Raw genomic sequence first — 58,664 nt, 5'->3', positions numbered from 1 at the left:
GCACTGTGCCTTTAACAAAACGAAGGCTGTGAGCTGCACTGGGCCTTTAACAAAACAAAGGCTGTGAGCTGCACTGGGCCTTTAACAAAACGAAGGCTGTGAGCTGCACTGGGCCTTTAACAAAACGAAGGCTGTGAGCTGCACTGTGCCTTTAACAAAACGAAGGCTGTGAGCTGCACTGTGCCTTTAACAAAACGAAGGCTGTGAGCTGCACTGTGCCTTTAAGATTGCCTTCTGTTTGAAGACCTGATTTTGTCAGATTTGTTTTTATATCGAAGTTCAATATTGCCACTGTGTATGTTTCAGTTGGATGTATTTTCACAAGAAGAGCGACACAGCGTTGCTTGGAGATGATGTACCGGGCGTGTCTATCGTCAAGCCGCTAATGGGGATCGACCCTCTGTTGGAAGTGAACTTGGAGAGTCATTTTACTCTCAAGTATCCTAAGGTATGTGTGTTTGTGCGTGTGTGTGTTGGTGCGTGTGTGTGTGTGTGTGTTTATATGTTTGCTTTGCTGCAGATAGTTATTCACAAATACATAGGTGTTTACCTGCGTGAGTGTGTGTGTGTCACAGTGTGTGTTCATGTTGTTTGCATCACTTCAAATAGTTATCCACAGACATAGAGGTGTATATCTGTGAGAGTATGTGTGTGTGCGTGCATGTTTGTATGTGTCAGTCCATGCCTGTCAAACCTATAGACAGGTCATAGGTGGCTCTGTGAAGGGGAATTGCATAGAAAGCAAACTCCTTGTGGATCCTTTGGGGTGGTCGTAATAGGTAGGTGTTCATTATCAACAGGTCGTGGCCAGGGCAGGTTTGACAAAGAGGTGGTAGAAGGGTGCATTAAAACACTATTTCAGGGAGATACAGATAAGTTATTCACAGTAATAATAGAGTTATTAGGATGGGGACTGTGGATGATGAATGGGGGGATGAGGAGGGGTTAAATACCTATGTTCTCCATCATTGTAGATTCTTCTTCTATTTTCAGTATGAGCTGCTCATCTGTTTCCATGACGACCAAGACCCAGCCATCACTTTGGTTCAAAAGCTGAAGAAAAAGTACCCCAAAGTGGATGTCAAGATGTTCTTCCGTAAGTGTGATAACAATTGTAGGAGGACAAAAAACTTTCTTTTCTTTAGCTGCAGCAGCAGTTGTTTACAGTTTTTGTAATGACAAGAACAGTTGAATCTACAGACTGTGAATATCTGGAGAACATTTCAAATTTCAGTGAGAATCGACAGCTGTCTCAGAAGGTGTGTGATTTAAGTTGTCAGTGTTTCAGAATTACATTTCTTGCTGTAAAGGAAATATCACTATTGCCAGCTTATTTGTCATTGTTTCAGAATTAAATATCTCACTGTGACAGAAATGTATATAGATTGATGATAAGTAGACTCTAAAGGATGTGTTTAACAGATGCCCCCATCCCCCTTAATGTACTTACTTAATGCAGCATTGTAGCATGATTTACCATGCAGTTTTTGCAAAAGTGTGATGAAGTCGGACGAAAAAGTTGACGTAAGCAGGCCTTGTTTCAGACGGAAGAGAGGAGATCATGAACCCCATGGTACAGAACATGGTGCAGGGTTATGAGGCAGCGCAATACGAATACGTCTGGATCAGCACAAGTCGCATAAAAGGTGAGATCATCTTCTCTTTTGACCAAGATTGCAGAATTTAAAAGATAACTCCCCTTGCACTGTCTTCGAGTGATAAAACTGCTTCTTGAATGGAGAATGCAACCTGATTTTACATTCTCTTTGAAGACTGAAACTTCTGATTCTAGCTTTAGATTATATAATGAAGACAAGACGTCTTGGTACATACACTGCCTACAGTTTGGTAAAGCATCCACCAAAAGTTAAAAGCAAGACTACATAGTCCAACATTTTTGCAGGACCAGATACCGTGGAACCCCCTTTTAAGACCCCCCAATTTAAGACTTCCTTCCTTTTAAGACCCTGTTTTCTCAGACGTTATGTTCGTAGCCTCTGTAAATGTACCCCCATTTTAAGACTTCCTCCTTTTTAAGACCTGATTTTCTCAGATTTTTGGAGGTCTTAAAAAGGTCCAAATTTTTTGCAGGTCTAGATAGTACAAAATGTTACTATAGAATACTGCAGTCAGTGTGTTTAGTTATAAATGTGACCCACTCCCACAAAAGGATAACAAAGTGTCATTTTTGACATTTGGACTTTTTGGTATCCCTTGAAAGTGAAGATAGCCAGCTTTGAGATGGTCTTTACTACAAGTGTCTATTGTTTAGCATTGATGAGATATAGCGATTTAAAGCGGCCATTTTGAGAAAAGCAGGTGTGAAGGTCACAGGAGTAAATTGGCAACAAATCCCCAGCAACAGGTTTCTAGTTTAACTTCTAAAGCTTAAAGTGACTGATAATGATTAAATGTAAACTTTTCTTCAATATGCATCAAAAAATGAAAATGAAATTTGTTTCAAGTAAAAAAAAAAGCGAAGAAAGAAACAATTATTTGGGGGTTAAAAGGGTGCTTATTTTGTGTCTGCGGTGCAATAAAACCTCATTTTTTATTATTTTTGCAAAGCAAATCTAAAATTGATATTTACAGAATAGATATAACACATTTGGTAGAGTGCAGAAATGCAATCCAAAATGTTGGCCATGGCTCGAGTTTATTTCTGTTATTTCTGTTCTGCCACAGTGACTTTGTTATCCTTTTGTTGGAGCCGGTCACAAATGTGTAACATGCTTTATTGTTGACGTTGCAGTGTCCACAGAGATCATACAAGACATAGTGGTCAAGCTGCAGCAGCCCAACGTGGCCCTAGTTCACCAGATGCCATTCTCCGTACAGGCCAACAACTTGGCCAGTTCCATTGAAAAGGTAAGCTTGATAAAAAGAAAAAGGCTCATGTCAGCTTTTTTGGCAACAACAACAAAATGTGTCTTTTTATGCTATTATCCAGCACCACAAGGTAAGGCTGAAAAAAAAGGCTTGTGTCAGCTTTTTTGGAAACAACGACAAATGCAACTTTCTAGCACCACATGTTTGGGAAGGATAAACGGTTTTACCAAAACCGTAAGGCTCCCAGAAAATGAGGTTAGTGCGTTTTGCATTGACCTCAGTGGTGTATCCATGACTCTCTTGATGTTGCATGTACTTGAGTTTTTGAAGTAAGAAACAGTTAAAATTAGCATTTTAGACTGATAAGTCTGGAAAGCAAAAAGAAGAGCATGCATCCCTCCACCCCTTCACCCCCTGTCTTAAAGCTTTCTCTGATGAACTGTTACACAGACTACATTTGCAAGGGGAATAACCGTGTAGATGCAACTTGAAATGGATGATCATGTAAACATAGCAAGGAAACTATGGAAGGAAATTTTAAGGGGCTTATTGTCCGTCAGGTCTTAATTGCCTATATTGGACATGAATTGGTTTATACGATTCGAGTTTTTACGCCCTCACGGCTTTTGATGTATGCGTGTTTAGGTGGTATCAGCCATCTGCACTTATGGTAGAATGACCAAGATCTTTAACGTGCCATTGTGGTGACACGGGGGTGGGAGATGGATACCGTCTCTGGGTCTGCACATAAAGTTGACCCGTGTCCGTCCCGGCCCGGATTCGAACCAGCGACCTTTCGATCACAAGTCCAGTGCTCTACCACCTGAGCTACCCGGGCCCCCCGGAAACTATGGTGTTGTCATCTTCACTTTTAAACCAAATAAAGATTCTGAAACCAGAACTATATCATTAAAGACTCCACTCGTGTGATTAATTGAAAGTAAATGTACTATATTTTGTTCTTTTTTAATTTCAGATTTATTTTGGCTGCGCACTGGCGCGGTACTACATAGCATTCAACATTCTTGGCATGTGTTGTGTGACTGGCATGTCCTACATCTTCAAGAAGTCTGTCTTGGACAGTTTGGATGGCCTGGGATGGTTTGGACGATATCTAGCAGAAGATTTTTTCCTCACAAAAGCCATACATGATAGGTAAGAGAGAGAGAGGGGCTGTACGCAGCACCTATGTGTGTGGATGTATTGGTGTGTGTGTGGGGGGGGGTGAATGTGTATGTGTGTGCATGTCTTTGTGCCTGTGTGTGTGGGGGGGGGGGGACACGCATTTACACATGGCAGCTGATTTGGTTACTGTTCGGAGTCGGTGCTTTGGACATGTTGAACCTCTTTGCAAAAGCGCCTGCTGAGTCAGAATAATGTTATGAAATGTTGGAGTCAACATTTCTGTAACACTGTCTGTGTCAACTTTTCTTTGTATTTTGTGACTTGAATGGATGTAAAGAATGAAGATTGTTTTGTGCTTTTTACAGGGGCTTCAAGCTTGTGTTGTCAGCATATCCAGCTCAACAGAATGTCAGCTCTACATCAGTCAAAAGCTTTGTTGACCGTATGGTCAGGTATGTTGCATTGACTTTTGCCCACAGGAGGGCTGTCTCACTGCTATTTTAACAAGTTGTGTATGCTGATAAGTGAAAGTCTTCCTGTTGATAGGATACTGAAACTGTGTAACTAGATTATGTATAAAGCATGCAGTCACACATGCATGGACAAGCGCAATGATGCACAAATTAACACACACACACACACACACACACACACACACCAGGCATGATAATTCTCCGTATTTTTGAGAAAAAAAACAACCGTATTTTTCGTATTTTTTCGTTTTTTTTTTTTTTTTTTTTTTTTTTTTTTTTTTTTCCTAGTCATAGTTATAGTAAAATAGTTTTGGGGCCATGGTTGAATCCAATTTTAAGGCTCAGATAGCCCCAGATTGCACCAAGTTGCACCCTTGAAAAAAAAAAGAAGTCTTGGCGCTTTGCACCTGCGAAACTTGGCGCTATGCGCCTGTGAAACTTGGCGCTATGCGCCTTCGAATTTTTTTTTCAGTATTTTTTTTTTTCAGTTTTCATGCCTGACACACACACACGCACACACACACACGCACACACGCACGCACGCATGCACGCACGCACACAAACACACACACCTTCCTCTGTAAAACAGCCTCATAATTTATGTTGTTAAATAATCATTTAGAAACAGGCTGTTCCTTAGGCATCAACACTTTCTGATTTGGGTGAAGCTTAGTTGGTGTACTCTGCGAACATGTATCAGTAATAATTTGTATGTGTATTTTGTTTTTACCAAGGACACGCATAATGACCACATGCGTTTATGTTGTACACACAGATGGCTACGACTGCGGCTGAATATGCTGACGGTGGTAGCCAGTTTTCTGGAGCCGCTGACAGAATGCATGACATTGGGCGCCGCAATGGCTGCTACATTGTATCATTTCTTTGACATCAACCCCTTCATCTTTTTCTGCTCTCATCTGCTGGTCTGGCTCGTTATAGACTACATACAACTTCGTAATGTGCAGGTGAGGTTTCAGAGTGAAACATGATCATTGTACCATTTCTTTAATATTAATCCCTCCATCTTTTTCATTTCTCGCCTGGTCTGTCTTGTTATAGACTACATACAGCTTCGTAATATGCAGGTGAGGTTTCGAAGTCCAATTTTTGGATTTGATTTGCAAATCGTTAAACTGTCAGCTTTGTTGACAATATTGATATATCTAGCAGGAGTTGTTTGAGTAAATGCTTTAGGTACTTGTTCTATCAAAACGGTTTTATTGATCTGTTTGTAAAAGTTTGAAACTGAGCAAGTGAATAGACTTCTCTATGAAAAATCAAACACTTTTGGTTGTGGAATGACATGTAAAACCTGGAAGGAACATCTGATAAACAAAGGGAAGTAAGCACTCTAAATGCTTAGACATGTGTAATGGAGTAAGTGAGAGAATAACAAGCATTGAAATGAACAAGTGACTTTCATCCTCAAAAGGAACAGCTTTTCACTAAAGGATTTAAATTGCATTTGAAAATGAGCACAATTACTGTATGTGTGTCTATTATGTTTGAAAAATGTCCTGCCTTTCAGCCACATTGTAATTCACGCTTGCAACTTCTGTTGCAGAACGGCCCTGTGCCTATCGGAAAGCTCCGATTTGCTTGGATCTGGATGTTCCGAGAGTGCATGTCTGTGTGGATTTTCATCTGTGCTGTTGTCAACCCCCACCGCATCAAGTGGGGTCGACGTACATACTACGTGCACACGGGCGGACACACTGAGCTGGACACTAAAGCATCCGCCTGTTCTGACTTGTGACAATACGAGGAACACAGGTCATCATTGTACATTCGTGCTCCTGTTTTCATCACAGACTCATGCAGAAACACATGCAAGTGGATTTCATGGGCTCATTCCAGCTTCTTCGATTCATGACAGCGGTGGAAAATACCGGAAAATAAGCTGCCATTCCTCTGCTGTTGTTTAAAGTTTGCACCCATTTGATTCTAGTAAGAATATTGGAATCTTATTCATCTCTTGTTGTTGTTATTTTGTCTGCGATGGATGTGCCTTATGGCAATATGAGGCTGATCAGCGTATAGCAAACTTTTAACGTCTGCCGCTTCGGGTTTTTAACCCTGATTCCATAACCGTCCATACTTGCTGGCTTTGCTGTGCGTTTTAAGTTTAAGTCAAGAACAGTCAGACTTTTTAAAACCTAAATTGCTCCTCTGTGCTGTGTTTGTGTGGCTGCTTTCGTATGTCAGTGCATGGTGAGTGTGTTCACTACCTTGAGGATTTATTTTATCTCTTAATTCTTTTCAACACTTTTCTTACAAATCATTTTTACAGAACGTTTAAAGAAGTATTAGGAGTTTATTGTTATTGTTTAGTAGCCACAAGAAGTGATTAGCATAGACTCAATCCTGTTGTTTGTGTGTCTCTGTGTATGGGGGAGGGGGTGGTGTGGTCACCCCTCCCGTGACCGGACACCTGCAATGTACCCGGTCACCTGCAATGTACGGACAGTTTTGCTATGGCCCAAGGGTGTCCGTTCATGAGAGGGACTGCTGTACAACTATCGGGCTACATACAAGCTGCTTATGTTATGTCTTCAAAAACATGATTTTGTCACCTTATATTTGTTCTTCTCTTTGTGAGAAACAAGATTGAAGAGGAATAAAATGCATCTGGCGCCATGGATTTACTTCAGGGCTTGAATCCACATATTCGCAGACTCAAAGTTTTCAACAGAAAGCAGGCCACAGTTTCTAGGGTCTACTGTGTTGTGTGTGTCAGGCATGCTACTTTTCCGGTAATTGCCGGAAATCCGGTAAAGCCGTTTTCAAACATGCAGGGAATGCTCAACTGTGCAAACTCATCAGATGGGATGCATTACAACAGATACAAAATATTTTATCACATCGAAATATCATCAATTGTGATGTATCATCAGAACGGGATATTAATTGACCAAGAACTTTACATCTGGATTATATCATCATCATGTCAAAACGACTGCCGTCAGCCAATACAAAGTTATTTTGACTGAACATGATTTCAAAATAATTATCAACTTTTGATCCAAATCACCATCCATAGTGTCAAAATGGCTGCAGTTAATCTACATATCTGCTGAATCATACACCAATGGAACATTTTTGCCTTGTGCGCTGTAAACCTATTTGCTCTGGCTGTTAGAGGCTAGAAGATTGTGTGCATTCCTTAAATTTCACCTGTAAACATGAGCTAAATATATGGTGAGAGTGAAACAAACATTTTATGAAATTATTCCATACTATCTGTTGCATGTATGAAATATGAAAAATATACAGCAGTATCTTCTGTGAAGGTCTTTGATGATGTAAAATAACACTCACTGACTGTTAATTAAAATCTCATCAGAAGTTGTTTATCAAATGTTAAAAGAAGTTAATGAACTAGTGCTCACTTGCAAACCTGGTCATGCTGACTAATGCTCTGTGACCAAATGTTAATTTTTGCAGCAGCCAATGCTTGATATTTAGAGAGAGAGAGTGTACGTGTGTGTGCGTGCATGCATGTGTGTGTGTGTGCGGGCGCATGCATGCGTGTAAAGTGTGTAGCTTATGAGGAAGATAGTGAAGGAAGTGGGAAAAAGGAGCATGTAATATACTGTTTATGCATGTTTGATACTTGGCCATGTGTTTCTGCAACAAATTCAGTTTTGTCTGCCACAAATTATGTTTCAGCTATATATTCCTTTGCTTCATTCAGATTTGTCCAGTACGTGCAGCCAATAATTCTTAGCACATTATGCTTTCTTTTACTGACTGCTGAATTATCTAAAAAAAAAAAAAAATAATAATAATAAAACATATTTACCCAATAGTCACTGATTCAGTATTGATATTGCCGCTAAACGACGGCATCATTCTTTGCGGTTTTGGATAAAATTCTTACTGCTGAAATTTTGAAAAGGTGAGCATTTCCCTTCTGTCAACTGTGATGCACAATGTGTTTAAAAACACCCTAAAGTATTTAAAAAGAATGTTTACAGCAGAATGATACAGTTTTTATTTGAGTGAACAGCATAAGAATCATGTACGGTAGTGAACTTTGAGTTCTTTTTCTGAGGCAGACAAAAAGTGTTTTATCTAAGGATCTGTGTAACTGTGCATGATCTAATTGAAGAGAGTTGCTTGTAACCATGCACTTTTAGTCTCAAGCCTCCCAACAGACACATACCTCACCCCCACCCTCCACTTACTTCTCTTCACGTGCTTGAACATTCCGTGAATAGACCCCGAGACTGTGGTTCATGCATGCTCCATCTTTATGAATGGCTGATCTCATGCATTAGGCAAAGAAAAGAAAAATTGAATGTTTCTAATTTTCCTACTGACCCTAATTTGTCCTCCCACCCTACAATATGTTTTTTTACCCTTCACAAAAAAATTAAGAAATAAATATGACAAAACTGAAATCAGCAGACTTCACACAAGACAAGATACTCTTTATCGACATCCATGGGGCACAACGCGCACAATTTCCTGCTATTAGCTTGAGGCCACATGGGCCTGTGTACATAAAACTATAAACTTCTTCATTAAAAAGCAAAACAGAATTCACCGTAACTGTTTTGGCCTTGTCATCGGGAACAAACATTTTTGTGGGTTGCATATATGATGATCAGTATCATTTTGAACTATTTTGTAGACCCATGCAGTGAAGTGTGGTCAAAACAAAACTTGTTATTTCAGTAAACTTGAGGCAGCACAGTTGTGTTTGTTTTTAAATGCCCTTCAGCGATTAAGGTAGTTTGTGTTTCCATTTGAGTGTGTGCTCATATGTTATTTGATCAGGTAGTATTTGAGTAAAGCTTAGAATATACCATATTGTGGCAAAATGTAACACAAACAGCTAAAATAATTGATTAAAATATCTGTTGATCATGACATAGCAAAAACAGGTTAGCAGACTTAAGACTCTGAATTCTGATCATTGGGTTACCTTTAAGAATTTGTGGTACTTGGATATCGATTGTTTGACATTTTAACAACAATTTTCATCATGAGAACTGTACAAATCAGTATATGTTGTGTAACCGAGTGCCGAAACACCACAATCACCTTTGGAGGCGAAGTCCAATCAAACAGGATTGATAATTTTAGAGCTTATTTCTAAGCCCTATAAAAACTGTTATGCATTCTCAAAGGATTCCATGAACATACAGAGAGACAAAAGCCGCCAGACCCCATCACAAACAGATCTCTACAATCCACAGGTGTTGCCTTGCGAGCTATAAATAGCTCACAACTTCTGAGGCGAACAACTCTGCAGAGTCTGCTGTGAAGGGCGACGGTTGTCTCCCTGTCACAGTTGCTAAAAGTTAATTGGTTTATACATGTAGTACAAAAAATATATATGATTTGTTATGGGAAATCTGAGCGTGGAGAATCAGGATGTATCATGGGAAGCTTAATCGTGCTACAGGTCCACTTTGTCATTAAACTGGGAAATAATGAACACTGAAGTAATAAGCGGTAAAAAAGCACTGTGCGTTGAGAATTCACTATCCCAAAATCATAGACTTTGAGAATAATAAGACACGAAAATGCTAGTTCAGAAGTACTACAGAGTTGGGAGGATTCACGGTGTTAAAAATTTAAAAAAGTTGTGAACTAGCAGCCTCATAGAGGAAATCATGTTTGAGTATACACATAAAGTCCAAACAAATTTGCGGAATTTTATATTGATAATTAATGAAGAGAGTTGAATAGCAATTAAGATGTGCATTTTGTCGGTTTGTCCTTCACATTGTATGCAGCTTAAAAATCATGTATCATTTTTAATGCATTTCATGATTGTTTATTAAAGGAGGTATGAGAAGGCGAATAAAGTGAAGTGATTTATATAGTTATCTGTATTGTTTGACTATTGTACATGAACACTTTCTGATTAACTGGGAAATCCTGGGTTTAGTCTGTTTTATTTTTCTTCTTCTTCTTCTTCTGCGTTCGTGGGCTGAAACTCCCACGTACACTCGTGTTTTTTGCACGAGTGGAATTTTACGTGTATGACCGTTTTTTACCCCGCCATTTAGGCAGCCATACGCCGTTTTCGGAGGAAGCATGCTGGGTATTCTCGTGTTTCTATAACCCACCGAACTCTGACATGGATTACAGGATCTTTTTCGTGCGCACTTGGTCTTGTGCTTGCGTGTATACATGGGGGTGTTTGGACACCGAGGAGAGTCTGCACAGAAAGTTGACTCTGAGAAATAAATCTCTCGCCGAACGTGGGGACGAACTCACGCTGACAGCGGCCAACTGGATACAAATCCAGCGCGCTACCGACTGAGCTAGATCCCCGCCCGTCTGTTTTATTCAATCGCTTACATGCTGGATAGAATCTCGAATCTTGATAATTTATATCGTAATACATGTAGATTTAGATATTTACATGGTTCATTCGGCTGGCATTTTTCAGTTCAGACATTTATGTTTATTTAGCATTGATAATTGTGATTCAGATGCCATACACAAAAATCAGAAAGTTTAATGTGTTCTTTTAATTTTGCATTTATTGATTTGATGGCAGTAACACATTAAATTCTTCAGGCAGCAGTGTGGTCTGTAGGTGTGTTTTGCAACTCCTTTCCTTGTACTTTGACTTATGGAAAGTTCAACAATACAGTGCAGTGGAACTCCCCTTTTGAGCCTTTTAATTGATAATGTTCGGAAATAACTCTGTCAGGATTTTCAGTGGTCTAGTAGAGTAAGAGCCCCTTTTACATAAGCATTTCAGTACAAGGCTTATCTTATTGCTGGTTATTAAAATGAACTCTGATTGTTTTGAGCCTATACCTTGCTTCCGATTGGCTTTATCCTGCGATCGGGATGAACAACTAACTCTGATATGCAGCGCACACAATAACGATACCCGTGTCTTCGGAAAATCAGCGTTCACGAGGTCATGGGCGTTCATAATTTGTTGCGGAAATGATCGGTGGCCCGTAGTGATCGCTCACAACATGTTTTGATCGAGGTCACGTGGGTTTGGCTTGAGGTCACATGAATTTTGGAAAACACATGCATGCTTAGCCAACACTTCCAGGCAGCGAAGCATGGCTCCAGTGTGTATATTTTTCACAGAAAAGGGTATCATACGGAGCGCACGCTACATAGCATACACATGAGAGTTAGTTATTCGTCCCGATCGCAGGATAAAGCCGATTGGGAGTGTTATTTCTGGAAAATGCCTATTTAAGACTTCCTTCCTTTTAAGACCCAGTTTTCTCAAACTTTCTCTTCATAACCTCTGTAAGTTTACCCCCATTTTAAGACTCCCTCCTTTTTAAGACCCAGTTTTCTCAGACTTTCTCTTCATAACCTCTGTAAGTTTACCCCCATTTTAAGACTCCTTCCGCCTTTTTAAGACCTGATTTTCCCAGATTTCTTGTGGTCTCTAAAGGGTGGTTTCACTGTTACATGAACATAATTAATTTGTTGTGAGCAGTTGATTTTATTTGCTGGTTGTGTTATATGCTTTTTAGGTTAGCATTTGGTTTATTCTGTCTGGGAGCATGTGCATTTGCCATTTCAAGTTATACTTTTTGTTGCTAGAGTGAAGTACACAATGTTTACATGTGTGCAAACAAAATTACCTGTGGTTCAGTTTCCCCCACCCCCAAGCTCCACATTTTTGTTTTAACGAACAGGTCATGTCATGTTCATCGGTTGTTTATTGCTACAATGTAGAACAGTACATGTAATGACGTGCTATTTTTGTAGTTGTAATTTTCTTCTTTTTTTCTCACCATGCTGTTAAAAGACTATAAAAATTAAAAAAAGGTTTGCCGTTGCTTGTAACAATGAAAAGGACTTAAAAATGAACTCTGATTGTTGTACGATGATTATGATTAATGTTGCACAATGACACGAAGTGGTTGCTTTAAGTTTTAATCCTGCCTGGTGATAATTGTGAATGCAAGGATTGTTTTTGTGTGTCGCACAATGAGCTACATGGCACACAATGAATGTTTGAAATGGATACCACTATCGCTAGCCAAAGAATTAAGCAAAACACTGCTGACTGTTGTATTGTTTTGCACACCACACCGTTAACATTAAAGTATTACTGTATATTTAATTGATTGTTTGGTCATCTCAGACTGGAAAATTGCCTGTTATTTGCAAGACACATATGTGACCCTCCACCACGAAATGAGTCGCATGTCACCTCGATCGCGCGGTTCTGCGCTAGGCTTAATTTAAGTCCGGGGAGTGTCTGGTAACAGTGTGAGGGTCACCTTAGTCACAGGCTTATAACCCAAACAGTTTTCGCTCTTTTCTAAAACGGTTTTCACCACTAATAAACTCTTTAAGAAAATGTACAAAAATGAAAATCATGAAAAGGTGACATGCGACTCATTCCGTGGTGGAAGGTCACATATATGTGAGCCTGCATGGGAAAACCCAGCTAAAGATGCAACCAGCTATTTTCGGCTACAATGGAAATGGGTCAGAAGGAATAAAATTATCAATCTTCAGATTTATTGAAAGATTGCATTTATGTTTCAATATATTTTTTTTTTTAAACTAGTAAGAATCACAATATAAAGGACCGTTACAGATTTAGTAAGGAAAAAGACTACATCTATGTGTTGTGATATCCAATGTCAATGGAAGTTTTCATGTTGCTCTGTAAGGCTTTTTTAAATTTTTTCATCAGGGTTCTTTTAGCTCTTTGTTGCCCTGCCATTCTCTATACACTCCTTTACTTTATTTTTCTGCAGACGAGACACAATTCACAAATACAGTGGATGTAAAACAAATATGAAAAAGCCCAGCGTATCGACATAAGTGACATATGCACACCATTAATTTTCATTTTTTGTATCTATCGAATTACCTGCGTCTAAGAAACTGCACATTTTTTTTCTTATTTGAGAGAAAATGGTAAGACATCAAAGCATCAATCTCTAACAGCACTGCTGAATTTTATGTTTGCTGAACAAGAAACCCACTTTGTCTATTTTTCCTTTGATTTATTCATGAACAAATTTATTGATTTCTTCCTGCATTTGAAGCTGATTTCATTTGATTCTCTGTTGTCAAAGTGACAAAGATATTTATTCATTTTGTTATGCGTCATATTTGAGTACAGATGAAAGTAAGTGCCCCTCTTCTTTGCATTTGTTTGTTGTTGTTTGTTTGTTTGTTTTTTATGTTTTTTTAGCCAGTAATTTTTGTGTGTTTAATGTTTTCATACCTTGTTACAGTTTGGTGGTACAATGTACTCTTTACGATGTAATATTGATATCCTTGTATATACTGGAATGATGCTTTTTCAGCTGCTATTCAGTAATGAAGTCAGCAAAACATGTTGTTAATTAATACAAATATGCCTCTAGTATAGCATCTGATGGCATAATACATAATATGTATGTGCATTTCTGAATGAGTGAGTTAACCTGCTCTTCTTACATAGAGAGAGATAGTGTGTGTGTGTGTGTGTGTGTGTGTGTGTGCCTATGCCTATGTGTGTGTGTGGGGGGGGGATGTATGCTGGCATGCATAAGACAGACAGTCAGACAGACAGATCCATGGGTTTTCATTCAAAATCATAATACAGGCTCATGACTGTGCTCATGGGCTGTGCACCATGAAGGAGTTCAAATTATTGGCAGACACAGCTGATGCGAACTCTTTATTTCACGTGTGTGTCTGGGTGCAACTCGGTGCGAGGAAAGAGAGGTATATGAAGAGAGAGAGTTGGAAAGAGAGGGAGAAACTGCTTTAAATGAAGATTGTCCTATGAGTCTGTAACCAAATTATATATATATGTGAAAACCATAGAAGTATGCAGTCATTTGTGTGTTTGCTGTTTTATATTGATTGCCCTGTTCCTAAAAATGTTCCAAATTCTATTGGTACAGTTTTGTGTGTGAATGTTGTTCTACGTGATCAATGAAAATCATTGTGTGTAAATGACACACAGTGTAAAAGTGTTTTGCTGTGTGTTCCTCTTGTTGAACGTACAAATAGTGCCTGATAATTTTCATTCCACCAATTGTACCCTCTTCTATTTAGGCTTGCAAGTATTGGCATGTTCATTTATTTGTAGTCAGCTTTTTTTTATGTTGTGAATTAAAGTTTTGTTATGTTTTTTCATTTTTAAAATTGATTGGTATGCCGATGTCCTATCTTAAAGATTTATTTGAGAACAAATAAAATATATTTTGTACAATTTTGGATTTTTCATTGATACTTTGTTGTGGTCTATGTATGTGTCTTTCACAATGTGTGTGTGTTTTTGTTTTTAAGAATGACTTTGCCTGTGTTTGTGTGTGTGTGTGTGTGTGTGTGTGTGTATGTACAGTCCTGCATGCCTGCCTATCTGACTTTCTGTGCAGCAACCAAACCTTCCCACTCATTACATCAGCCCCCCCCCCCCCCCCCCCCCCCTACATTCGGCATGTACAGGTATCATTCTGTCCGTCTATCTGTATGTTTGTTTGTACGCACTTAGATCTCTGGTGTTTATGGGTCGAAAATTGGTGTGTAGCTTAATTAGAAGTATTGTACACACATAGTAACAAATTAGCTACCTACCTGTAGCCAAAGAGGAGATAAAATCTGTTTAACCATTTTCAAGATGTTTTCAATTGAGGTTTAGCCCAGCGTCTTCATAATAATACTTTCACAATTTGTAATTAAGAGGTCAGTCTGTTCTCCGGCGCTCTGGGGGGGTGTCACGGTGTCCTTTCCTATTGTATGGGAGGTGCACCCATCTCCACTCTCTTGTTTTTGAAAGAGTCTGCTCTCTTTTCACTTTTTTCAGCTTTACTAGCAGCTGTTTGGCTTTCTGGCAGGAGAGCTGAATGTCTGTCACTGGCATGGTTGACATAGCTGCTACTTTTGCTGCTTTGTCCGATGTTATTTCCCCAGATTCATGTGTGGGAAGGCAGCCACATTTTGCCATGTCTAAATTGTGACAGACTGCGTGCTCTTAATTGTGAAATATTCACATATGTTTGTTAGTTTCTTTGTTATGTGTATTTGTTTCTTTGCTTGGATTTGTTTTGTTTGATCTGTTGGTTAGTTCGATCGTTGGTCTCTTCAGCTAGTAAAATGTCGTTTCTGCTTTCATGTCACTATGGAGTAAGAAAGATCACCCGCCACCATACTGAGCATGACAATTGAGAATTGGGTAAAGATGTGTAACTTGAACACTCTCACACACACACACACACACACACTCACGCTGTGAGACACACACACACACACACACACACACACACACACACCGTGACACACACATCGTAACACACACACACACACACACACCGTGACACACACATCGTAACACACACACACACACACACACACACACACACACACACACACACACACACACCGTGACACACACATCGTAACACACACACACACGTGGGTATGTAGCACCATACGAAACGAAAGTTAGTTTGCCCTTGACCTTATTCTTCTAACGGAAGTAGTGTTGTTCGACGGGAAGTAAATGTTCAAAATGGCGGCGCGAAGGACTGTGATTCCTAGCCACTCAAAGGAAGAAGTATGTCACAATGTCGCTTGAGACTTTTGCAGCTTCACCAGACGTAAAGCGGATAGACCATCATGTCTGGAAGTTCTTGCGACACGCAAGCTGTGTTTCTAGTCGACGTGTCAACTTGTCGACAACGCGGAACGAAGTGGGAGGAAGCGATCTCGCTTTGCATCTTTCGTATCCTTTGCTCCTTGAACTGCCAGCTTCGATCAAACCATCTCAAAAGTAAATCCAAGAGCAAAACTCTAAAATGGGGGTACAAACTTTTTGATCTCGACGGTCAGCCTATAAAAGTGGACTCTTCTTCATCATTCAAAGACTTTAAACTGAAATACTTTGAAGAGTTTGAAAGAAATTTAAAAAATGTGACACTTGATCAGCAGAAGACCACAGCCACAGACATTCTACCACCAAGCAAAAAAAGTCAACAGGGACAGACCACAAGGAGAGGATCAACAGCTCCGTCGTATCCAGCTCGACATCTGTCAAAATGTTTAACAGAAACTCTACATGATTTCCAGTGGGAAATGCCAGACATCGGATCACCCGTGAAAAGCAGAAAAGGGCAGAGTGAATGCAGTAGTAGAACTAACTCAAACTATGTCTTCTTGATCAGCAGAGTGCCGTGTGACAAAAAGACACTGAGACATTATTCAAACAAAGTGGTTATGGACCAAGATGTGTTCACTGAATCATTCATGTCTCAGATGTTGCAGAAAGAATTTTGTTACCAGCGTAAAATTCATCTTTACTGGGTGGACATTGGGCGCTATCAAGCGCCAAATGATGCAACTGCACGTTCAGTAAGTTTGGGTTACATTGTTTTTATTGTTTTATTACTTTGACAAGGACCGACTGAATGAACAAGCACTGAAGAAGTGGGATTCATTCATGTGTTTTACTTTTACTGTTTTGATACACGCATACAATTGATATTATTTACAAATAAATGTTCAGCCTTTTTTACTTTTTTCAATTCCCATGCCTGATGATATGTGAGCTAGCCCACTAAAAATGAGGGCTGATAGTGATACTAGTGATAGTGATACAGCTCATTTAATAACTTAAGGCAATCTTTGTTTCTGTTTACTAAAAGTCTATTTGTTTTATGTTTTCTTATAATAAGATCTTCCAAATTATTTAGGTCTGTGGATAATCTATTCTGTTTGTTCAGTCACAATCACATTTCACAAGAATTAGGTTTAGAAATTAGAACTAGAAAGTAGAATAATAAATTAAGTTAACTCAGGTTGAAAAAGTGTAGAGTGTATTACTATTGCCATGGCCATGGGTAATACAGTAACATAAGGAATGTACTGTGAGTGTAATATAATTAATAAAACTTACGTTTACAATGTATAGTGTACTTCTTAAGCCTAACAGTAACACTAACAAATTAACAGTTTAGTGCGGTTGCACTTGCAGGTTGCTCCTGACAAGAAGAGCTACGAGATAGTGGCAGCTTCCCTCAGAAGTCTTGGAGGAGCTCTGGTACCATTCCAGTCCCTGGTCACTCACCTGGCCGCACCTGATCAGCAGCGCCACTTTGCACAGGTAGCATCAGCCTCAGGGGATGCTGGCTCAGACTTCTGGGGAAAATCAAACACTGGGACTGACAGCAATTCTTGTAGCGGGGAGAAGGACGGAAGTGATGAAGTGGCTGTTGCACTGTCTTCCTTTACCTCCATGTCTGCATGCAGTGCTTTGGTCACCTGTGGACTGCAAGGAAAAAGTTCTGGTCCTGTGCAGCGAGATAATACTAGTTCTGTGAGGGTGTTGATGCTTACCATTGGAGGAAAAGGTGTGTGTACTTTTCTTTCAAAACATGGCGCAATGTTGAATAAAATAGGGGATATTTAGGAGATATCATGTACTGCCCCAAGATGTACTGTCGGTGTCAACAGCATTACGAAAGAAGCTTCTTCTCAGTTTGATTATTCATTTAACATCAAATCAGTGTTGAAGGTTCACTGCTAAAAATAAAAAGTAGAAGATTGTTGATTTGATCGACATCACAAACAAGTGTTACTGTTAGTGTTGTTGTTACTGCCAGATCTGGTTCAGAACAAATTTACAACATTGGAAGGATTCAAAGGATACACAATGAGTGAATGACACAGTCATACATGAGCTAGGGAAAACGTGTGTACATTTTAGTTTTTACTAAAGCTATAGATTGTCTTTCTATAAAAGTCACAGTAGGAGGTTATCGAGTATTGTTTTGTAGAGCTAGGCAGTAACAATAGATAAAAAGGTTTTGACTTAAGAGCACAATGAAATGTTTTCAAGAAAATATTGCAGATTGTCTTTATTTTTTTGCTTTCAGATGAAGGTGAACCCATGGAGATTGGAATCCAACTAGCACCTGTGACAAACACTGGTTCAGGCAGGTCAGTATTATCATTTTCTGAATGATGTAAAACAAGCTCATTACATTGGTACCTTAATCAGACCTGGGAACCCATACGATTAAACCGGCATGGTTGGCCTAGTGGTAAGGCGTCCGCCTCGTGATCGGGAGGTCGTGGGTTCGAACCCCGGCCGGGTCATACCTAAGACTTTAAAATTGGCAATCTAGTGGCTGCTCCGCCTGGCGTCTGGCATTATGGGGTTAGTGCTAGGACTGGTTGGTCCGGTGTCAGAATAATGTGACTGGGTGAGACATGAAGCCTGTGCTGCGACTTCTGTCTTGTGTGTGGCGCACGTTATATTATGTCAAAGCAGCACCGCCCTGATATGGCCCTTCGTGGTCGGCTGGGCGAACAAACAAACAAACCCATACAATTTCGCCATATTGTGTACGCTTGATTGTCTAAAATACGATCAGTACGGTCGGGTGAAAAATAATCCGATCAAAAAGATTCCTAGGCTACTTTTCTTCACAAGTGCATCACGAAGCCGTCCAGTATTTTGGATGTTCGAATACTGTGTGGAGTACACTCATTTTTGTGAAAATATGCCACGTTTCTTTGAGAATCCTCCAAGTGCAAAACAGGGGCTCCAGGTCTGCTTAATAGTAATTTTTTAATAGTAATGTGTGGGTCTTTTCTGATGAGATGAAACCTCCAAATTATTTAAACATTGAGACCTTGCTGAGAATGTGGCTTTAAGAAGGAACTTTCTTAATTTTAACAAACGTGTTGTAATGTTGATATTGGCAATGCTTGTATGTCCACTTAATCATTTTGCATGCAAAATTTGTCTTGACTAAAACATTTTTACCCATTTGATAACAGTTAAACTGAACAGTTGGCTTTATACATTGATTTTTCTATCTCTCTCAGGCCACCTGTATCACAAGTTGCCAACCAAGTGGATCTCCAGCTGTGCGGAGACGATGAGGATTGCTGCTGTGTATTGAGATCATCCAGAAAAACACCACAAAGCAAGGTCGCTTCACATCTGGAGATGCGTGGCCGGCTTGGAAAATCACACATCAGGCAGCTAGGGGCAAACTTGGGCCATCACTTTGTCTGTTTTGTTGCTGAGAATTGTCCAACAGAGCAGCATACTGCTTTCTCTTCTCTCTTACAAGCTATTCATTCACAGCAGCAGGGTCTGGTAAGCTGTTTGTTTTGGTTTTTAAAGAGTGTGTCACTGTGTGTTTATTTAGTTTTTTTATGTTTGTGTGTGTGTTTGCGTCCGTTTGTCTGCTGCAAATTTGGTTATCTGTTTGTTTCTTCGTGCTGGATAAAGGTGAATACAAATGTTGTGCACCAGGAAAACATTTTTAATTGATTTACTTCTCTTCGTTTAATTGCACCATGGGTCTATATCCACTTTGCTGTGATTTTTGTCTGTCGAGATGAGGAAGGAAATCAATGAATTAATGTTATTCAACTAATTCAAGTTCTACAAAACGCTGACAAACATTTTGTTGTTGTTGACAGGTTTTGTCATGCAGAGTAGGCAATCAGCCATCCCCACATCTTGCTGTGCTGGAAGCAGCATCTCCGAGGAGCGCTCACCTGTCCTACCTGTCCCTTGCCATGACACTACAGGTAGAAAAAGGGATTTCGCTACTGGGACCAAAAGTACCAGAGAAGTCGCAGGATTCCAGCATTGGGAAGTCTTCGCTGCAAGCATTCAAAGACATGGCGGCAAAAGCCATTGCCTCTCATGGAAAACAAGCTGTCCGAGGTAATTGAAAAAAAAGGGCTGCTTTTGTATTCTTAAATCTCTGTTTTGCAATGAATATTAAAAGTCATACAGGCACACAAGGTTAAGCCTATTAAGGACTACCCTGAGGAATATGATAGAGGAATCTCTGTTCTCATCGCTATCTGTATAAATTTGTGTTGAGCAGTTGACTGTGCTCTCTTTTTAGTCTGCAGAAAACTTTGCCAACATTTCAAAAGATCTCTTAATCTTACTTTTTCATGGTGGGAGAAACATGACGCCAAGGACTTCCTAATCCTAAACTTCTTAAAGATATGGACACTTTTATGGCAATTTGGGCAAATTTGCTAAAGAATTAAAGCTAAACAACATTCCTATGCTGCCTCACCTGTATGCACGCAGGTATATTCACACATGTATTTACTCTATGTTTCAGCAGATGGTAATGAACCGGAGGCAGGCCAAGCATTGTGGACAGGTGTGCTAAACCCCTGGCATGTCAGTGGCAGTGTTTCACACCTACAGTCTGCACTGGACAAGCTTACAAACAGGTATTTCATGTCATTACTTGTGATACTAGTTATCCCCTCAAAAATTGAACATGTCTACCTAAAATGACATGTGCAAAAGACGGCCATACATCAAAAGATCCATTCATGCAAAGAATTCATTCATGCAAAGAAACAAGTGGACATGGAAGTTGCAGCCCACATGCACATAATGAAGATAACTTGGTAAATGTGGACTCTTTGAATGGATTTACACTGCCCCTGCCTTGTTAATTCTTGTGTTGGAGATGCAGAATGCCATGGACACCCAAGTTGTCTCAGAAGAAAAAGACACTTCAGCGTCTGTTTTTTGCATGAGTTTTACAGGCATGGCTGTATTTTTTTGTCCCAGTTTAGGCATCATAATATTTTGGGGGGATTCATGCCTGGTGTTTTCATGTTTTAATAACCCACCAAACTCTGACATGGATTACAGGATCTGTTTTGTGTGTATTTAGTCTTGTTCTTGTGTGTAGAAGGAAGGAAGATAAGGCACTATGTTATTGCACCCATCTTAAAACTATCTTTTGACAGTCTGAGTTCAAACTCAAATGGTTGTAACTTGTATCAGAATCGTGACAAAGGATATTACTTTGATGTTTTCAGATTGGAAGATATGAACTACCTGTCCAATGGGGAAAAATCAGTGTTGGTTGACATTCAGCAGGCCTATCGTCAGGAGAACCAGACCCCCCTCCTCCTTCAGTCTTCCCAGCAGAGTACCCCCCAGGTGTCTGCATCTCTCCTCCCTCTCACTAGGACAGGCTCCAGTGATCGCTCTAGGGACGATGCTAGTGGGTCTGAGGGCAGGTATGTAACTATTATTTCAGTGTTTCACAGTGCACTTTGTATGAGTGTGAGTGTCTGATACATTGTATTTGTGTGTGTCTTTCTTCGTATTATTTTTTTAATTTTCATTATTTATTTAATTTTTTAATGAAAATGATGGGGGGTATTTGGACACACGGAAGAAGGTAGGTTTCTTTTCAGTAGTGGAGAGCACTGTATAACGGTGACCTTGACTATTATAGGTCGGGTCTCGGGAGGCGTAATTCCAACTTGCCGAGAGGACTGCTGATGGTGAGCAAAGCCATGCGCTGCAACAGTCTGCCCTACGATGAGGTGGATGGGGATTACGTCCCTCCCGTCGCAGCGGACGCTTTGCCCAGACTGGATGTCAGCCATATCGGTCAGTGAAGATTAGTGTAAAAGACTTCTGTACTGGCTGCTGACTTTATTATTTTTGTGTTGTTGTTTTTCTCGTGCTTTTGTACCCAGAGTATATTTTACAAGAGAATTGTCTTTGTTTGATAAGACAGCTGTTTTGAAGTTTAGAATATTGATTTAATGACTTGAAGGCTGGCTAACTCATGGGTGAAAGTAGCCCGTCAATTGACTGAAATCCGTCAATCTGAAAATAAGTCTGACGGAAATTCCGTCAATCTGCAATTTTTTTTTTTTTAAACCGAAACTACTTGCGGAACGCGTTTTCGAACTGCTATAGTGAACCGGTTGCAGTGTGCCCGGGTTGGAGTTTATGAAACTAAAACTGTGTGTGATAAGTTTGGTGCTTGAAACTCAAGGGCTTTTCCTTGAGAACTTGTTTGCACTATAAGTATAAGAGATGCTACTGCTTAGTTGCTACGTTGTGCAGTGCTACATCATGCTGTTTGCATGTGTGACATTCTGTTTCATCATTTATTTCAATGCCTGTCTGGCAATGTTTGCTTCTTATAATCAAATATTTCGAACTTTTATTTCAGTTGTTCAGTTGTTCAGTTTCTATTTCATGTAGTATGGCTGTTGTCAATGTTAATTGTTGTCAATTGTGTCGTTGTGTTGGAAGATGCAAGTGTGAAAGGATACAAAAGAAAAATGATTACTTCTGTGAATTGTTTTGATTTTGTTTACCCTTTTTACCATATCATTAGAATCTGAAGGTATTTTTTTGACCTGCATGATAGTGTATTTTTTGGCCAGGAAAGGCCACAAAATCACAATGAATAATGCAAAAATTCGTTTTCGGGCGGGGGGCGTTGCCCCACTGGGTCCCCTAACGGGGCCCTGCCCCGTACCCCGCTAGGGCCTGGGCGGCCCCTGGACCCCTGCCCCCAAAAAATTTCAGTCAATTTGATTTTCCTAGGTTTCACCCATGCTAACTAGCAAAGCAAAGCAGCAATAGAATTTCCCTGTTCTTTGTTTGTTTTGTTCAAATTATTATTATCAGCATAACTACCTCTTTTCCTCCTTATTTCCCTGTTATTGTCCTCAACTACCTCTCTCGCCCCATTCCTTTGACATCTTTATTATTTTTTTCCACTCATTTCCGTCTTACTTTTCACATTTCGTCAAGTTTTGTTAATTTTTAATTTCAGATGTGAAGACGGTCGAAGACTTGAGCCAGTATCTACAAGAGCAATATGAGCACGTGCTGGAGACAGGGTCAGGGATGGAAACCGCAGTGCAGTCCATGGTCACTGTCACGCAGCACTTCATGACCGCGCAGCAAAATGCTGAATGCCCACAGGTAAGTTTGTGTCTGTGTATGTGTTGTGTCCGATTCATGGCATTGGGCAGGTTTTAGAAGCCTTCATGCACTTTCGGCAAAACGCTGCTGAGTCCTTAATCCATTTCTATTTTTCAGGCAACATCAGTGGTACTGTAGCAATGGAAAATTGTGTTTGATTATCATAGTCGCATGACAGTTTTAAACCTCGTAGCAAAATGCTCATGTCAACAAGTTAGTTTCTTTGCATTAACATTAATGGGGCTACATTGGTTTGGGAATGACTATGAGCTACATGTAAACCAACAAGTCCCTTCCCATTTTATTTAAAGGAGGGGGGCTGTGAAACATTCATTGACCATTTCTTTTATGTGACCTGAATCAGCGAATATCAGCATTTGTCTCTTTCTTAGCCTGAAGTCAAAGGGTTGATTTTTTCTGTCAGAATGTTGCAGTTTGATGACTTACTCTTAGTCAAAGAATTTTCTGACCTACTGTATTCACATGCTCTCTTCTTCATTGATCTTGCTTCTTCATGCAGAATTGGTTGTATTGCTTTGTGAGCCTCTCAAAGAAAGCAGACTTATCTGTGTTTGTTGCTTTTCAGAAGAGTGCAGCTGAGTTTCTAAGGGAGAAGACTCTGAAGTCCTGCAAAGACCTGAAGGCGTACTATCAGAATCTTCCATCAGAAGAGGATGGACAGAACAAGATCATAGAGTAAGATGGAGTTTGTATTGCCTATCTGCTTTTTTTTGGCTCACGTAAGTGTAGCCTATGCGATCGTAACTTTGTCTGTCTGTGCGTGTGTGCGTGTGTATGTCTGTGGTAGAAACTTTAACATTTGAAGACGTCACATTATGGCGTAAGAGGGTTAGACGTCACGCGAAGGAATTACTGAAAGTCTCGGTCATTGTTATTTTGAGCGGGCCGAGACTAGTTGGCAGTCGTGTCCCTGTAAGTTACAGGCTACATGCAGACAGACAGATCTAGATCTAGTGTCTCGCTTTCTTGCACAGTGTCACCTATGCTTACTGTGTGTGTGTGTGTGTATGTGTGACGGAGTGATTGAGTTTGTGTTACTGTTTGTCGATTTCTTACGTGAGCCTTGAAGGCTTCGCCTCTTGTTTTTTTTATTGAGGTCAAGAGAAAAATCAGGTTCTTGATTGCTGTTGGTAGCTATGACTGGCACCCTTCATGTTTCTACTTTTTGATGCTGCTGCTTTGAGACTTTTCTGGATATATCTGGTTGATTTGTTGTTAATACTGACAAACTGTATGGCAGTGGACACCTCATAGAAAAGTTAGACACTTTTAGTTGACTATAAACAGCAATGCCGTCTGATGTTGATGACGTGTACACATATTGATCAGACACTTTTGCTTGTTAGTAATAACAACAGTGCCAACAGTTGATTGTGGTGTTTGTACACATAAAGAGAGAGTGAGCATGGTGTGCTATTTTGTGACTTTTGGGAAGAAATCTTTTCTTTTTTTTCCCTTTTTTTTAACGTTGGTGTTTGGTAAAAACAAAACAAAAGATTGGCATGAATCTGCCTTTTCGTGCTTTTTTGATTAAAAGTACATGTACATCCAAATATATTTTGTTTTTAATTGCAAATAGTCGGTATCAATTTGTTGTGTCACCTCTCCCCTCAACCTGCTTGTTTTAACTTCCATCAATAGTGTTGACGGTGAAGATGATCAGAGTTTTGATGTGTGTGCACAGGTTCAAGCTTCAGATCTTGCTGCGTCTGGAGATGGAGTCTGTGTGCAGTGGTGTGGACCCTTCCCAGCAGGAACAGACCGCAGATGAGGTGGGTTTTGTCAACAAGTACAGTGGAACTCCCCGTTTAAGACCTCCAAAACTGAGAAAATCAGGTCTTAAAATGGGGGTAATTTTACAGAGCTTATGAACAGAAAGTCTTAAAAAGGAGGGAGTCTTAAATCAGGTGGTCTTAAAAGGGGGCTTCCACTGTAGTGATGAAAGATGCACTGATGAAAGACAGATTCAGTGGTACAGCTGAAACAAGATGTACTGAACAAAAATAAAGCAGGGTTGCATGCGGCTTTACCAAAAGCCAGAATCCTGCCTTTTTCAGTTTTGATATGTGTTCTGACAGCAGTGTACCAGAAGCAAATACAGTTCTGAAGCAAGATTCTCAAAACGTTCATGCAGACCTTTTGCATTTTGAAAATCTGATACTGGACATGTTTATGGGAACCAAAGGGAAGTAAGCGCCCTAAATGCATACAACATGTCCGATTAGAGTAAGTGAGAGTTATACGGAACCAGTCTCCTGGCAGCTGAGAGAATAGCAAGCATTGGAATCAACAAGTGACTTTCATCCTCAAAAATCAGGGCGGGGATGTAGCTCAGTCGGTAGCGCGCTGGATTTGTATCCAGTTGGCCGCTGTCAGCGTGAGTTCGTCCCCACGTTCGGCGAGAGATTTATTTCTCAGAGTCAACTTTGTGTGCAGACTCTCCTCGGTGTCCGAACACCCCCGTGTGTACACGCAAGCACAAGACCAAGTGCGCACGAAAAAGATCCTGTAATCCATGTCAGAGTTCGGTGGGTTATAGAAACACGAAAATACCCAGCATGCTTCCTCCGAAAGCGGCGTATGGCTGCCTAAATGGCGGGGTAAAAACTGTCATACACGTAAAAGCCGTGGGAGTTTCAGCCCATGAACAAACAAACAAACAAAAAAACAATCCTCAAAAATCAAATAGTTCGCATAACATTTATTTGAATGTGTGTGTGTGTGTGTGCACAGAATTTCTTTCAATCATCGCTCAGTTTCATGACTTTGGTTAGCATTGGGTACAACACATATTGCATAGACTGATATCCAACTGTTATCATCTGCTTTCTGTCAGCACACACATTGAATCTATAGTTAAGTAATATATGTATAAAAAGTTACACTCTTACAAGAAGTATAAATTTGCATGATGTTAGAGGTCTTTGCATTTAATAGGTCTCACGAATAAACTTGTACTTTGTTTTTCATGGACAAAGAAACAAGCAACAATTTCTTTCCTTGATTCTGTTGCAGATTGTGGAATTACTTCGGTCACTGCTGTTTGCTGCTGATGCAGGAGAGGTGCCTCACTTCTTGGACAACACTGTGTTGAGCAGGTAAGAGATTTGTCATTGATTACATGACTTTTTCTGTGCGCACTTGGTCTTGTGCTTGTGTGCACACACGAAGGGAAAAAAGGCATTAGCAGGTCTCCAAATAAGTTGACGCGGGAGATCTTCACCTTTGACCAACCAGGCGTGGGGATTCAAACCCATGACCTTCCGCTTGGGAGGCCGTCATCTTAACCACTTGGCCGTTGCGCCCGTCTGTTGGTATAACTTTGAAAGCAATATGAGGGCCTTTTCTCTTAGGTATTTTCCCTTTAAGCTTGCTTTCTGGGAGAGTTTAACACTCAAACTTCCGCTTGGGAGGCTGGCGTCTTATTCACTAAGCCATTGTGCCCGTGTGTACTGTATCTGATCCTGTATCTCTGTTCCGTGCAGCTACCTGACCACCCTGCCGCAGGTGCTGGTGACCATCTATGACGAGTTGATGCAGCCGCTGCCAGCAGCCCTAGCCGGCTTTGGGTCGCCGGGCACCACCCCCAGTGTGGGGCCATTGTCTGCCGCCAGTCTGCGTAGCGTGGGGCCTGACTCTGCCCTCTCGGCTCCCCCCGACAGCAACCAGTCCACCAACTCCCAGAAAGTGAAGTGAGTACAGTGAAACCTCCCCTTTTAAGACCCTCCCTTGTGTAGCCATTTTGCAGAGATGTTCCCTTCTACAGACTTTCTGTTGAAAACCTCTCAATCTACCCCAATTTAAGACTCTCTCCTTTTTAAGACCTAATTTTCTAAGATTTTTGGAGGGTTCCACTGTATTATTTTGAAAGTTCTTAAAGTTTGTCTGTGCTAAGGGTGTGACTGAGGTGCAGCTGTTTTGTTTGTGTGGCCTCTTCTCGGGAGAGAGAAATTCAAGTTTTACGCCCTCACGGCAAAGCCATTAGGGGCATATTCCCGGGTTTTAACCCGACTTTAGATGAGATACACAAGTGTATGCGTGTTTAAGTAGTCTCAGCCATCTGCACTTATGGCAGAATAACCGAGGTCTTTTACGTGCCACTGCGGTGACACGGGGGGTGGGAGATGGATACCGTCTCTGGGGCTGCACATAAAGTTGACCCATGTCCGGCCCGGCCCGGATTCGAACCAGCGACCTTTCGATCACAAGTCCAGTGCTCTACCACCTGAGCTACCCGGGCCCCCAGGCCTCTTCTCCCTCTCAGATGCCAAGTTGTGTGTGGGTGTGGGTGAATTAGTGAAAGAGGTTGTCCTTTCTTTTGCTTCTTGTTGTTCATCAACCAAACATTATGAGATTTGTTACCTTCTCTCTCAACTTACCTCTTATTTTCCTTCCACTCCCTGCTCACTTCCATATAAATATAGTCTTTTATCTGATTTTCTTATTTGGTTTGGCGTGTAAACAAATTCTTTTGATTGTTGCAGAACACGAACCAGCCTGCGTTCTCACCCAAGCCTGACAGGTCGCGGCAAGAAGCGACAGATTCAGGTCCAAACCAAAGTGGTGGCCAAGCCAAAGGTAGCTGTCATGTCTGTACACTTTAGATTGTAGTGCCCTGTGGCTGCACATGACAGAACTCTCAGCTGACTCTAATTGAGTTATGTATTTTTCATATTGCCTTAGAGCTATACGTTTTGTTGACCATGTGTGTTCGTCGCGATATAACCTTCGTGGTTGAAAACGACGTTAAACACCAAATAAAGAAAAGAAAGACCATGTGTGTCTATAATTTGCAGTGAGAAAGAAGCATGTCAGAAAAAACCACGTTTGGTTTCTAAACATTGGCATTGATCATTACTTTACTTGTCCAAACTGTTGTAAGTTTATTGTTATGTTATTTTGTTAGAATCTGTTGTAAGTTTATTGTTATGTTCTTTTGCTAGAATATATGTATTTGATTTTATGTTAAATAGTATGTTCTTATACATAGTTAATATGTAAAGCACAGAGAGCATAGACTGCTGTGGTTCGCGGTATGTAAGCTATCATTATTATTATTATTATTATTATTATTATACGCAAATAATTCTGGATTTTCATTGTGGTTTGTAGAAATGGGATAATTACTATTGCATTTTTTAGATTGTCACGTACTTGTATCTGTCAACCAGGCTGATTTGAAGAACAAGGCTAAAAAGGAACGCAAGACCCCGAAGAAGCAGCATAAAGTGAAAGGTATTTTTCAGTTTTGTCTAGTGTATACCAACCTATGACTGACTCTGTGTGAAGAAAACAAAAAGTTAGTTTATGTACAAAGGGAAAACAGTGCTTGTACCTCATCACATGTGACTTGTGAGTGAAAGTGCTGAATGATAAGTTTGCTTGTTGACTGGTTGTTTTTAAACCTTCTAGGGGATCATATGTGTATCTTGTTGTTGTTTATAAAAAGTTAACTATCAGTATTAATGCCTGTATTGTATGATGAATTGAATTCGATGTTTTAATGTGTATTGGGTTTAAAAGTCCTAATGTATTATTATAATACAGTGTGCCTGTTGTTAGTTGTTTAATTTGTTGCCCCACAGTCTGTGTTACATCTTTGTTCTGTTTTAGATCTGTACGCTTTTATATAAGTTCTGTTTTATTGTCAGACTTTTTAGGTGTAACTATGTGTCTATTACTTATCTTATGTATTTTCATCTTTTTAAAAACAATTTTGCTAGATTATCTTATATGACTGTAAGTGGTCGTTGTCTATGAATTTTTGAATTTTTGTTATAATGCTCGTATGTTATTTCCTACGAGGAAACTCTTTATATGTAAAATGTTGAATTTTAATGTCTAATGTAAAGCGCCATGAGACTGCCATTTGGCGGTGAACAACGCTATAAAAGAATGTTTTATTGTTATTATCATTATTTATTATCACTTGGTGAGTCGATGAAAACATATTTTTTTGTTGCTGTTGAGAAAATAATGTGCTGAAGTGCATCGTTTTATTAATATCAAAGCAGTACCACACACAAATGTCACAACGTTTTATTGCCGTGTATAAAAACATTGGAAGAAAAGTCTGACATGCAATGTCCCTGTTTCAGTGCACAAATATTTCTCTAGATCTGAAGGTTTTCCGCAATAACATCACAATGTAGTTAATTTTTCAATAACAGTTTTATCATATATATATATATATATCTCTCCAAGGATTCAGGATACAGCATTTCTTAAAATTAGTTTTCAACTCGATGAATGAAAAAAATGACAACTATACGAGGTATGATCCAAACAAAATGATCAAATGTGATTTTCGCAGAGACTGTTTGGCGTATCTGGCCCAAAATACAGCAGTCATCAGAACTACTCTCCTCCTACATCGATGCAAAGTCACAAGTGCCTGAGCCAATCAGAAGAGGCCTTAAGGTGGCCTTATTTGGGGTTGCTTTTGAGCTCTGATTTGACGTCTTTTTTTTGGTCCCGGGTGCAGTAAAACTTGTTGGCAAAAAGTCTGATTTTCAAAGAGGGTATAACCAGAAATCACAAGGGGTGTAATCAGGTCTGAAGAATGTGTGAGGCAAAAATGGGATCATTTGGTATTTTAAGAATGAAGTTACGGCCCTTCTTTTGTGGAGACTGACATTTTCATGGAGGAGAAGGGAAGTCTTGGTTTCGCAGTTTGGTCGCTGACTGCTAAAGTCAGAAGTAAGTTTGAGTAAAAAGGTTTCAGCATAGTACGTGACAATGACAGTGCTGTTAGTAGACAGAATATTGACAGCAACGGGACCTTCGTGGTCGAAAAATACAGCGAATAGCCCTGTTTCTGCTTTGAAAAGCTCGCTTACAAATGTGATACATCTCGTCATTTTGGTATAGACACGCTTTGTTTCTGTGTTCTCTGGCACTAAAGTAGAAGGAAACCAAAGTCTCACAATCAGTGACTACAGTAACAACAAATACCTCGTACAAATAGACCTGGGGTCTTACTCCACGACCTTTTGAGACAGGCTCATAGTCCTGTATTACAATGATTATACATAATCTCAGATTATATAGCTATATTAAATAACATATTCTTACTCCGAATCACATTAGCATTGAGTCACCTGAGATGCTTATCACTGAAAAACGCTTACCCGGCTAAAATTTTTAAAGGGAAGCAACCCATCACCAAAACGAAAGTGAAAGTAGCTTTGGTAATGGGCCAGCACACTGGGAGTTACCTCCCATACGGGAGTGTGCCACGTCACTTCCTCTAGGAACACGTGCCTATCTCATACGTTCTTTTCACCTCGGAGAGGACGGTTCACTTTTTGACGCTCTGTGGCTGACCTTGTGTGTTTGAGTGACACCCGCCGGCCACGTTACCCAGCTTTTCTGCTCGCCTTGCCTACAGTTTGGTGAGCTCGTTCCCGTTTGTTGTTGGTTGTTTGCGCTGTTTTCGTTACTGTACGTTGTCCGTTTTTTGCGGACTTGTGTGTCAGTGACTTGCGTGTTTAGCCATTTTGTTGTGTGAGTTAGTTAGCTAGCTCGTATGACTTTGCTCGTAGCTCTGCGTGCCCCTTTCTGTGTTGGGCAAGTGTAGCTATAGTATTTTGTTGACGCGAAAGAGTGTGTGTTTACTGTGTTCAGTCGTTTAGACTTACGTGTCAGTAAATTTTTTCGCGTTGTCACGCGTCGTTGACTTGTGTGTCAGTTACTTGCGTGTTTCGCCATTTTGTTGTGTGAGTTTGTTCTCTAGCTCGTGTGACTTTGTTTGTAGCTCTACGTGCCTCTGTTTTTGTTGGGCAAGTATAGCTATCGTATTTTGTTGACGCGAAAGAGTGCGTGTTTACTGTGTTTTCAGTCGTTTAGACTTACGTTTCAGTAAATTTTTTCGCGTTGCCACGCGTTGTTGACTTGTGTGTCAGTTACTTGCGTGTTTCGCCATTTTGTGGTGTGAGTTAGTTTTCTAGCTCGTGTGACTTTGTTTGTAGCTTTACGTGCCTCTGTTTTTGTTGGGCAAGTGTAGCTATCGTATTTTGTTGACGCGAAAGTGTGTGTTTTTTACTGAGTTTTCAGTCGTTTAGACTTACGTTCAGTAAAATGTTTTCGTGTTGTTTACATGGATTTGACAGCATGTCTGATTCAGACAACCGCTGTGGCAAGTCAGACCCCATGGGGAAATTTTAAGCCTTAGGCTTCTTCTTTAGCAGTTTTACTTGTACAGACCAAGAACGTAACTATTTGTTGTCTGTACCTTTTTCGGCGCCTAGCGCTGTTACTACTTCTGCTATCTTTTGTGGCGCCTAGCGCTATGGTTACGTCTGCTCCGGTTCTCTACTACGGAGACTTCGTCCTCGTTGTTAGCACCTGTGCAGGGTGCGTTGGTTCCTTTCTGTTTTAGACACTGGTTCCGGGAATCCGCAGCTTGGTGCAAGCAGAGTTCCAGCGTTCCGTCGCCAGTTTTTTGGCGTTTCCGGCATCTGGCAGTGACGTCCGGGAGTTGGCTTCCGTGTCTTTGCCGTCCATTTCCGGTTTGGAGCAGCGTCCTCCCTCTTCAGCTGCGGCTGGTAAGCAGAGCTGGTCCGATAGCCCTCGTGAGGCGCCTGGACGTTCTCTCTCGGGAGACAGCTCTTTCGCATCGGGTCACGACCGATACCATGCTGATCTTTCATTTCCGGCGATAACCTACAAGGCCCCGGATTTGATCGAACAGCTGCGGCAGTCGGTTTCGGCTGCCGCATTTCCGGCACTTGCCGGAAGTGATGATCCGTCCGCTCCGGCACGCTAAGGCGGTCGCGGCAGGATGGAGTATTCACTGACTTCCGGTCCTTCCGGATCGCGAAGTCAACCAGTGCAGCTTTCGCTTCCGCATTGCGCGGTTTCGTCGGCTACACTACCGGCACTTGCCGGAAGTGATGATCCGTCCGCTCCGGCACGCTAAGGCGGTCGCGGCAGGATGGAGTATTCACTGACTTCCGGTCCTTCCGGATCACGAAGTCAACCAGTGCAGCCTTCACTTCCGCATTGCGCGGTTTCGACGGCTACACTTCCGGTTTCGGCCGGACACGCTGCTTCCTCTTCTGGTGCTTCCTTCCGGATACCAGTGGGTGGATTCCAGCGTACGCCTTCCGGCCAGTTAGTGCCTAGGCTTGAGCAGGCATCACTCCACTCTGATGGGGGAGTGACGTCAGCTCATCCAGCTCCGGTTTTTGCGGATGGTCGTCCTGCCTACCCTTTACCTTCACAAGGTTCTGGGCTGCAGGATGATGGTCGTGTACAGGCATTTCCGGTTTCCGGTTTGCCAGGGCATGCTTCTGCTTCCGGAACTGGTGTTTTTGGTTTCAGTGCAGCCTTCGCTTCCGCATTGCGCGGTTCTGTCGGCTACACTACCGGCACTCGCCAGAAGTGATGATCCGTCCACGCAGGCACGCTACGGCGGCTGCGTCAGTATGGAGTATTCACTGATTTTCCGGTCCTTCCGGATCTCGAAGTCAACCAGGGCAGTCTTCAATTCCGCATTCCGCGGTTTCGTCGGCTACACTTCCGGTTTCGGCCGGACATGCTGCTTCCTCTTCTGGTGCTTCCTTCCGGATACCAGAGGGTGGATTCCAGCGTACGCCTTCCGGCCTTTTAGTGCCTAGGCTTGAGCAGGCATCACTCCACTCGGATGAGGGAGTGACGTCAGCTCATCCAGCTCCGGGTTTTTTACGGATGGTCGTCCTGCCTACCCTTACCTTCACAAGGTTCTGGGTTGCAGGATGATGTTCGTGCACAGGCATTTCCGGTTTCCGGTTTGCCAGGGCATGCTTCTGCTTCCGGAACTGTGGCTTTGGTCATGGCTCCATGTGTGACTATTCTGATGCTCCATCAGGGGTCAACGAGGAGTCTCGGGGCGTGTTTCCGTCGAAGCTCAAGTCTGTTCTTGACATCGCGGTGGAAGTAGCGTCTCGTTTTTTCCCCGAAGGGGTGGTGGCTGCGGACTCTTCCGCTCCGTTCGTTCCTTCGGCCATGGCGGACTTCCGGCCGGCACAGGAGGATGTTTCTTCCTTCCGGTTCGCCGAGTCTCCGTCAGTGGCTTACCAACTTTTGCATTCGCTGGTTCGTCCAGCACATGCAGGGAGTGGTATTCGGCCAGTGCCTGTTCCGTTACTGCTTCCTTTTGGTCCAGTTCCGGTATCAGCTCAGCAGTGGGTGGCGTCGGCTTCTCAAGCCTCTTCCTTTGTGCCTACGGGCAATAGGAAGCTTAGCTTGTCCACTCAGAGCCAGAGCTGGCTGGTGTCTTTTGCACTCCCTAGGGCTACCCTTCCGGTTCTCCGGGAATTGCTGCCTCTTCTGGCTAAACCGATCAAGTATGATCCGGTTCTGCCGGTTTCTGAGGCTTCCTCCTCTCTGCTGAGGAGGTTGGACGTCGGCAGATCGAACTGTCCTCCGTTGCAGAGACTCTTGTTCGAACTCTGTCTCGGTCATCGATCGATTCGCTGGTTCCTTTCACTCTCAGTGAAGAACAATATGCGGACGATGTCTCTGCCCTTTTGACCACCTTGGCCAAGGTCAAGGAGGAGCAATTGCGTCTTTCCTCCCTACAGTTCTCCCAAGCGGTCCTCTGTAGGAGGGATCTCTTCCTCTCGCAGTCCCAGTTCACGGAGCTGGCTACTAGGGAGACCTGGAGAGTCTCCCCTGTCTCAGAGGAATCTCGCTTCTGTTCTCTGGCAATGGTTGCCAGACAGAAGGAGATTCAGTCGAACAAGGACAGTCAGTTCCTCGACTTCACTCTGCAGGGGGTGAAACACTCTAAGCCTTCTAAACAAAAGCAGGCTCAGACATTGTCGAATCTCAAGCCAGCTCAGAAGCGGCAGGCTCTGCCGGTCGCTCGTGGCGGGAAGAAGAGGACGGCATCGGGGAGGGGGTGTGGCGGCTCTGGGAGTAAGCTACACCCCCAATGATGCGCTCACGATCTCACCCACCTCCCGCCTTCCACCTTGGTGATGGCGGGAGGCCCCTCCCGTGCGCTTTCTCGTTGGATGTCGGTAGTTGACAGCCAATGGATTGTGGGAGTGGTGAGATCGGGCTTCCGCCTGCTCTGGCGGGAGGAAAAGGCGCCTCTTACCCGAGTGCCGCCGCGGTTCAAGCCCCTCTTCTCGCAGGAAGCACGTTCCGCCTTGCAGTCGGAAATTGCCTCTCTGCAGCAGAAGGGCGCGGTGGAGAGAGTTCGGGCCCATAGCTCCCTGGGATTTAAGGGCGTCTTTTCGCCGTTCCCTAAGCGTCAGGAGGATGGCGTCCCGTTTTGGATTTATCTCTCCTCAACACTTTCTTGAGTGAGATAAAAGTCAAGATGGAGACGCCAGCCTCGGTCCGAGACTCTCTCTGCCCAGGAGACTGGGTGACCTTGATCGATCTCAAGGACGCATACTTTCATTCTTATGCATCCGGCCGGCCGGAATTGGCTTTGGTTCCGGTGGGGAGATCAGATCTACCAGTTTTGCGCACTCCCTTTCGGGCTGTCCCTCGCACCATGGTGGTGAGACAGTTCTGTGCACTGGTGAGGTCCTAGGGTATCCGCCTGCGGGCTTATCTGGACGACTGATTCATCATGATCCAGTCCCAGAGCGCCTGTTCGCAGGATACCCTAATGGTTCTTTGAGAATCCAACTTGTTGGGGTTCTCGATCAACCGGGCAAATCCGGAGCTGACCCCGTCACAGACATTCACTTATCTGGGGATGTCTTTCGACACGGTCGCGTGGACTGTCCAGCCTTCTCAGAGAAGGGTGGACAAGCTCCAAGCTCAGATTCGCTCCACTTTGCCTCTCCTGATGGTTTCCATCCGTCTGGACTTGGTGGCTCGCTCGCTTAGAGCGTCCACCTCGTCAGTTTATGCTTCCCACTGGAAGGCATGGACTGCCTGGTGTTCAGCTACAGGGGTGAGGTCGGTGGCTTCGCGCTCTATTCAGGTCGCCAACCGCCTCTCTTTCATGTCTTCGCAGGGCGCCTCAGGCTTCTCGTTGAGGTTCCGGCGCTTCGCTATCTCGGCGACTCTTTAGCAGATCGGTCGGTCTGTTCGAGTCGGGGGCGTTATAGCTGCAGTCATTAAAGGGGCTGCTCTTAGGGAAGCTAAAGCTCGTTTGCCCGCTCCCAAGTGGGACTTGTTTTTAATCCTGGAATTCCTATGTTCTGCGGATTTTGAGCCTTTGAGCGAGGCCATTCTGTTCAATGTCACTCGCTAAGCGCTGGTTCTTCTTTTGTTGGCGACGGCCCAACGGGGCGGCGAGGTCCACGCCCTGTTGGGTCAGCCTGGAGATATCTCCTTTGAGTCGGACGGTTTCGCATCTTTGCGTTTCCGGCCCGATTTCCTGGCCAAGATTCAGTCTCCGGGGCAGGCCTCTCCGCTGGTTAGAGTCAAGGCTCTGATCAGCGCGTTCGGCCCCGGATGACCTTGATTTGGTCAATTGCCCTGTGAGGGCTCTTTGTCTGTACTTAGCCCGGACTCAGCTGTTTCGGTCTAGTTCTCAGAAGTTGCTGTTTATCTCGCCCTTTTCTAGGCGCGAGTAAGGTTTGTCGAAGGTATCGTTGGCCTGGTGGGTGTCCTCGCTCATTAAGCAAGCTTATGAGTGGAGTCGCACAAAGAGGGGGGGGGGGTCATGCCCTCCTTGCCACTTGACTCGGCCCGAGCCCATGATATGAGGGCGTGGGCATCCTCTCTGGCAGTACTGCGCTCCAGATGTCTAGAGGAGGTGCTGACAACTACGTTTTGGCGTTCTGAAGATGTTTTCTTAAACTTTTATCTTCGGGACGTCTCGGCTCTTCGACAGGATGGCTTCAGAGGCCTTCCAGTGCTCATAGGAGCAGGCCAGTTCCTGTCCAGAACTTGATGGTGAGTTTTGATTCATTTCTAGCCCACCGCCTTGTTGATGTTATCTGCTAATGTGATTCGGAGTAAGAATATGTTATTTAATGGAAAATTTCCTAGATAAATTTTCATTTAATTAATATACTTACCCGAATCACATACTGTATTCCCTCCCACCTGCCCCGCGTATGGTTTTAAGTTTTTCTAAGACCGTATGAGATAGGCACGTGTTCCTAGAGGAAGTGACGTGGCACACTCCCGTATGGGAGGTAACTCCCAGTGTGCTGGCCCATTACCAAAGCTACTTTCACTTTCGTTTTGGTGATGGGTTGCTTCCCTTTAAAAATTTTAGCCGGGTAAGCGTTTTTCAGTGATAAGCATCTCAGGTGACTCAATGCTAATGTGATTCGGGTAAGTATATTAATTAAATGAAAATTTATCTAGGAAATTTTCCATTTACTATCATATACACAGGGAAGACAAGTATGCATGTGTACATTTACCCCCCGCGGGTTAGGGGGAAGAATTTACCCGATGCTCCCCAGCATGTCGTAAGAGGTGACTAACGGATTCTGTTTCTCCTTTTACCCTTGTTAAGTGTTTCTTGTAATGAATATAGTCCATTTTTGTACAGATTTTAGTCAAGTAGTATGTAAGAAATGTTAAGTCCTTTGTACTGGAAACTTGCATTCTCCCAGTAAGGTAATATATTGTACTACGTTGCAAGCCCCTGGAGCAATTTTTTGATTAGTGCTTTTGTGAACAAGAAACAATTATCAAGTGGCTCTAATCCCTCCCCCCCCCCCCCCCCCCCTTTCCTCGTCGCGATATAACCTTCGTGGTTGAAAACGACGTTAAACACCAAATAAAGAAAGAAAGAATGTGTACATGTTCAATCTTATGTCTGCAACACGTTTCATCTCCTTTTTGTTTGTGTGTGTTTGTGTGCTTGAGAAAAATTTGCTTTGTTACGCCTGTGGAATGTCTAAAAATGTGTACTGTTAAAAACTGTTTCCAGTTGACCCTGAAGCAAAGAAAGCAAGAAGGAATCTCTTCAACACCCAGACTGGCGCAAAGTCTCCTGCAAAAGGTGACAAAGGGAAACGATCAACTCCTAAAAAGAAACAACAGCATACTACACCTAAGAAGTCCCAAGGTAAGGCATGTTTATTTCTGTCTCTGTGTGTGGGGGGGGGGGAGCATTTTTCTCACTTAGACAATTGAGTAGTTTTGCTTAGGTGTAAACAAAACTTTAATTCAATTGCAATATACAAATGTAAATTTAATATTTGGATCCATACTTAAGCATATGCTTGTATTAGCGGATCTTTACGATTTACCGTACTTTCCGGGTCATAAGGCGCGACTTTTTTTCTCGAGTTCGACCCCTGCGTCTTGTATAACAAAGCGCCTAATCCGTGTATGAAATACGAAAAAAATCAGAGACCGCTTGAGTACCAGTCAAACAACTTGTGATAATGCATGTTTCAGCTACTAGGTACTGCCCTGCCTTTGATCTGGCCGCACACACAGATTTCCACTCTGTTAAACTCGGTCACTGACCCCGATGCAGGAAGTGTTTCCTCTCTCAGATATGACAGGGGAACCACCTCTCATGGCAAAAACTGGGTCATTGACCCCTGGGAAGAAGGTCGTGTCTTTTAACAAGGCCACCCAGCTATCACAATGCCTTTGATCTGGCCGTACACACAGAGCACACATATTTTCACTCAGTTAAAGTCGGTCACTGACCCCGGTGCAGGAAGTGTTTCCTCTCTCAGATATGACAGGGGAACCACCTCTCATGGCAAAAACTGGGTCATTTTGGTGCGCCCTATCGGCCCCCTGCGTCCAATGGATTACATTTTTTTTTTTAAAGAAGGGGGTGCGTCTTAGATAACGAAGCGCCTTGTCACCCGGAAAGTACGGTAATAAAGCAGAGATAAACATGATGGCATTCACATTTCACAAGGTTAATTCAAAATGTTGATGCAAAGAGAAGATACAAGACTAGACAAAGGATACAGCCAGGAGGGAGTACATGTAGTAATAAGAACATAAAAATAAAAGGAGAAGAAGAAGAAAGGACTTAATTTCAACGCAGGCACTTTAGAACTTTGCTAAAGGGGATGAAAGTCTCTTGTTCATTTCGTTGCTTGTTATTCTCTCAGGTGCCAGGAGACTGGTTCCACATAGCTATCAACTCTCGCTGCACACGTTGTTTGTCAGATCTTCCCCTGTTCTTGCTTTTACCTGGAAAGTTTTAACATGTGTATGTACAGGCAGCAACACCATTGTAGCAGAGACACCCAGCCATCGCCAGCGGAGCAGGTTGGTATGGCAACAAGAGCAGGCATCCAAACAACTCAACATGACGGGCCCTCCTGATGTACAGGTCATTGAAGAGTCGCCAGTAAAGCAGAGTAAGTTTCACTGTCAGTTTTGGGTTCAGCTGACATCATTGTTTGACACGTCTGTGAGTGAAAAAGTTGTCACATTTTTTCAATGACTTGGACTTTTATCGTTTTGGTGTTGTTCAGTTGGTATTTACTTTCCATGTACTTGTCAAATTGAGGAAAGTTAAGTTTGGTACTGTTGATAGCACAAAGACTGTGGAACATGATAATGCTATTTCAACACAGCAAACTGGGATTTTGTTTTCATTTATGCCTGAAATTTCTAATGTTGCTCTAAACTAGTCAAGTCAAACAGAAACTCTACTCTAGCACTCTGCTTATTCCTGCTGATGATGTAAAGTGATGCACCAGCTTGCAGTCAGTTATTGAATGAGCCCCAGTACAAGTTGTTGATTTTTTGATGGTTTACTATTTTTATTTGTAACATCAGTTGCAGATCTGAAGTCCAGTCCAGGCCGTTACAAACCTGCGAGACGGGTACTGCGACAGTCTTTCTACTCGGCAGCAAGGGACAAGCACTCCAGGAGTCTAGCACGAGCCTTAGACCTGTCCAGCCGCATAGCTGGCCGCCACCACCGCCACCAACATTTAAGAGGTCAGTTCTGTGTAAAAGCCTTGGTCTTTTGAAGAAGTTGTGAAAGTTCTCTTGCTACAGGAGCTTGAGACACGCTCAGTTGAGTGAGGAAATTGTGATGCCCCTGCTGTAAATTTCTTTGTGTTTGGTTGAATTTCTTTCAGTACAACACATCTTTGGCTCACGTAAGTGTAGCCTATGCGATCGTAACTTTGTCTGTCTGTGCGTGCGTGCGTATGTGCGTGCGTGCGTGTGTATGTCTGTGGTAGAAACTCTAACATTTGAAGACGTCACATTACATTGACGTCACATTATGACGTAAGAGGGTTAGACGTCACGCGAAGGAAGTACTGAAAGGCTCGGTCATTATTATTTTGAGCGGGCCGAGACTAGTTGGCAGTCGTGTCCCTGTAAGTAGGCTACATGCAGACAGACAGATCTAGATCTAGTGTCTCGCTTTCTTGCACAGTTTCACCTATGCTCTTTCTGTGTGTGTGTGTGTGTGTGTGTGTGTGTGTATGTGTGACGGAGTGATTGAGTTTGTGTTACTGTTTGTCGATTTCTTACGTGAGCCTTGATGGCTTCGCCTCTTGTTTTCAGATATGTTTTGAACATAAAAGCTAGAGGTAGATGGATATACAATTTTCTGATTTTTCCAGCTGCCGTGTCTCTTCTTCTTCTTCTTCTGCTTCTGTGTTTCTAGGCTTTTACGTGTATGACTGTTTTTTCCCCCACCATCTTGGCGGTCATACTTCCTTTTGGGGAGAGCTGTGTTTGTTCATACACTCTATGTCTTGATGATGTTTCTTGACACACGTGACTACTTCATTTTTCAGCATCTTTTGGAGGCAGACTGTCAGACGCCCTCAGTTCCAAGGACAGTCATGTGGCGGCAGACGATGATGATGACATACTCTCACCGAAGCGTCAGGCGGCTGCATTTCTACGAGCACAGCTCATGAAGAGTCCCTCCCCCGACCTCCACTCTGCCAGCCGTAACACACGCTCCAGGACTCCACAGCGGTTGCCACGACAACAACTCTTCAACGACAGTCTGTCCCTGCCAGCATGGTCCTCTGCTGTATCTCGTCTGGACTTCACATCGCCTGTAAAGAGACTGTCTACTTCTTCATCCCTGCTTGTGGCTGAAACACCCCCCAGAGGAGGAAAACAGCAGTCGGTCCTGGTGGCTGACACACCTGGTAAAGAGGAGGAAAGGGTCGGTCAGGTCACACCTGTGAAAACTAGGTCTGGTCAGACCACCACGCCTCAGAAAAAGACCACCAGAATGTCAGGCCGTTTCACTCCTAAGAAAGAAAGGACAGGAGCTGTGAGCCAAGGAACGCCTCCAAAAGCAGGGGCAGCGAAAGCAGTTGGTCGGTCCACTCCAAAGAAGGGGGAAATATTGGAATCTCCGAGTCAAGGAACACCACCAAAAGGACCAAAAGCAAGGGGTGGGTCCACTCCAAAGAAGGGAGAAACAGCAGTGCCTCCCACAAAGAAAGGAGGGAAGAGCCCAACCCTTGGGGAGAGAGGGAGGAGTGTCAGTAAACGCCTGAAAGGATTGTCTCCATTGCACAGCAGTAGCAGCAGTAGCTCAGGTTCTCAGCAGAGTTCCATCCTGGACTATATCTCTCCTACAAGAAAACCTTCAGCAAATCAAAACTCACAGAAAATTACAGGTCCTGCTGCCCTGTCTGCTTTGACCTCTCCCCTCCGTTCATCTCAGCGAGCTTCCAGCAAAGGTTTTGGGTCATCACGTTCTTTCAGTTTTGGAGCTGCAGATGAAAAGAGTCCCATGAAATCAGTTCCCAGCTGTAGTTTTGTTCCATCTTTGTCACAACCTGAACCTCTCTTGCCTAATGTTGGAACCCCTACCAAAATCAGGCAAGAATTTATGTCTCCAACTAAGACTCCATCGAAATCGATTCTGAAGAATTCACCCTTCTTCCAAGGCAGCCAGATTGGTCATAATCGCACACCACAGAAGTCCCCACGAGTGACTTTCGATTTTGACTCTAGACGCAGCAGGGATTCTCGAACCCCATCCCCTACTGGCGACGGTAGGTTGCCGACTCCTGACTCCATGGACAAATGGCGACGAAGAAAACGCAGATGGACAGGAGATAGCACTAAGTCTGCCTCAGTTTCTTTTGACAGCAGTGCAAAGTCATCTCACGGGTCTCTGGGCAGTAGTTCTCTGTTGGGTAAATCAGTCCCTGAGGGAACTACCACAGCGGTGTCCAACAAGACGCGTGTGAGTCTTTTATGTCTGGAGCAGACTGGAACAGACGACGACTCAGCTGATAGGTCGTCTGGTGTTCCAGCTTCCAAGAAACGCAGTGCAGCATTTTCTGAGACTGGGAGATCCTCCCCTCGCAAGAAGCGCAGAACAGACAGCTCAGTCCTATCTGGCGTCAGCGAACCCATATCATTCTCAGAAAACGCCATGGACAGTTACTTTTCTGCCTCCAATGATGACGTCTTCCTTGCATCTTGTTCAGTAAGCACAGCACAGTTTTCATCACCTACAAAACTTGGGACAGTGAAGAGTGGAAGTTCTCCGCAGTTCAAGCTGAAACCCCAAGGCTTGGTGCGGTGTAAGTCGAGTTTCACGTGTGAGGGAAGTCAGGGATTTGAGATCACAGGGTCCAACTCCAAAGACAGCGGACCACCTTCATCTCCTGTCTTTAACACAAGTCCTGTTCCCAAGCACAGAACTAAAGACAAAACGCCAAGCATGTTCAGCAACATTAGCTCCCGAGACTCTGGTCAGTTGGGCTTTTCTGACAGCAAAGGGAAGGGCATTGCCAAGGGCAAAACAATGTTCCAGACTAAAAAACAGACAGGCTTGGGTAAAGCATTGGAGAAAGCTGCTGTGTTATCAACAGCAGCATGCTGCTACACTGTCTTTGAATCGCAGATGCTTGGTACCCATAAAGAAGCACATAAATCTGGCACCCCTGGAGAATTAAAAAAAGACAGCACATCCAGAGCGTTACTATCTCCAACAAGATCAGCATCCAGGTCCGCTCAAATTTCCCCGAGCGCTCCTCGCCTGACACCGCTGCGAGTGAAGGGCACACCTACAGACAGAAAATACTCTCCCAGTGTTTCTACCACAAGTCTCGTGCAGCTCATGAACTCTCCACTCCTGATGGAGAATCCAAAACGGTCAAGAGCACGTCTTTTCAAGGACAATGACAATTCCGATCATGATGGCTCACCTGAGAAACCCCCCAAGAAAAGAATCAGGACAATGCAGCAGGTGCAGGATACTAGTTGATTGTCTAATCAGATCTTGGTTTTGTTTTTGTTAACAATAGTTTTCTATTTCATTAACATGTTGTGTTTGCGCAGTATTCAAAATTCTTAACCAAGATGAAAAATGTCAAATCTATCCTATTGTTTTATTGAAATTGTTCCTTCATTGAACAAGTTACACTTGCTGTTGCTCACAGATTATGATATTTTATTTTTAAAATTCTGCAATATGGCAGCTTTGGTGAATGAGCGTGTGTATGCTTGAGAGAGTGAGTAATTATGTATTGGTCATGCTCATCTGTTTAATTGAATATATATATATATATCTTCTCACACATTTCTGCTGTATTGTTTTTTTCCATCAAATACTTTTGTTTAAATCAGACTCTATTGTTGATGGTGCCAGATGGTGTCTTGTTGTTTTAAAGCGAAATTAGAAAACATAGTTACATATTAAGTAGCAAAATCAGATCATGCCTTTGGACGAAATGGCCCAAAGAGATCCAAACTGAATGAAAATTGTATCTGGTGCACAACAGGCATTTAAAATGTCCCTGTAATGTCTCAACCAGAATATGAATATGTATACTCTTGATACAAAAAAGTTGTAAAAAATACAATTTTATTGACTGGGCAAAGAATGTACATCTTGATTGTGAAATGAAAAAAATGTTCCTGTAACTTGTAAGTAAACTCAGAGGCAAAAGAAACGCAAATGCTGCAGTGAAGATGGGTTACCCATGAATTTTAATGTCGAATTAATTATTTCGGGTTAACAATAACAAGGAAACGAATTGACCGGTACAAAAACCATACGGAAAAGTGTACTGGGATGAGAGCATGACGTGCCATGTTCCACTGAACACTGTTTGAAGACTGATGAAAGTCAATAGCGTGTTGCTCCTCCCTGTGCGTTGATGACTGTGGCGCACCTCCGGTACATGGAGAGGACGAGGTGATTAATTTGCTGCTGAGGGACCTGAGCCCACACCTGGGTCACAGCTGCACGCAGGTCTGCTGCTGTGCGGGGTCTCCGGGCAAGGGCATTAATCCTTCTTTGCATGATGTCCCAAAAGTGTTTGATTGGGTTGAGATCCGGAGATCGAGCAGGATGAGGCAGAATGTTCACGCTGTTGTGACGCAACCTGTCCTGGGTAGCACGTGCAGTATGGGGACGGGCATTGTCTTGCTGGAACAGGCAGTTCCGGTACCTCTGGACAAATGGAACCACAGAGGGACGCAGGACTTGATTGATGTAGCGGTCTGCATTGACACAATTCCCACGACCTTGGCCGACGTTCTGAAAGACGACAGGTCCCACTCGCTAATTGACACCAATGGCGCCCCATATCATGACGCTGGCACCTCCCCATCGAGCATGCTGCAGGATGTTATTGTTAGCAAACCGCTGTCCCGGTCTTCGCCAGATCCGGACACACCCATCGCCAGGTTCCAGGCAAAAGCGCTTCTCGTCCGAAAAAAGAACCCTCCGCCAGTCCCGATGGCGCCAGTGGGCATGCTGCTGGGCCCAGGCTAGACGATCCAGGCGATGCTGAGCTGTCAAGACAGGACGTCGAGCAGGACGCCGATTTACCAGGTTCTGCCCACCAAGGCGTCGGCGTAGAGTTCTGGCACTGACGGGTTGTCCATGCACCCCAAATGTGTTACGGGCTGTGTTGGCGGCAGTTTCGAATGCATCTCGCTGGTGTTGATGGACAAGATGGCGATCTTGTCGGGCTGTTGTTACTCGGGGTCTGGCACGGCGCGGTAAGTCGCAGGTACTGTTAGTGGCATGAAAACGTTGCTGCAGGCGATAAACCGTGGTGACATTTACTCCAAATGCCCTAGCAACTTGCTGAACTGATTGTCTGGCATCAAGTCTCCCGATCGCCTGTTGGCGCTGATCTGGTGATAGTCTCGGCATCGCGCATGTGTCGCAGAAATGAATGTTGTAACAGTTTTGTGAGTACGGTACAGCTTGCCTGAACACTCTGAACACGAAAAGCTGCTTTTCCACATTGTGCATGTGCTGAAAGTGGTCCCCATGACGGTTTGGGATCCCAGTCAACAAGACCTCACGTGTGACCCAGATAACGGCAAACACGGTTCTGACAAGATAAGACCGCTAAAACAACACGTGCAGAACATGCTAGTATCATTATTTTCTTTTTATTTCAAGTCCATAAAGGTTTACCGTACTTTCCGGGTCATAAGGCGCGACTTTTTTCCTCGAGTTTGACCCCTGCGTCTTGTATAACGAAGCGCCTAATCCGTGTATGAAATACGAAAAAAATCAAAGAGACCGCCTGAGTACCAGTCAAACAACTTGTGATAATGCATGTTTCAGCTACTAGGTACTACCCTGGCCAAGTTTCCTCTCAAGACATCAAAGAGACCGCCCCATAGGTTAAACTCGGTCACTGACCCCGGTGCAGGAAGTGTTTCCTCTCTCAGATCTATGACAGGGGAACCACCTCTCATAGCAAAAACTGGGTCATTGACCCCTGGGAAGAAGGTCAGTGTCTAAACAAGGCAACCCAGCTATCACAATGGACCTGCCTTTGATCTCGCCGCACACACAGAGCACACAATCATATTTCCACTCTGTATTCTTCCTTTGATGTGCGGCTTGATTTTCATTCTTCGACCGTTTGTTACCGGTATACTTTTTTAATTTTGGTGCGCCCTATCGGCCCCCTGCGCCCAATGGGTGACTGGATTACAATTTTGTTTAAAAAGAAGGGGGTGCGCCTTATGCGCTGTAGCGCCTTGTAACCCGGAAAATACGGTAATTAACGCATCCTTTATTTGCGTTTCTTTTGCCTCCGAGTTTATATTCATATTCATGCAAATCTACTCTCCGCACTTGCCTTATTCTTGCAACGTTTTACTTGTTTTTACAATTACATGTAACCAATCCATCATGTATTTTTGCTCTACTGAAATTATTTGCACAAAAATCATTTGTTTAAAATCTTCTTTTATTTAGGTATTCAAAGTCATTTAAATGGGTATTCAAAATCATTCAAAGATGTTGAAAGTTTATTTACAGTAAGACAGCAAGTGTGGGGCTTGGGGTGGTGGGGGGTGACTCTAAGGTGTGTTCAGAAAATGTTACTTGCACATTATTGTTGATCAACAGTATCAGTCCAGATTGCAAAATATTTGTGATTTGTGATCTACCAAAAAGTATTCAAATTCATAGAAGAAATAAATACACCTGAGATATTTCTGGAAAGTTATGTTTTTACTGAATGTTCATTTATATTTTGCAAGTGCATTATGACTAGTGTGTATGTGTGCATGTATGTGTGCAGGGCGAACACCTCGGAAATCCGGTTTTTGAAAACTTGTAAAACCGGAAAATCCGGTTTCTTAAGGTAAAATTTAAAAAATAAATTTTAAAAAATTGTTTCGATGGTTGATGGAGGCAAAATGTGTGTTATTTTATTATTTACAAGATGAATACCCGCTTCGCCGGGTAGCCGGCTTCGCCGGGAAGAAGTAGAGCCGAAGAGAAAGGGAGAATGTACGTTCTGGCTCACCGATTCCGACAGACCCTAAATATTAACGCAAAATAGGCTTCTGGACTAAACTTTTACTAAAATGAAACATGCGACAAAATCAGAAAAATACAGTAAAGTAAGGTTGTTTTGAACCAATGCCGGGTCTGTCGGAATCAGTAACCCAGAACGTACATTCTCCCTTTCTCTGATACAACATTCTTAAGCTCAATACGCTCTCTCATTTACAAACTTTACTTCATATGTTCTTTCACTGTTAGAATTATATCTGATACATGCAATGTGACTGTCTAAACGAATAGTTAACTCTTTACAAGTGATTCTATTTTTACTTTTTCTTCCCGTCCTATTTGAATCCCCTTTTTTAAAAACTGCTTTTTCAGATCTTCTATATCGATTGGCTTGTTATATTCAGCTCGTGTTTTTGTTTGAATACTTGCTTTCTTACTTTTGTAGTCATCAAAGTCTGTTTGTATCTGTTTGAATTCTTCGTCAGAAACTTTTGAATCTTCAAGTGCTTTACTGATAGACAGTTTTAGGCTAGACAATTTTGATGATGCAAGAGTGGAAATGGATTCGTGTTTTTCAAGCTTTTTCACAATTTTTTTCATTATAGCTGATGCTATAAATGATAAACCACCAACTGCTGCTGCGACACCACCTAGGATTAGAGAAACTGGAGTCCCTACTCCGGTAGCTAACAGAATTGTTCCCGTTACACCTGCAGCTGATGCAAGGATAGTAGAACCAGTGCTGGCATTAGAAAGGCTGTTGTAAGTTGTTGAGTACTTACGTCTAGCGCGAGAATATTTTTCTAATTCATCTTCTAGTTGTTTTTGTATATTACTAATGTGTGCCAGTCTGAATTGTTGACTTTCTGCTGCACTTTCATCAATATTAGGATAAAGCTTCACACTGCTAGTCATCTTTTTAATGCAAAATATAAAATATTTATCTTAATTCTCACTGGCCAGTGTTTCTGCTAAGCTTTGAAGCTGTTCATTGCTTAACACCTTATCTGTATAGTAGAAAGCAATCAAATCAAGATAAGTAAGATTAATACTTCTTATTTCTGTTAAATTATTTATATCTGCGTTAACAACAACATTTTGGTTTGACGTCTGTTTTTTTATTGTGTTAGAATCCTTTTGAACAGCAATAAATACTCTGACTTCTTCAACATTTAATGGTCTCCAGTTGAGATTTATTCCTCTCATTAGAACAGTGTTTGTGGTTTCTTCCCTTTTCCTGACAACTATATCAAATATCATAGTTGCATTCTGCCCTATTGGAAGCTTGGGTATAAAATCGACAATGGTGTCAGCGTCCTTTTCAACACTTTGTTTTCTGTGAATGAGATAGTTGTTCTTATGGAAAGGTTTAACTGCAACTTCTCCCCTGCTGTTAATCGCAGGAACAAGGCTAACAATTAGTGGTTTAGCATTGATTGACTTACGGAATGTGTCGTCTTTTCCAACAAGAGTGTATGGACTCACAAATTCAAACTTCATTTCCCAGTCAATCTTTTTCATAACAGGACTAAGTACCCATTTTTTATTCTGATGTTTCCACATGTAGTATATGTCATCGACAATTGGATCAGGTACATTAACATCACGGATTTGACCTAGTTTGAGGAATCTTGGTTTCTTTTCATCGTCGATTTCCTTTCTCTTGTAATGACCAGTGTCTGTAAACTCGAATGCATACACTGCACCAACTTCAGCATTGCTCTCAAAGTCGATAGCGTCTGCTAAATCTTTCAACTCTATAGTTGAACATGCAACAGGATAAGCTATTGTAGGTCCACTCGACATTTTAATACTCAATATTTTATGGAACTATTTCCAATGTAATGTTAAACAAACAATCAACTGGTTGTCCACTTTGATTTTTCAGATCAATGTGTAGGAATTCATGACACCCTTCCTCCAAGTCCTTGAACTGAAGTGTCTTAAATGTTGGCACGTGCATTTTACAAAAAGAGGCATCACTCGGTGGAAGAATCCTAAGCAGATCAGAACGCTGATCATTAAACAGATTATAGGATGTGTTAAGCTCTCTCATGTGAACAAACAGTACACTGTTAACATCCATGTCAATGGGACGTGTTCCCTTGTATATTTTTGTAATTCCAAGCATATCAAGGAGTTTGGTTGGAAACTCAATGTTTACTTCTCTAGTTTTGGGCATAGTAAGAGTAGCAATGAGACTTGCATGATTTAAACTCGCTGTAATACCTACTGGAGCAAACAATTCTTTCTCTAAAGTGCAGAAGTCATAGTAACCATCTTCTACAGAATGTGTTTTACCATTAATTCTAACCCAGTTGTTAGCCTTTTTTTTTACTGATATTATACCAAGTAACCTTGTACATAATTTCATGCAGTGCAACTTTCATTCCTCCATTTTGATTGTTGATAGGGTTTGCAAGTTTAACTGGCACACCAGTCTTCACATTTGTTAGTGTGATAAACATTTTTTATTCAACAACAAAAATGAGTCAGTATAAATTCAACAAAGACGTTAAATACAAAACTGGACCATATTACAATCCAAAGACTATTTCTTTCCATGAGTTGGACTTTGCTGTAACAGAAACAGAATCCATTCGCGTTAAAGTGCCTGACCCATTCCATTCTTACCTAAATCCCCCAATCAAAAATGATAGTGTTCCAAAGATGTGGAACTCTCACCCAATTCAGTTCTATCAGAATCAGTTAAACTTTGCAATATTCTGTGCAACCACAGGATGTGGAGTGTCCTATGCAGACCACATGAATAATTCAAACTTACTGACAAAGTGTGTGTACACATTTCACGTTTACTATCAGTGCAGGAGAATCTTGTCTGAACTTCAGGCACCAATGCCGCATGAAAAGAGCTGGAACCCATTCAACAATAGGATAAACATGAAAGTGTATGAGCGTCTCTGCAATGAATTCAATATAGATTTTAAGACCGACTTTAGGCAAAAGCAAGACAAAAACCATGGCATGGGAACACTATATTTATGGGGTGTCCACAGGAGGTATAATTTTGATTACTGGCCAGGTCATACATCTTTTTCTTCAAATGTGCAGGTACAGTTAGGATCAATAGAACAACAGCACCACAATGCATGGACTACTTTTATATTAGACACCGGCAAAGGTTTCACTGGATCAGGTGTTGAAAGGATCAATGAATCTATCCGAACATATGCGTGGTGCTTGCTAGGCTCGCAGGCACAGACACGATCAAACATAATGAGAACAAGCACAGGGTTTGGTGCACAGAAACAGTTGTTATCAAATTTAGAAGATGTCATAAACTCTGCAGTTGATCTGCCTTCCAGCATCAAAAGGTATCAAGACTCTCTCCGTTATGCAAGATCAAAAGTTGACTTTGCTGTTGGTAACGGCCTTTACATGTTACCTTCTGATCTCCAGCTGCAGATTGGAACAATAACAAATTATAACAATGAAATCATTATTAAATTACATATTCTTACTCCGAATCACATGATTAGCATTGACATACTTAGAGATGCTAGGTCCTGATAAAAGCTTACCCGTCTAAGTTTAAGGGAAGCAACCTCAACTAAAAAAGTGACAGCACCATGGTACTTGCCACCCGCGGTTGCCTCCCATTAGTGGGTGAACTACGTCACTACTGGTGCCTGGTCACATGATACACAGATCAATCGACTATTATCACTTGAGAGAGACGGTCGTGTTTGCTTTTCGCTCTGGCTGTTTTCGTTGTCTGCTGACACCCTCCGGCCTCGGCTCCCGTCGTTCTTGCTGGCTTTGCAGCTGGTGAGATCATTCCTTTTCAGTCTTGACTTGTTTGTTATTGTTCTGCTGTTAATTTCGCTAGTCCGTTGGACTTTGAAGTTCTCAGTAGTTGTTGGCTTCCTTGCCGGTCGCCATTTGTCGTCTAACACGTGTCTTTGCTATTCTGTTGTTTTCGTCCGTGCGGACGCTTAACACTTTATCTAGCTTGCGTTTAGCTTCCTTTCGGTTGCTATTTTGCATGTGTTAGTTGTTTGTGCTTGCTTGCTTCTGAATTTTGTGTCCGTTCGGACTTTGCTATTTTCAGTTGCTTGTTTACATTTTTCGCTCGGTCTTAACATGGCCGACAGCGACAAAAAGAAAGGGGGGAAGGCTGAGGGCAAGGGCAAGGGCCCTGGTAAGCCCAAATCCTCTACTCCCGTGTCTTCTAGCAAGAATCCTCTTATCACTGTGTCGGACCCTCAGAGTAAAGTTTCGTTTTCGGTACCGTTCTCGGCGCCAGACGATTTGCCGTCCGGCTCTCAACCGCGTGCGTCTGCCCCTAAGGCCGCCGGTTCTACTTCGGCTGCGGCACCAGAGTCCTCTGCTCTGGTGTCTACTTTGATTTCCTCTTTGCTTCCAGAGATTAGAAGCTTGGTACGTGAGGAGATGTCACGGCCAGACGCTGTGGCCAGCACTGTCCCCCGCCCGGGGGTTAGCGACATTCATTCCTTGGCCTCTTTGTTGAGTTTGGATCCTGCAGTGTCCTTGTCTGCCCTTGACCAGACTGCCGGCCACCGCGACCTTGGTGGACTGTCCCAGCCGGGACCCTCGTCTTCTCTTCCTGACCTGCACTCGTTGCCTACTACTTGTGGTAGTGTGACAGTGCATGTCCCTCCGGGGACAAGGTCACAGCAAGGTTGGTGCTCGCAGCAGCCGTTTACGGCAGCTGCGCTTCCGTTTATCGGAGGCAGAGGTTCACCGGCGCGTGCACAGGCTACTGTCACGTCCGGCTCGAGCTTCGCCCTATTCCAGCAGTCGTCCGCGACAGTTGGGCTCCCGGCTCCGGCCGGGAGTAGTGATTCCTCGGTTAGTGCACAGACTACTGTCACGTCCGGGTTGAACCACGCCTTACCACAGCAGCCGTTTCCGGCAGCTGTCCTCTCCGGAGGTAGAGGTCATTCCTCAAGTGCACAGGCTACTGTCACTTCCGGTTTGACCCAAGGTCATTCAGGTCATTCCGCTTGTGCACAGGCTACTGTCACTCCCGGTTTGTCTCAAGGTCATTCAGGTCATTCCTCGAGTGCTCAGGCTACTGTCACTCCTGGTTTGACTGAAGGTCACCCCTATGGGGTTCCGGGCGTCAGCCCTCATTCTGCGCAGCAACAGGGCTGGTATAGCGCTGCTGTTTCGGCTGCTTTTCCGGCTCCGCCCGGACTGGCCAGTTCTCTTCCTATGACCTTGGGGCACACAGGCTTCCTGCCTCAGGTGAGTCATCAGCCGCCACACACTTCTGTGCTTGGGTCAGCTGATGCCTCACGACCTTCAGCTTCGGTCTTTGACCTTGCTCATCCTCTTAGTCAGGATACGAGTTTGGTTGACCTTCAGCGGGACGGACGTCAGTTTTCTGGCCCCTCGGCACAGCGTCCTTTCGTGGATTCGGATGGCTTTGCGCCACCTCCTTCGTTCGTTGCTTCGGACGCTAGGTCCCTCGACGACGAGCAGACGCTTTCGGGGGCTCCGGCCAATTTCAAGGTTGCCCTTGAAGCGGCCGCGGAGGTCACGTCCCGCTATTTTCCGGAAGGAGCTACAGCTTCGGCGATGCCCTCTGCGGCCGCGCCTTCCGCGATGGCTGACTTCCGGTTGGCGAAGGAGGAAGATAGCTACTTCCGGTTCCTTGAGTCGCCCTCAGTGGCGTTTCAGTTCTCAAGGCTCTTCGCCAAGGGCACGACCTCGGGCGGTGGTCTACCTTCAGCCCCAGTTCCTTTGCTGGTGCCTCATGGTTCAGCTCCTGAACCGGCTTTGGAATATTTAGCCTCTCCTGCTCAGGCTTCCTCCTTTGTTCCCCTTGCGGCTCAGAGGAAGTTGCCTATGCCCAAGTTGTCTCGGAACTTGCTCTCGCTGTTTGCGCTTCCGCGTGCACCTTTGCAGGTCACACCGGAACTTCTTCCACTTCTCACGAAGCCCCTGAAGAAGGAGTCCTGTCTGCCTCTTTCTGAGCAGACTCTTTCCGCTTCTGAAGAAGTTGGCAGACAGCTCTTGGAACTTAGTTCCATTTCGGAGACGCTTCTTCGCGCCCTTTCTCGGGCTCTCACAGAGTCGTTGGCGCCCTTTACTCTGAGCACGGAGCAGGACGCAGAAGACATCTGCACTCTTCTCTCGACACTCGCGAGGGTGAATGAAGAACAGATGAGGTTGTCCTCTCTGCACTACACTCATGCGGTCATGTGCAGAAGGGACTTGTTCCTTGCCCACTCACAGTTCACTGAGGAGTCGACAAGGAACACCCTCCGTTCGTCGCCCTTGGTCGAGGGCTCTCTCTTCGGCCACCTGGCCTCTGATGCCAGGAAGCAGGAGATTGAGAGTAACAGAGACACTCAGTTCTCTTCTTTCGCTCTTCAGAATCTGAAGCAGCAGAAGCAGGCCGCGCCTAAGCAGGCTCAGTCTAAGCAGACTAAGACCTCCGCTCAGCCGCACCCTGCTTCCCGCAAGAGGCCTCATGCCCCTTCCCGCGGGTCAGGCAAGAGATCCTCTTCGGGCAGGGGTAGAGGCGCTCCCCAGGGAAAGCCTCACCCCCAATGAAGCGTCCCCGACTTCACCCCCCCCCCGCCCTCCACCTTGGTGATGGCGGGGGGCCCTTCACGGGCGCTGTCGCATTGGCTGGAGTCTACGAACAGCCAATGGATAGTGGGCGTTGTGAGGTCGGGATTCCGCTTACTGTGGCTGGAGGACAAGGCCCCTCTTTCCAGGTCTCCTCCAGCCTTCAAGCCACCCTTCTCACAAGAGGCAAGGGCCGTCCTCCGCTCGGAGGTTGCCTCTCTGGTGGAGAAGGGCGCGGTGGAGGCAGTCTCAGACCACAGCTCCCCGGGGTTTTACGGGCGGCTCTTTGCCGTCCCCAAGGCCTCGGGAGCCTGGCGTCCTGTTTTGGACCTATCGTTCCTCAACACCTTTCTGAGAACGATTCGGTTCAAAATGGAGACGCCTGCCTCGGTCAGAGATGCACTCCGCCCGGGAGATTGGGCGACCTCCATAGACTTGACGGATGCATACTTCCACATTTTGGTGCATCCAGCCGACCGGAAATGGCTCCGTTTCCGGTGGGCAGATCAAGTCTACCAGTTCCGCGCACTTCCCTTTGGCCTGTCTCTCGCTCCATGGGTTTTCACCATGGTGGTGAGACAGGTTTGCGCACTGGTGAGGGCCCGGGGTGTTCGTCTGAGGGCTTACCTCGACGACTGGCTCATCTTGGGCCAGAGCGAGGTTCTTTGCTCTCAGCACACCCAGATGGTTCTCCGAGAGGCCAGCCTGCTGGGATTCTCGGTCAACCAAGCAAAGTCCGAGCTCGTACCGTCACAGACGTTCACCTACTTGGGGATGTCTTTCGATACGGTCTCCTGGACGGTCCGCCCCTCTCAGAAGCGAGTGGACAAGCTCCAGGCTCTTCTGCGCTCGACTTTGCTTCTCCCGAGGGCTTCCCTCCGGACCATGGCCTCCATCTTGGGGCAGATGGAGTCCATGGCCCTCCTTGTTCCACTGGGGAGAGCTCACAAACGTCCACTTCAGCACGCGCTGAAGCCGTTTGTGGATTCTCCCTGTGTGGATTGGAACGCGCTGGTTCCCCTCGGGGAATGGTTCCAGACTGCATCCCTCCCGTGGTTGGACACGGGTTGGCTCTGCAGGGGGGTTCCGATCGCGGCTCCCCCTCCCGACTTGGACCTCTTTACAGATGCGTCCCTGCTGGGTTGGGGAGCGCACACGGAACGGCTCACGGCCTCCGGTCTGTGGTCTGCGGAGCAGAGCGCATGGCACATCAACTCCTTGGAGTTGGAGGCCGTGTTTTTGGCTCTGGTCGCGTTTCTCCCTTCCCTTGTCACCAAGCGGGTCCGTCTGTTCACAGACAACACTACAGTGGCCGCTTATGTGAACAAACAGGGAGGTTCGCGGTCCCCCACTCTCTCACGCAGGACCTGCGAGATCCTGACTTGGTGTGCCCAGCACCAGATCTCACTCATGGCACGGTACCTGCCGGGAAGGCTCAACACTCTTGCGGATGCGCTCAGCCGCTCCGACAAGGTGTTGCAGTCGGAATGGACCATCACGCATGGGGCTCTGCTCCGTCTCTGGTCCCGAGCTCCGAAGCCTCTGGTGGATCTCTTCGCCACCAGATTCTCCAGACGCCTTCCCATCTTTGTGTCTCCCTTCCCCGACCAGGAGGCTTGGGAGACCAATGCACTGGAGATCCCTTGGTCGGGTCTAGAGGCTTACGCCTTCCCTCCCTTCCAGCTGCTCAGCCGGGTGATCAGGAAGGCGGAGCTAGAGGGACCGCCTCTTCTTCTTCTGATCGCCCCGTGGTGGCCGTCTCAGACTTGGTTTCCGGACCTTCTGAGGCTGGCTCGGGGTCCTCCTATCCCTCTGTCTCTCGCGAGGGGAGAGCTTGTTCAACCTCGAACAGGCGTTCCTCACGAGGACCCACAGTCTCTAAACCTTCACGCGTGGAGACTGTGAGGTCAGCTTTGAAACGTTCCGGTGCTTCAGAACGCACCTTGCACCTAGTTCAGCGCTCTCATAGAGCTTCTACTTCTATGGTGTATTCCTCTCACTGGAAATCCTGGGTTACGTGGTGTCAGTCTCACAGAGTTAATCCGGTGGCACCACGTACAATGCATGTGGCCAACCATTTGGCCGATTTGTCCTCGCAGGGAGTTTCCTCTGCGTCGCTGAAGGTCCGTAGATCGGCAATCTCTTCGACCCTTAAGCAAATCGGTCACTCCATCAGCCTTAGTACAGTAATCGCTGGGGTGATCAAGGGGGCAGCCCTTGAGGAGGTCAAGACGCGTTCCGCTTTGCCCAAATGGGACCTCTTTCTGGTCTTAGAGTTTTTGCGCTCTTCGGCTTTCGAGCCTCTGGCTGACTCTAGTCTTCCTAACCTTACTAGGAAGGCTCTTTTTCTCCTCCTCCTGGCCACGGCTCGTAGGGGGAGCGAGATTCACGCTCTTTCTGGTAGTCCTCAGGACATCTCTAGAGAGCGCGATGGTTCTATTTCCTTGCGCTTCAGAGAGGGCTTCTTGGCTAAGAACCAATCTCCAGGCCAGCCCTCTCCGCTGATTATGGTGAAGCCTTTAGCACATATCCTGGCCATGAATGATCCCGATATGGTCAACTGCCCGGTCAGGGCCCTTGAGGCCTATCTCTCCCGTACTAGTTCTATCCGGTCGAGCTCTCAGAAGCTTTTGTTCATCTCTTTGAACACCACTATGGATAAGGATATTACGAGAACAACCTTGGCCAGGTGGGTGTCGGCTACAATTAAACAGGCCTATGCATGGGACCTGTCTAGAAAGGGGGGGGGGTCGCAGCCTAGCTTTCCCCTCCGCTCTGCACGAGCTCACGAATCAAGAGCCTGGTCTTCCTCCTTGGCCGTCTTACGGTCTAGGAGGCTAGACGACGTCTTACGCACCGCTTACTGGCGCTCAGACGATGTTTTTATCAGTTTCTATTTGAGAGACATCGCTGCACTATGCCAGGATGGTTCAAGGTCCCTCCCTGCCTTGGTGGCAGCAGGACAATGTCTTTCCAGAACTTAAGAGTGAGTTTGAACTTTTTTGATCTTACCCACCACCTTGTTGGAGTTATCTGCTAATCATGTGATTCGGAGTAAGAATATGTAATTTAATGGAAAATTTTTAATTAAATTTTCATTTGATTAATATACTTACCCGAATCACATGGGTAATTCCCTCCCGCCTGCCCCGCTTTATAGTTTCTTAGTATTCTATAAGTCGATTGATCTGTGTATCATGTGACCAGGCACCAGTAGTGACGTAGTTCACCCACTAATGGGAGGCAACCGCGGGTGGCAAGTACCATGGTGCTGTCACTTTTTTAGTTGAGGTTGCTTCCCTTAAACTTAGACGGGTAAGCTTTTATCAGGACCTAGCATCTCTAAGTATGTCAATGCTAATCATGTGATTCGGGTAAGTATATTAATCAAACAAGAAGAGCAAACGCTCGATCGAGTCACTTTCGCAGTTCTGAATATTATATGAGGCATCAGATGGACAGGAAGAAATTGCTATTCACAACACAATACAGATGTAAATAATTTGATGTAAAGAATAATCCTATAAAGTTTGAATCAAATCCGATGAATAGTTTCAGAGATATGATATTTCAATTTTTTTCCTTCAAGACATACCTGTGACCTTGAAAAAGGTCAAAGGTCACCAAAGCAGACGTCAAAGTGTAGAGGTCACTGGGAGTCACGTTCACATAAAATTTGAGCCCGGTCACTTTTATAGTTTCCGAGAAAAGCCCAACGTTAAGTTGTGTGTTGCCGAACAGAAAAGGCTAGTTATCTCCCTTGTTTTTCTGATAACGTTCGTAAAAGGCTACAGATGTAAATACTTTGATGTAAAGAATAATCCTACAAAGTTTCAATCACATCCGATGAACTTTGTCAAAGATATAAAATGTCTAATTTTTCCTTTGACGCTGACCTGTGACCTTGAAAAAGGTCAAAGGTCAACGAAACCATCGTTAAAGTGTAGAGGTCATTGGAGGTCACGACTAAACAAAATATGAGCCGGATCGCTTTGATAGTTTCCGAGAAAAGTCCAACGTTAAGGTGGTGTCTACGGACGGCCGGCCGGCCGGCCGGACAGACTAACACTGACCGATTACATAGAGTCACTTTTTCTCAAGTGACTCAATGAAAATTTAATTAAAAATTTTCCATTGCTAGTGACACCCAGCCGCTTGGAAAGGGTGAAGAACTGAATTCAGAAATCAGAACGATGCTACAGCCATATCACAATGAACAGAAACAAAGCGTGACAAGTGAAGATCACGCTGCAGGTGAAGATCATTCTGTCACTAGTGATGATCAAGCTGTTAGTATTAGTGATGATCATGAATCGCAGAAGACTGCTCTAGTAATTGGTGGAGTGGGTGTAGGCTTACTTTTGCTTTATTCTCGTTAGCAGAACACCTGCAATTAAAACTATTAGAGTCCAGAGATGTTCAGCCATGAAACCAACAACTTTACCTGCAAAAGATAACAGCCAGCTAACAATTGAACCAATGATTCCTGGAAGTGCATCCAAAGCTTTTGCTGCTAGTTTCTTTAATAGTTCTGCAATGTGTTTGAGTTGTTTCTTTACCCATCCCGGATCAGATGGAGATGAAGGTGAAGGTGGAGGTGGAGGTGTGACAGTGCCACCTGTGAGTGTTAACACTAATGTGCTTATTGCAAATCCTAACGCAGTTAGTATACTAGCTATTGTGATTCCCTGCTCTCTGAAAAGCGTTCTAATTCTTTCAGCAAGAGTTGTGTCTTCGTAAAGGATTCTTTGAATTGTATTTTTTATTCTGCTGACCTGTGTTCTCAGTTGTTCTCTATTGTTACTTAGAACTTCTAACCTTATGGCTTTCTCCTCCTGCAAATTTTTTAAACGCTTAGAAATTCTGTTTTTTACTTCTTGTTCTAGGTTCAAATCATCAGCATCAGCAAGTTTTTGTTTCTCTTTGTTTATATCTTCATCCAGCTGACCTAGTTTTGACAGATTATTTGCTATTTCACCTCTGATGGTTTGTAGTGATTGATTAAGGGCTTCTATTTCTCTCATAGGTAATAGTTCATGTGGAGTCTTCAGTGAAGTTTCCTCAGAAAAAGAAGTCTCTATCTCTTGTATAAGTTGATCAGCCTCATCTGCAAGTTTATTAAGATCTTGCAATGGAACAGATTCTATTTGAGTAGCAGTTGGTAGTCCTAGTTCTGCTTTTTGAAGTAAGGAAACAACATGGGAAGATGATGACCGTGTGCTAGGCACAATATCTAATTGCCTAAGTCGATTAGCAGTAAGTTTTTGTTTTAGTGAAACTTTTGATAGAAACTTAGCAGGATTAGATTTATATGTAAGTTGGACTTTTTCTCCTTTATCGCTAGTTGTATATAAATGATTTGCTTCCATTTTGAACTGGTTTGGATCTAAAACATCAGGTTCTTCTCCTAAACTTTTGTAGAAATCTCTAACTTTACCTTCCAGAAGTTCATGTCGTGCCACCTCATAATGCAGTGAATGATGGTAGGGAACCAAAGGGATTGCTTCGCTCATGTCGTCCGCTGGCTCAAATAAATCTTCAAATCCACCTTCTGCCATTTGTAACTTATTTTTTATTTTGAAAATAAAAAAAGATGGCACAATCGTTCGGTTCTGTTCTTGATCCTTACAGAAGGCTGAAAGAACCTCTCGGGGTAAAAGGAATAAGGCAAACAGTTATAGTTACAAATAATCCTTCTACTATTGATCAGAATGAAATACTTACTGTTAGGTTTCCTAATCTGGGTAAGAACGATGTTATTGTACCAGGCACTGTAAGACTATCATTCAAATTAGAATTAGAATCTGGCTCAGATGAAAATAGGACTTTGGCTTATAATGTAGGAAGAGCAATTGTGAGGAAGATTACTGTCAAACTGGAAGGGCGGGAAGTGATGTCATTGAATAATGCAGATGTATTTTTAGTTTACGCAGATAATTGGTTGACTGACAATGAAAAGAAAAACAGAGTGTTTCAAGGGATTCAGTCAGACAATGGGATAAAAATTAGAATAGGAGCCGGAGATAAAGCTGACAACAAAAAAGATAACGCTGTCAATGTTGCTTTTGGAAACAAATTTTGTATTCCACTTGACTTTGAACTCATAAATTCACATCCTCCCTTCTATCAAGGAGCATTGCGTGACAGGCTGTCATACGACCTGACTTTCAATAGTTATGATCGTGTTATGCTTTCACAAGACCCGGAAGCAAAGTATATAGTCCGTTAATGACCACACATCACCCTCTCCTGCTGGTCCTTGATCTGTCTCTTTCTTTCTCCTTCTTCTTCCCTTTCCAGCTCTATTCTTCTTCTCTCAACAAACTTTATGTAT

The 58,664-nt window shown here is 43.6% G+C and overlaps 3 protein-coding genes across 4 annotated transcripts in view; all 3 read left to right on the top strand.

The window, feature by feature from the left end:
* LOC138981708 (ceramide glucosyltransferase-like) overlaps positions 1–12,613 on the top strand; it is a 72,808-nt gene extending 60,195 nt beyond the window's left edge. For both annotated transcript variants that reach the window (XM_070354742.1, XM_070354733.1), the window contains 8 exons: positions 307–448; positions 994–1,096; positions 1,545–1,646; positions 2,753–2,868; positions 3,806–3,984; positions 4,320–4,406; positions 5,203–5,395; positions 5,995–12,613. In XM_070354742.1, the coding sequence (XP_070210843.1) occupies positions 307–448; positions 994–1,096; positions 1,545–1,646; positions 2,753–2,868; positions 3,806–3,984; positions 4,320–4,406; positions 5,203–5,395; positions 5,995–6,186 (1,114 nt within the window). In that variant the 3' untranslated portion in view covers positions 6,187–12,613. The remainder of the gene's footprint in view (positions 1–306; positions 449–993; positions 1,097–1,544; positions 1,647–2,752; positions 2,869–3,805; positions 3,985–4,319; positions 4,407–5,202; positions 5,396–5,994) is intronic.
* A 3,342-nt stretch (positions 12,614–15,955) lies between these two features.
* Positions 15,956–46,267, top strand: LOC138950660 (treslin-like). The gene is made up of 19 exons (XM_070322405.1): positions 15,956–15,988; positions 17,362–17,737; positions 18,263–18,326; positions 19,221–19,497; positions 19,827–20,076; positions 20,492–20,606; positions 21,210–21,413; positions 21,635–21,792; positions 22,979–23,130; positions 23,717–23,826; positions 24,836–24,923; positions 26,167–26,249; positions 26,637–26,843; positions 27,636–27,729; positions 28,323–28,386; positions 36,995–37,132; positions 38,259–38,399; positions 38,824–38,988; positions 39,804–46,267. The coding sequence occupies exons 1-19, from the start codon at positions 15,956–15,958 to the stop codon at positions 42,251–42,253; spliced, it is 5,169 nt and encodes a 1,722-aa protein (XP_070178506.1). The 3' UTR covers positions 42,254–46,267.
* Positions 46,268–49,870: 3,603 nt separating this feature from the next.
* LOC138950561 (uncharacterized) lies at positions 49,871–52,312 on the top strand. Its single transcript, XM_070322301.1, has one exon. It carries the CDS (start codon positions 49,871–49,873, stop codon positions 52,310–52,312), a length of 2,442 nt encoding a protein of 813 aa, XP_070178402.1.
* Positions 52,313–58,664: the final 6,352 nt, after the last annotated feature.

Source organism: Littorina saxatilis, linkage group LG1, assembly GCF_037325665.1.
Source record: "Littorina saxatilis isolate snail1 linkage group LG1, US_GU_Lsax_2.0, whole genome shotgun sequence".
NCBI classification, from domain to species: Eukaryota; Metazoa; Mollusca; class Gastropoda; order Littorinimorpha; family Littorinidae; genus Littorina; species Littorina saxatilis.
This window is presented reverse-complemented; position numbering and strand designations above follow the sequence as displayed.

Excerpts from the sequence above, each read along its gene's own strand:
- LOC138950660 (XM_070322405.1), top strand. The coding sequence starts at position 15,956 with ATGTCGCTTGAGACTTTTGCAGCTTCACCAGAC. Across the intron at positions 15,989-17,361 it reads CTTTTGCAGCTTCACCAGAC|GTTGCTCCTGACAAGAAGAG; the intron begins GTAAAGCGGATA and ends TTGCACTTGCAG. Across the intron at positions 26,844-27,635 it reads ACCAACTCCCAGAAAGTGAA|AACACGAACCAGCCTGCGTT; the intron begins GTGAGTACAGTG and ends TGATTGTTGCAG.
- LOC138950561 (XM_070322301.1), top strand. The coding sequence starts at position 49,871 with ATGGCCGACAGCGACAAAAAGAAAGGGGGGAAGGCTGAGGGCAAGGGC.